This window comes from Platalea leucorodia, assembly GCF_965183815.1.
Source record: "Platalea leucorodia genome assembly, chromosome: 10".
Classification (NCBI taxonomy): domain Eukaryota; kingdom Metazoa; phylum Chordata; class Aves; order Pelecaniformes; family Threskiornithidae; genus Platalea; species Platalea leucorodia.
This window is the reverse complement of record NC_138832.1, coordinates 8861071-8931789: the sequence shown is the minus strand read 5'-3', so window position 1 is coordinate 8931789 and position 70719 is coordinate 8861071. Positions and strand designations below refer to the sequence as shown.

The following is a 70719-nucleotide window of genomic DNA, read 5'->3' as shown; positions in this document are numbered from 1 at the left end:
GGTATCATGTGCGGGAGGCCAAAACCTGCATGTGGGATGGAGAGTGATTGCACCACCCACCACTTTGCAAATGCACTTAAAATAGTGCCATTTGGGACAGAGGACCAGAAACTTACCTGTCACATCTGGCTCAATTCCAGTGAAACCTAATAATAGCTTTATGCTTTCCACCGAAACTGCAAACTGTAGCATTATTCGTAGAGAAAGAAGTAGTGTAAGGAAATAGTCACTTAACATCATCGCTGGATGGCTGTCTCTTGAAAGCTGGAGTCGTTCCTGGGCTCGCGGTGCCTCCGTGTCTCTGTACCTGTGACCTGCCCCGGCTTGTGCTGCACGGCGGCCAGAGCTCTGCATGCAGGGCAAGGATAAAATGCAGCCGGGGAAAATGAAGGTAAACTTCTGCCCCGTGCCTGGGCAGGGGGCAGCCAGCGGGGCTTTGCGACCCCCGGCACCGGGGCCAGCCGCCGCTGAAATCCCCTGCAGGGAAGGCTGTAGGTGCAAATGCGCTGGGAAAGGCGAGAGAGGAGAAAACGTGGGAGAGCAGGAAGCGGCAGGAAAATCAGTCTAACCCAAAAGGCAAAACGCCAAAATGAGACCACCCAGAATATGTTTAATTAGTACTTTTCCTAAATTAGTGCTTCTCTCTGCTCTCAGTGCTCATCTGCGCTTTCATGAGCTGTTAATTCAAATGAGTGTGATAACACGTTGCTCTCGTGGGGAACGGGAGAAGGGTGCAGGCAGTGAGGAGAGGGCGCGGGCAGTAACTCCGGGCTGCCCTCAGGATGGGGTGCAGGACAGGGCCCCACGCCAGCTCCAAAGCCGGTCCTGCTGGGAATGGGTCTGGTTTCTAATGGTGCCAGTGGGGGGGACACAACCAGGTAGGACAGGATGGAGCAGAGCTGCCTGCAGAAATGCACACCTACATCTGAGCTGCTGCGTACTGCAGAGTCCCCATCCACCATGTGAGCTGCACAATTGAAAAAGCACGTACAGTCTCAGTTCACCTAATGTTATTTATTTTAGTGGATGCTGAGAAGTGAGAAATAAATAGTGCCTTTTAATGGGGTGGGCAGGGACATCTCTGCTTGGAGAAGGAAAATCAAGCTCTTCAAAAATGAGGCCATGCTCCCATCGGCTGTGGGATTGCTGCCGCGATGGTTTGCAGAAGGGCGATCTCTGTGCTTAGAGGCTGGCTTGTTGGCTGGGTGGTGGGCAAGGAGTGAAGGTGGGTGTCTCGTGGGCCGGCTCCCGCCGCTGCGCCCCGGTTGCATCCCGGGAGGGCGGTGGGAGAGCCACGGCCGCGTGGCGGGCATCGGCTTCCAGGGAGGTGGCTGCTGACGCACCTTCCCCGTCTGCGCGGTTGGGAACGGAGCAGCTTGGCACCCTGCCCCGGCCGGACCCTGCCCGCGGGGGATGCACGAGCAGCCCATGGCGCGCCTCTTTGCCGTGGTGCTCCTCACCCCCTCCTGCAGCACCAGCGCCTGGCCCCGGGCAGGGGCAAACACCCTGGGGCTGTTCCTCCTGCAAGCGTGGCTCCCTCTCGCCCACACTGCATTTCACCTGCCATCACGTCACCCGGCCTGTGACCGCCTCGCACGGCCAGCTTGGCTATTTGCTCTCCCGGACAGCTTCATACCCTCTGCAAATCGCGCATCCCCAGGGCAGCCGGCGCCTCAACCAGGGTTAGCTCAGCCCGGCTTAGCCCTTCCCGGCAAGCCCATCACCTGGGCAGACACGTGCATTGCATGGTCCTGAGCATCCCGGCTTCATGGGAGGCCGGAGACATGGAAACCCTCAGGGAAGCAGGGCTGTGTAACCCACGGGGCGAAGCCGAGGAGGGAAGCAAGGCGACCTCCTTTTTGTTTTCCAGTTTGATATGTGATTTGGGAGAGGTGGTGATGAGATGGTCTATTGGAGTCGCTGCCTTTTAGTTTAGTCTTTTGCACTGACTACATCTAATAAAATATTTTAATAAGAAAAATAATGATTTCTGAATCTTGCTTCTGGGAACGGGATCTACGTTTCTGTACTCCTTACAGGAAAGAAATCCAATTTCGTTTGAAAGAAAGAGAAATTTCAGCCTCTTGGGGAAAATACCTAACTGTAAAAAGACAGAAAAAAAAGCCCAAATTAGTTTCATGATGTCAGTAAATGATACCATGAATTGGGAAATCCATGAGTTTCGCTGAAACCAGTCACAGTTTCCACCTCCCCTTGCCTCTCATCTGCTTCAAAACACTTTGTTCAGGCTCGGGGCTGGAGGAGTGCAGAGGTAGCTAAATATTTCCACATCTGGCTTGGGGAAGATTTGGAAAAATAATTTTGCTGCAGAATTAACAACACTAATGGAGTTTGTGTCTCTCAGTAAATGGCAATATATTGTAGCATCTCTCCTCGAGCGCCTGCGTGCCGGGGCTGCTGGCCTGGCGCTACTGACTCACCTACTCCTCGGAGAGGAAGGTTTGCTGCCTCCCTGAGAGATAACGGGGCTATTCCCGACCATGGAAAAACTTTTACTGTTTCATTTTATCAGCCTCTTGTTGGGAAGGTTTCACCATCCCAGCCCTGCTTCTTCTACGCTTTCGCTTACTTCAGCTTTGCGGTTTCATGCACTGAAAGGATATCAGCTGTCGATGATACCAAGGAAAGTTAACACAGGAGACAACTACATATGTTTAACCGTTTATTTGCATCCACAAAAATGCTCCCAGAAAGCAGAGGGATCAGTTTTGAAAGCTGAGGGATTTCTCTCCAGAAAATATTTTGCCTAATGAGTTGTGCAAAGCGCAAGGGTTGATGATGAGGGTTCACCTGGAGAACGCCCCGTGGCGTGGGTCACCGGCTGCGCCCGTCCAGCCTGCTATGGCTCTGCAGCGGGCGGTTGGATGCAGAGTTTTACCTCCTCGCAGGCAAGGACCGATCTGCAAAATGCAAAGAAGCCGGTTCCTTTTAGCGGCACTGCTTGGGGATCATGGGTGGGTGCCTGCAATGCTGGGTGGCTGTCCCCTGCCAGCGCTGCCAAGGTAGAGCAGGACACCTAAGAGGGACTTGGGCTGTGGGGTGGTGGTTAGATGGGAACAGCCCCGTAATGCACAGAAACCGACTGTGAGCTCTGCACGAGAAGAAATGTCTGTGGGGCATCACCCAGCACTTGCAGCTGGTGTCGGCAGAAGCGCCGGCAGCTCCCCCCGAGGGGGCTTCAACGGGGTGCCCCACAGCGAGGTGGGTGCCTTGGGCTTGGGGAGAAGCAACAGCTCATGGTGCCGGTCACCTCTGGGCACCGGCCGTGTGGGTGGAAGGCATCGGCACGTACCGAAACTTCTGGACAGGTTTTGTTTTCTCCAGCAGTCGCAGTTTACAAACTTGAGCCAGAGCTCACCTCCTCTCTGCCGCCTCTGCCGTCCCCCCGGGGAGGGCAGCGGGCAGGGAGCCACCGCGCTCAGGAAGAGGCTTTGTTGCAGGGCTCAGCCATTGAATTCAGCGACTTTGAGAGAACCCCACACTTGTTTTAAAGATTTATTGTTCGCTGTGGAAAGCAGCTCTGAAACACCGAGTCTGCCCACCCCAAACACCAGCGTGCACCATCGGGAGCTGCCGGGCTGCTCGCTGCCCCCAGTGAAGGCTGGATTTGGACCCTGTGTGGAGCTGCCCAGATTTTGGGGTGGTGGTGGCAGAGGCCGGGGTGCAGCGCGTGCCCGGCACAGCCTCCGCGGTCGGGGATGCACAGTGGGTCACTGTGGCTTCCCGGGGTGCCGTGGCAGTGCTGGGGAGGAGGAGGAGGCTGTGTGGAAAGGATAACAGCATTCTTTTTTTCATCGTTGTTCAATTTATGTCCTCTTCCTTCTCCCCTGCCTTGAAGCTCCCCATCGTGCTGGGCTGCTCCTGAGACGCAGTGAGGGTTTCAGCTCGCTTGGGGCAGGTATTTCACTTCTTTCGCTAAGCAGCGGCTCCTCTCCAAGTCCCAGCAACACCAGGAGCGCGACCAAATCACGGCAGTGAGTGGGGCAGATGGACATCGCTGCATGGACAGGGATGGGGACGGGGACACGAGGCTTTGAGCTGGGAGGGCTGGCTGCGCGGCAGCCTCCTGCGCCGGGTCACCCTCCGAGATGTCTGGCTGGGACGAGGCAGCCTGAGCCATAACCGGGCTTTTATGGGGCCTTGGAGAAGGTGTCTTGGCAGCTGTCATTTACGCCGTGCAGAGTGCAGCTCCCCCACCTCCGTCCCTAGTTGGCAATAACCGCTAGAAAGCAGCCTTGAAACAACAACCAGCTTTCTAATAAAGCTGGCAAGTATTGCCAAGACAGAAAACGCAGGAGAACCGCATGCGATCATGGAGCACAGCCTGCAAACCAGACCTTGCACTGCAAAGTCCTAGCCTGATTTGGTGCTTCCCTGTCCCCTTCGCCAGGATGGTGGCTGGTGGCCACTGAGCTGAGCTGCAGCCTTTGCTCCGTGCCGGTGTCCTCCTTCTCCGCTGGTGGCACGTTGGTGGCCAGCTGTACCCGTGCAATGTAAGAGTGAGGCAGGTCGCCTCTGACGGTGGTGGCGTGTCGCACAGGTTACACAAACAGTGCAAGCTGTGGAGGCGTTGGTGCAAAAAGCTGCCCAGTGTGGTTGTAAAAAATGGGTTGACAAATCCACAGTGTCCTGTGTGTGCCTTAATTTAATGAAGTGATCCCTGCAGTACTGGTTCAATTTGCCTAATCTTCATCACAGCCATACACTGTAGTGTCACTCCCAACAGTGTTTTTTAAAGCTTTTATTTTGGGGAAGGTTTCTGTGCTATTCCCGAGGATGCATGGATCCTGTCTGGATCCTGCGATGCCCTGCTTGGGGCAATCCCAGCAGCACCCCTCTGCCCGGCTGGCACCGGGGGCCTCTCCTTCGCTGCAGAGAGACGTGCTTTGGGGTGCTGCTGGTTCTGGAGAGCAGGGGTGGCCCGAGGGCCCGGGGGTGCCGGAGCGGTGCCGGCCGTGCCGGGCTGAGGACCAGCAGAGGGAGCACAAGCGTGCAGAAATCCCACCTGGCAGGACAGGGGCTCTGGCTGCACTGGTGTGCACTGGTGTGCACTGGTCCAGTGTGGGCCCTACGGCTGCGCTGCCCTGGGGGTGAGACACCCGCCGCCCCATCGCGGAGCCATGGGGCTCCCAGGGTCAGCGAGCGGCGGGGGACCTGCAGGGAAAGCCCTGGGCATCGCAGGCAGCCTCCATCCCTCGGGCTCTCCATCAGCAGCCTCCCCGAGCCACATCATCCGCTGGGATACAGCGGAGATAACACGCTCCGTGCTCAGGACGCAGCCTGTGTAGGCACTCTGCAGCTCTCCGTAAGGCACGGCACGGTCGGAGCTCTGCAGCGACGTTGCAGGCTCATCAGGTTGCGTTTCAGTTCAGTTTTTCTGTCCCTCAAAATTGAATTCTTCTCCCGGGAATGCTGCTGGAGCCAGCAAACCCCTTCTGCCCCAACCCGCACGCTGCTGGGGCCGGGGGGTGAGGCAGTGGGTACGTGCTGCACCCCAAAGGGCCACGCTGCGCTCCAGGCCGTGCAGAGGAGCTTTCAGCACCTCCGAGCCCAACTTGCTTTTGGAGTTCACTGGGAAAAAGACACCGTGGCAAAATCTGGGGGGTTATTTTTGATGGAAAACTGTATTTGAATGAAAACAGAGCAGCCATCCAATTGCAGCCAAAGGACCTGGTGATCTCCCTGCTGCGGCTTGGCGCTGCCTTTCTTGCTGCAACACTTTTTTTGCCAGAGCCAAAGATACCACAAGGCTCTGGTTTACACCAAGTTATTCACATGGGGGGTATCTGCTCTCGCGTTTAGCGTCTGCAGCCTGCCTGTCTTCATCGAATAAGTTTCCAGCTGCATGTGCAATGCAATGCCTCTGCTGGGATCTCCTTCAGCACCCTGTGCCCGGCAGCGGCAGCAGGGCAGGTCCCTGCACCGAACAGGCTCTACCCGGCCCAGGCGATCAAAACAGGCCATCACAGGGGCTCACAAAGTAAAAAGACAAATAATTTCCAGCACATCACTGCTGGTGGTACGGTACCAAGGGCTGGTTTTGCTTGCTTCTTCAAGAAGAGGCGAATTCCACCCAGGAGGAATTCACTCCTCGCCTGTGCTAATATTAAAAACGTGCTGGATGGTTTAATTTTAGGCCCGGTTATCTTTCTCGCCGCAGCATTTAACACAATTGCGTGGCAGGATGTCTGCAGAGGTCAGATGGGAATAATAGAGGTGTTAGTCACTCCAGAAAAGGAATTAAATCACACTGGGGAGTTCGCAGAGTTACTTCTGGTGCTGCCACGGGGACAACTGCTAGGTCTTGTCTAACAAAGCTTCAGCATTTATTTAGGAAAGCATAGCCAGCATTTTTTACATTTTCGGCTGCCTTTCGTAGCGGGGCAGTGGGTCCACGTCACAGCTGCCGTGGGGGACTGTCCCACCGGCGGCCGGGTGCCAAGGGAGGGTTATTGTCCCATTCTGCGGGTGGGAAATGCGAGCACAGGCACACAGAGCTCTGCTTGGAGGCTTGTGGCAGCTGAGCTCGAGTCTCTGGGGGCCTTGGCCTGAGCCTTAACTACAAAACCATCTCTTGCAGTCTTCCGTGTGCCGAGCGACGGGTTTCAGAGCATCCCCCTCCTTGCTCGTGACCCTTTGCAGGCAGCTTTCCTGCGCTTGCTGTGGGTTATCCCTCCAGAAACCCTGCCGCTCCCTCCAGCTTAGGTAACAGCATGGGTCAACCTCCGTTGCAAAAGCTTGAGCCCCAGCCAAATTTCCCAGAGCCCAGCCGAGCTGCGGCAGCGCAGAGTCAGGCAGGGTCTGGCTTGCCCCGGCACCGATGCCCAGCTCCAAGCCCTGGGGGCTGGTCCCTGGGGTGTGGGTGCAGGTGACACCGTGCATGAGGTCCATGAAGGAAGAGTGACCTGAGGACCTTCCTGGTCCTGAGGACATCCTCGGCTTAAAACACAAGCTGCAGAGCAAAGCGCGCATCCGCCCAAAGCTGCTGCGGAGGAAAGGGAGTGAGCTAACGCCGGCGGGAGGGAATGGCAGTTTTGGAAATGTGTGAGTCATGCTTGGGTCTGACATTCAAGATAAAAAGGCTGAGATGTGCAGGCTGTACTGGTTTCCTCGGCGGCTCCTCGGCGGGCAAGAGGGCTCTGGTGGGTGCATCCTTGCGGGGCCCAGCCCTGCCACCCCGGGGCATCCAGACACACAAGAGCAATTGTGGCTTTCTCGCTGTTGGGCAATGAACGGAGCCTGAATATTGTTGTGGATTTCAACAGAAAATGCTTTCAGATTGAAATGACCTTGATTACAGCTGGTTGTATAATTTGATGTGAATAAGGTTCTGTGCAAAGTTTGGCATTTTCGTTTTCATTGCGTAATAATTAGTGATTACATTTTTCCAGCATTTCTCCTGTGCTAATCTTGATATGAGCCCGAAATGCCAGCAGTGCGATGACAAGGACCAGCATCCATGCCAACTGGGGCATTATTTGCTTTCTATAGGCCAGGAACATCAAGCAACCCAGAATTGCTTCTCTCTCAGAAACATACAGCTCACTGATGCTCATTTGGCTATTTTTAATTTTATTAAGGGCTCCGCAAGCCCCCCTTGGGGGACAGACGCAAATGGGGAGAGGTGTTTGTCAGGCCTGTGCACGCTGTGAACAAAAGCTTTCTGCAAACATGTATTCCCATGTAAACCAATTTATTCCCACAGTTTTCCTTCCCATCGTTATGGGATTATGGTTTTGGTAATGAAAATAAGGATGAACAGTCCTTGGTATTTACACTGACCATTTACAGAACCAAAACTTCTTGCTTTCTGTGCAATTTCTGGCAAAAATGTGTCGACAGAATTATTTAACAAAATAATAAAAATCGGTGACCGTTCATAGAAATGTAGTTTAGATTCAATGGATCTTTTGGCACGTGACATGGATCTAAGGACACACATGGACTTGCACCGATTAAAGTACAAATGCAAGACTGAAGGTGGGAAAAAAACCTATATAAGCACCAGTATGTCTGTCTTTAAGCTAGAATATGCCTAACTTAAATTGTTTGGGAGTGGGTTTTAAGTAAGCCACAAAAAAAGTCTGCTTTAAACCACCACGATCGTGTCTGTATAGGAAGCTGCCTTAGTGTCTTTAAGCCGATGCAAATCTGCGTGCAGACAAACCCTGCGTGGCGTGGCGTGTCCTTGCGGAGGGTCACATTTCAAACTCCCAGCACGCTGTACCTTTTGTGCTGACTGCAAACCAGGCGAGCACCAAGAGCTAGGGCAGAAACTTGAAAAAATGGGAGATGATTAAGATTTGTCTGTGGTGATCAATGAATCCAGGACAAAAAAGTTGCACTAAGTCGTCAGCTGCAGTGAATTAATCACCTGGTATTTGCTCGCTGTTCTGCTTCCTCCATTGGGTCTCACTGAATAGGAGCATTCACGGGAACTTTATAGCATTTATATGAACTTTATGTATGTATATAGCATTTATAGGAACTTTATTTTTTAGGTGAAACATGATTTCTTTGACGGATAACCATGAATTGCAGTCAATAATGCCAATGACTTCAAATCCTTGCTCTGACCGTCATTGCGGTGGGTTGGCTGCCACGAAGATGAGCTGTTGGATGTGCTCTGTATGTGCTCAGGCTGTTGTAAAGCACCAACAGGGCTCTGGGACCTGCTGCTGCCCCGAACCCAGCAATGCAAAGGGATGGCCCCAAGTATCCACATGAATCGGGTGGGAAAGACGTTGCCAGAGCATCTCCAATGGGGCACCTCCAATGGGGCATCTCCAGGGGTTGCACTGGAAGATGGGCTTGTGCCTTCTCGGCACAGGCAAATGCAAACGCAGAGCTGGAAGGTGGATTTGCAGCAGCAGAGCCCTAGAAGAAGGGCTTGTCCCACGCAGGGGTGGAAGACAAGACCCGTCTGGCTTCTCCAGCCTGGACCCAGGGGAGTCCAGCCAGCTCAGCTGAAAATGTTATTGTATATTTATAAACAAGAGCAGGCTGGAGGGATGACATGGCTCTATTTACCCCAGTGGCATGTAAAAGTAAACACCCCAGATGAGTTGATCATTAACTCACCTCCCCTGCTTTGCTTTCGTGCCTTCTTATATGAATAGAAACATTCCCCCTCCACTCTTTTGCTCCCTCTGTTTTTGTTTGCTCTATCTCCACAGGGCTGATTTAATAGCCCTCCTTGAACTCAGGGAAGGCTATCATTTGCTTGCAGATCAACACAATGCTGGCTGCCTTACATCTGTAAAACCCCCAAATTCTGCTTTACGATTGAGATAAAAATCCTCCTCTCAGTTTCTGAAAACAAGCAGCAAAAATTTGTGTGGTTCAGGACAGTCCCACAAAACCCGAGACTTTACTGAGAGCTTGGGAGCAAGCCAATTCGATGCATTAATGTCAAGAAATAAATCACATAAATAAGAGATAAGCACATGTTTCTCCCCAAGCAAATAGAGGCCACTTGGCTGTGAAAGGCACGTCCTTCTCAAATAATGAGTGGGAGACTCTAATTCCATGCTTGCAGCCGGTGTTTCTTCAGGGGCTTGCAGGCTGCGAGTAGAGGAGTAGCTGAGCGTTATCAGCCATCTATTGAAAGGCTGTACGTCTCGCACAGCTCACATAGCTAGCAGAAAACTCAGCATAGACTATTTTCCCACCCACACACTTTCACAAGGAGTCAATGGCGCCACTACTGCACAGGTCTTGTAAAGGGTCAAGGATTTATTTTTCTTGAGCGAGCAACAAACTTCTTTTTCCACCAGCAATAATATTTTGTGACAGCGAGGCACCATCCCTAGGAAACAGTAGTCTCTGATCCAACGGATGCCAAAACTGCAGGCGTGCCGCTGGGCGAGTGCCCGACCCTCAGCAGCGTGCAGGAATCCCTCCTTTGCACCGGGTGAGATTTCAAAGACAGGGGCTGGAAAGGTAGGAAACACCTGAATTGCTGCTTGTGAAATCTTAATTTACCTCCTTCAGGTTTCATTGCATGAGACTGGGTAACGAGGGCTTTGCAGGCAGCTCCAGGGATGCTGCTTGGGGTGTTGGGAGGGACAGACCGATGGGGCCGGCCCAGCACCGGGCACCAGTGGGGCAGGAGGGGTCCCAGGTAGAGGCTAACAGGTACCGGCAGAGAGCAAGGCTGTCCGGATGGGAAATTAGGCAAACAGTCCATGTTACTTTGCATCCACCTTGATCTTTATTTTCCCTTTGGACAGCAAAAGCCAGGGGTGAGGAGAAGCCACGCGGGTGAGGTCTGGTGCAGGCTTCAGCCAGAAGCTCAAGTGCCGTAACTTGACATAAGCAACAGCAGCAGCAAACTCCGGTTAATCTGGAGTTTAACTTTTGCAGCTTGGGAAGGAGTTTCATGAAAACCCAAACCAGCCAAGTCAAATCAAGGCAAGTTATAGATGCTCCAGAGCAAGCACCCACGAACTTGGTAGCCTGACTCTGCTAAAATTAAGCACCCTGAGATGAGCTTCTCTTCTCTTTGCCTGCACAACTAGCACTTTCCTAAACTTGTCTTTTCTTGATTTTCCTCCCTCTGCAGCATCCTCAGAGCCGAGCAAAGCTGCAGCTCCCCAGGGCCACCCGTCCCTGGCTCCCTCCCGGGCAGCCCTGTTTCTGCGGTGCCCCCGCGGTGGCCTGGGCTGTGCTGCTTGGCCCCAGCGTTTCTCCTCTCCATCCCGGCAGCTCTGTCGCAGCCTCTCACTTATTCTGGGCCATATTGGCAGCTGGCTTGATTCTTGCAGAGCTACCAAACCACATTTCATGAAGATTGATCACAGAAGCCATTGTTGTCCCATGTTAAGCCATTTATTTGCTGGTTGATCCCCAGGGTCTCTCTGGAGGGAGAGGGGGAAAGTGGACAATAACGGGAGCGAAGGGACCCTGCTCTGCGCAGGCTTTCTTAGGGATGCGAAACCCCCAGCTAACCGCAGCGTGCTTCCACCCAGACACGGGGCTATTTTTAGCGTAACATTTCAGCTGGGTTACTGTTCCCTCCACTCGGAGCCCAAATGTGCTCTTGGGAACTGACTGAGCATTGCCGTCGCAAGTGGCCCGAGGCAGGCGGGTGGCATGGCTCTTCCCTGCATGCCGGGCATCCATAAGGATGCGAAATCAGGGCCAGGAGGCAGATCTGACAGCCTTACCTACAAAGGGCTCTTCAGGGCATCCTCTGCTGGGGTCTGGGCTGATAACTCAATTGTAGCACCAGGTTGGGCATCTGCTGCCCTTCTTTCTCTGTTTGGGCTTCTTCAAGCTATCAGTGCTGCGTGCAGCTCCCGAGCTGCAAGTCTCTCGTACCGGACCTGCAGGGCTGGACAGGCGTGGGGATCCAGCTCCTGCGGCTTTGTGCCATGCGTGCAGGGATGCTGGAGGCCCGTGAGCGACACGGAGCTGAGCCGTGGTTGCTCTCAGATGCATCTCCTCCTGCTGTCAGCTCATGTCACACCTACATTGTGGCAGCTCTGCCATTGCAAAGGGTATATAGGAAAAACCAAGGGTCTAAAAAGTGATGCACCATTGCTCTGCACCAGCTCTTTCATGCTTTTTCCCCATGAGCAGGCAGGGAAGTACAGGAAAATGCTTTGACTCCTGCTCAACAGGGCAGCCCTGACCCCAAAACCAGCTCCACATTTCGCCTCCCAGCCAGCCCGGCCTCCCTCGCCCCGGCTGCAGGAGCCAGCCCCTCCTCAGGGGCTTTCCCCGTCGGCTGGAGCCGTCTTCTTGGGACACCATTGCTCCTGCTCATGGGGTCCCAGTGTGCAGGGACAGGAATTATTGGACTGCTGACCCTGGGACACAATCACGTCCTCCAAGGTAAACAGAAGAAGAGAGAGAATAAATACTCTATTATAATGTTTGTTAACGGAGACAGAGGTGATAACCGTGGCAATCGGTGTCTCCGTTGGGAAAGAGAAGGGTTTCTGCGCAGAGCCGGGGTGCCTTTGCACGCTGGGTGCTCCCCGAGAGGTCCGGACAGTGCTTTCTGCCAGGACACGGCCGGTGAGCTCTGTCGCGGGTGTTGTGGGCCCGACTGTCTGGGCACAGGGCGGTTGTTCCTGCGCCTGGACTGGGAACATTTTAAACAGGAGACTGAAGAGTAGCAAATAATGAATACCACACTCCGGTCTGAGTTTTTTGGATGAATAATCATTGGTGTTGAAATATATGAGACTCTGTGAGTCTGGGCTCCAAGTGTTTTCACCAGTACCCAGCGGTTGTCCAAATACAAACAATGAATAACAGGAACCACAGCAAACGCAGTGTGGGGAAGGGGAGTGCCGGCTTTGCTCGGTCTCTCCTTTCTGTCACCAAGCAAGGGGACAGGGACTCGTCAGATGTCTCAGGGATGCTGCGGCCATGGCATGTCCGGGCCACGCAAAGGGTGTTTTGTGCCCAGAGCCCTCCCCGGTTCCCAGTCCCCTCTCCCCGTGCCTGCCCCTTCAGCTGCTGGCGGGCTGCAAACCCGGGTGCGCTGGCTCCGAGGGGCTCCCGGCCACACACAGCCACCCTGTCCGTGGCCAAGTGCCATGTCTGGGAATCAACCAGAGCTTTTTCCATTAAGAAATAGCCTTGGGAGCCCTCGGCTGTGGCAAGATGGCTTATGCTACCTTCAACAACTTTTGGAAAGGGTCTGTAGCCAGCCGAGTCCTGAGCTGCCAGCTCCAACCAGAGAAGTGGATTAACAAAACAAAGACAGACGGCAGGGGTTTAACTCGAGCGCTTTTTCATTACTGCTATCGTGATGCAGCCGTCGGGAGTGTGTCTGCTGCCTTCGCTGTGACCGGAGGGCTGGGCTCCCTCTCACCCCAGGCTCGGTGGCACGCAGTGCCCTGGCCAGGGACTGCGGGCATCCCCTGAGCCTTCCCTGCTGGGGCTGGGACCAGTCTCTGCATACACATCTGTGCTGGGAGTAGTGGTGCAGGGGCTGCTGTGTTCAGAGAAGAAGGGAGGGCAGGGGATCCCATCTGCAGGGTAAGAGCCCTGTCGGAGAGCCACGTCCCACAGGGATGGGGAAGGAGATGGGGCAGGGAGGGAGGGATGCAGGGAGGTGATGGAGCTGGTGGGGATGGGGATGCATCGCGCCAGGGCCCAGCACCTGTGAAGTGATCGTGGTAGCAAATCTGCCGTTCCCCAGACCCCCAGCATCAGCCCTGACTACGCAGGTCTATTGAAAGACTCCCTGCTGGGAGCACGCAGGGACCACTCCACTTCTCGGGGCACAGAGGTGTCCAGGCTGGTGTCTGGGTTTAGGGTGGGCAGCTAAGGCGTCCTGGACCTCATGCAGCACCCATAGCGCCTGGTCCCACACGCTGCAGGGGATAACTGCACCGGCCATCCTGCTGTCTGCTGCCCTGCAAACCGAGGGGTTGCAGCCCCTGGAGCTGCCCATCTGCCAGCTGGGCACGGCTGGGGCTCCCCACATTCCTCACCCCTTGCCCTGGGCTTTGCCCAGGGACAAGTCTGCAGGGGGGAGATGTGTCACTTGTTCTTCAGACATCGCTGGTTCGGGCCAATGTCCCCTCAGTCACACCTGGAGTCAGTCAGAGGGTGATTTAAAATCCAAATTATTGCTAGATAAAAGCAAGAGGGGTGTATCAGCGACAACATGAGAGAGACTCATTCCTTGCATGGGTGGAGAGAAAATACATCCCAGGCAACATCTGGTTTCCTTCAGCAATTTAAATGGCTCTCTTGATGTGAGACGAATACGTCCCCTTACCGGGGAGCACGGCACTGCACTTGCAGGGCTTCTCCCTCTTCCAAGCCCGGCTGCTGCAGAAATGCAGGCAGGCAAGAATGTCCGGGGTCAGGAGTCACCAGCATTTCGTTTTTAAATAGTTTGGCTATTTTAAATGCTGACAGTGTTTATTTGTTAAGCCACAAGCTTCGCACAGCCTCCCCCTCCCAATCCACCTGAAGCAGAGCAGCTGGCCGCTGGCACGGGCGCTGCGGTGTGGCATGTCTGCCAAGGGACACAGGAGCCGTCCCCACCTGCCACCGCGAGCGGCATCACGGCGAAACCTCGGCCAGAGCCTCCCCAAGCGCTGGCTGCCGGGTAGGAGCCTTGTGTCACTGTTTTAGGTGGCCCCAAGCAACACTTGGCCACAGGTTTTTCTTGCCACTGGTTTGTGCTGGTCGCTGTTTCTCTAGGTGGCTGTGCTGGGTGATTTCAGCTTAGCCAGCAAACTTTTTGTTGAAACATCAGCTGTACTAAATTTGTACAAAGCAATTCTCATGCTGTCCAGATGCCACTGCTTCTAAAAATAGTCTGGTCTAGTCCGTTTTCCCAGCTTCTTGCCTTTTATCAGTAATACTTTTAATAGTCTTTGCAATATTTTAAGGAGTCGTTTGTCCATGTCAGACCAGCAATTACTGGGAACAAGAATCCTTCCCAGTTCCCCCATACTCTCATTCATGCCCTACACATAAAAGACCATGAAGAAGCTCTTTTTTGCACTGGAAAACAGAAGTTTTGGGTGCACGCTCACAGAAGCTGTGCCGTGTTGGGCTGAGTCCAGGCTTTCCCTGCAAAACTCCCCAGCACACAGAAGCCGCTGTCGGTCCCTCCCTCGGCCCTCGTGCAGCATCTGGAGTGGGAGCAGGATGTCCCTGAGGGTCTCCAGCATGGTGGGTTGTTGTCCAATGTGGCCAGGAGATGGAGAGCCGTAGGATGGGTTGGGATGGGTTGGGATGGGGAGAAATGAGATGAGATTGAGTGGGATGGTGTGGAATGGGATGGGTTGAGTTGGGATGGGTTGGGATGAGATTGAGTGGGATGGGGTGGGTTGAGTTGGGATGGGGATGGGGTAGGAGGGGGCAGGGCCAGGGGCAGTTCCCTCCTGCTGCTGCCTTGGTGGGAAAAGCTGCGTCACACGCTTGTGCCTCAGTTTCCCTATCTCTCAGTGGGTATGACTGTGCCGTTTGAGAACCTGGGAGCTTTGTGGCTGGAGGTCACCACATCAGCAGTGCTGTTATGAGTACGAGAGAGATACTATCTGTGACACTATCATCTTGCTTGCTAATTTTTTATTTAATGAAAAATTTATGCCATTTCTGAAGCATTTCTGCAAACACAAGCAGCTTTTAAGGACATTGGCATCATTTAAGTATCCAGCAACGTTCTTGAACATTGTGGCTTTTCCTGTGTTTATTTTTCCTCCTCCTGGACCTTTTGCCCAGCAGACAGGCTGTTTTTTTTTCTTTTGGCTCTGCCTGCCTGAAGCAAGCATCCCAGGAGGTGCAACATTGGCAGAGCCTGTGTGGGGCTGTGTTGAAACCCCGGGGGTGGTTGTGGGGATGCCCTGGGGACCAGGAGGAGATGCGTGTCCTGGGGGCAGCCAGCAGCCCTGCTCATGCTGGCGGCAGAAACAGAAACTTGAATTTCCTCAGCGGCGGGTCGGTGGGACCCATGGCATCACCTGTGCCCGCCGGGGCAGGCGAGCAAGCAGGGAGACCGCCCTGGGCCACGCTTTCCCAGGGCTGTTTTGTGCTTTGGGGTCTCTGTGTGCCTGCCAGCCAGGGTGAAATGACCCCGAGAAATCCCAGGCAGTCAGCTTGGAAAATCCCAGGGAGTTTGATTTACTCGCACAACATGTTTGCGTAACAATACAGTGGGGGAGCCCTATTTTTGGTACAATGCGTTGCCCGGCGTGCCAAGATGTGCTGATAGTCCCTGGCTCGGGCAGGCACCAGCACAGCCACGCTGGAGTCGTGCCCCGGCTGCTCGCTCTCGCCCTGCAGCCCCCGGGCAAAGAGGGGTGCCTGGAGGGCTGGGGGGCACAACGGGGTGCCCAGCCCCTGGCAGGGACCAGTGCTGCTGCTTGCACGGCTCCTCGCTGGGCTATAAAATCTTGTGAGCAAAAGTAATTGGCATTCAAGGTACGGGGCATGTTACCAAGCCAGCTTTTGAGGGGACGGCTGAAGAGATCACTGAAAACCACCAAATGGTTCTTCAATAGCAAACCCGAGGAACTGGTGGGAAATACTGCTCAGTGGGTGGAGACTGTTGGGCTCTGCCTTGTAGGAAACCCTGCTGCGTCCGAAATGCTTCACCTGGCTGCAACGTCCACACCTGCTGTAGCTGTTTGCTTGAGTCAGGTTCAGAGATTTTGGTGTGGAAAAGAGCTTTGCAGCAGCCCAGCACCAGCCCTGGCCGGCGGTGTCCCACAGCAGCTGCTGGGTGAGCATCCCCCTCTGGGCTGCCCCTGCCTCCGCTGCAGCCATCCCAGGGCAAGGCTTGTTCCCAGAGATGCTGACGGGAACCGTTAAGCTAATTGCAAAGACAGTTGCTAACGAGCACGTCCGGCTGCAACCGCCACTTCAGGGCTGGCCCACACTGGCACAGCTCCTCTGAGGGTGGCCAGCTCCTCCTGACCAGGGCACGGTCCTGCTGCCCGTGGGCTGGAGCATGGCCGGGTGAGCCGGGGCTTGCCGGCAGTCCTGGCGCAGGCGGCTCAGGCCCTGGCAGAGGCCGCACAAGTTATTTCTAGCCATCCCTGCAGTGGAGCACGGGAGCCAGGAGACACCCCTTTGCCTCCGGCTTGGCAGTCCTGCTTCTGGTTACTGCTGGCCTGAAATAGCTGCTCCCCGCGGGACGGCTGCGAGGGCTTGCTCTGCTCCAGGCGAATGGGGCCGGCCGCCCCCACAGCCCCTGGGCACAGGCCAAATACGCAGCCGCTGGGAGCCTCCTCCGCGGCGTCCCAGGAGGGTGACGGGCATGTCGAAGTATTAGTGCAAGGGGAGAGCAGGGGCAGAGGCTTTCCTGCAGCACAACCAACGTCAGCCCAGCTGGCCCTGAGGTTGCATTCGTGTTTCAAAGCATGATGGACCAAACCAGGCACACCTGGAGAGGTGGTTTGGGAGAGAAACGTTAGTGTTCCTCCAAATGCAGCAGCATCGCTTTGGCTTTGCAGCTGCACTGGGCTCATACTGAGACCCTCCGGCAGCAAAGCTCTGCCTGTCCTCCTTGCGGGCAAGCCTTTGGGGCCGATGGACACCACCAGGAATCTGCTCCTGCAGGCTGTAGGACACCACTTGCCTTCAGTTGATAACTGAACCCTGGTTGTGTCCTTCCCCTGCAAAGACACCGAGCAGGGCTCTGTCCTGCCCACCCTCCCGGCAGCCACGGTGCCGCTTGCTGTGAGCATCCGCAGCATCACAGCCCTGGCGCTGATGTTACCAGCCCTGTGCTGTGGTTTGGACCATTTCGGGGACTGGGATGGGCCTCTCCAGTGGGCGATTTGGCCTGCTGGGATCGGCTTGTATGCGAACCAGCATTAAGATGGGCCGGCTCTGCCGCATGGGCATGGGTGCTCATGCGAGCTGTGCCTAGGAAGGTTCGCAGGGGCTCAGTCAGGGTGTGCAGTCCACTCTGCCCGCCCGGGTCTCCTCTGCGGGAGCCAGCTCCCCTGCGCTGCCCTCTATTCTCCTTCTTCTCAGCGGCTGCTGGGAGGACGCGGAACAAACAAACGTGGGAACAATGCTTTCCAGGAACCGCGTGCTTCCTCCGAGAGCCCCAAGGTCGGGGTTACGAGCGCCACAGAAACACCCCACGCTTTACAGAGCTGGCGAGCTGGAGCAGTGAGCATCCCGCCGAGCTGTCCTGCAGGCGTCTTCATTAAAAAAACAACAACAAAAAAGGTTTGCAACTTATTCCCCATCCCCTCAAAGAGCTTTTTAATTTCCAGCAGCCTGTGGGGGTGCTGGTGCGAGGACCAGAGCACTTGTGCTTTTGCACGTTGGTGTTTCAAGGAAGGCTCATGAAGCTCTGATGAAGCCTTCGGACTTTGGGTCTTACAAACTGGAGGGGAACGTGCGTGGTGAGAGGTTTGTTTCCATAGCTCCTCCAAAAAAATCCATGCCAGGGTGCATTTGCGGAATGGGATGCATATAAACTATCCATAAATAAGCTTAACACTAGTGAGCAGGTGGAACAGGGCAGGGTTCAGGAAATTATGCAAAGAGAGCAGACAAAGAGCCGGGCTGCAATTGCTCTTTGTCTCGGGGAGCCGGGCTCACTTTCTGCAGTCACAACGAGTTAGTGCAGGGCACAAAGGCGGGCAATTTCAGATTTGATTAAACTGTTTGACAGCATTCATATGTTAAATGATTATATGCTACTATCTGCTGCTACAGTACGCATATCTCTGGAGAATCCCGAATTAATCCATTGAGGCCAGACTGTAGTGTAGCAGGAGATGTAATTAATAAGCTAAACAAGAGGGGGAAAAAACAGGCAAATTTGTTGTGATTTTTACCCAGTGACCAGGCATGTTAAGTCAAGAAGACATGAGTAACATGGACGAACACAGATGCATGTCCTGGCATTTGGAAGTCTAATCCAGATGCAAATATTTTAGGCAGGATCCCATCTCCCATCTTCAAAACTTTAGACACACGAGAGCTGCGTGGCATCCCCCACGCCGGCAGATGCCTGCGGAGTCAGGTCAAGGCTGCTCAAAGGCATTCCCAGCATAAGGATTAGTTTGCCTTTATGCTTGCTGCCTATTCAGTCTTTTGTGAGATGCCACGAGGAATCAAATGACATTCGAAACAGGAGCGAGGATTAGAAACCCCCCTGTGTCAGCCGCACAATGTCCGGGCGGAGGAGCTGCGGAGGATGCTGCGAGGCCGAGGTGACGCACACCCACACATGAAAAGATGTCTCTGAAACGTGGGGTTTCCCGGCAAAGCTGCATGGATTTGCTTGTTCGGCAGCCCCAGCCCCATGGGAGAGGGGCTAAAGCCCCTTTTGCCAGGTGAGAGGATGTTCAGGGATGGCTTCTGGCTGGGTGTCTGCTCCACGCGGGGCTGTGGACACGTGTCCTGGGTCACACCAGGACCACGCAAACGCTTTGGCCCACAGAAACGTAATGCCAAACAGAGATACCACAGAGATGCCAAAAATGCTGGTGCTGCTGCTGAAGAAGTATCTGCAACGACTCCGTACATCTCCCTGCTCTCCAGGGGGAAAAATGTGGCCGGTCCTTGCCCTGGGCTGCAGTGCCACCCCAGGCTGCCTCACGGACGGCGACGGTGAGAGGCAGGGTGATGGGCTCCTTTGCCGTGACCCCGTCCGGGTGCGGACAGACCCCTTCCTTGTGTGCACAGGCATCAAGCAGAGCAGCTTGCCTTGGCTCCGGATCAAAATCACCGTAGGAAATGCAGAATAAAAGCAGTTAGACAGAGAATGGGTTGCAAAAGTTGCCTCTATGCAAGTAGTTTAACAAGAAAAAAAATAGCCACAAGAGGGACGGAAGGAGGGACTGGTCCTTGGTGGTCCTGCTGGGTCACCGGGCTGGCTCTGTCCCCCGAAGGCCATCAGCAATAGCCGTGTTTCTTCGTCTGGGTCAGTGAGATGGGCAAATGAAGCTGTCCATCGCGGGCATTACTGCTGGTAACGGTGTGCCCCAGGATAACGGAGCAGGTTCATGCTTGCTCTGTTCTCTTATGGCCACCAGCAAGCCCAGCCAGCCCCAGTGCTGGGGGTTACAGCCCTGGTGTTACCTGCGACAAGCCCGTCCTTGCTCTGCGCCCACTGCAGCCAGACACAGGGTGTGGAAACAGCCAAAACAACCTTTTCTTCCGAGAGCACCTGCTGCGGAGCAGCTTGCATGCGGGCTCCAGCCCTGGGCCATCCCCGCGTCACCCTGCGTCACCCTGCGTCACCCTGCGCTCCTTCCACGCTGGCATCTCTGGCTCCGCTGCCCCAGTCTCGCTTGGCTCCCATACGCATGCCGGCTCGGCGCTGGGAATGGGATAAAACACGGCGCAGAGAAACCCAGCCAGCCAGAAAAGGCAATCGTGCCTGCAGCGGTAAGGAATTAATCAAGATCTGTGCTGATAAAACAACTGGCAGCGCCGCCGGGGAGGGGTTGAGCTTCAGTTTGGGGAGGTGATGACTGGCAGCAGGAGGTGAGCGAGCAGGCAGCGGGCTGCTGGGTCCTCTGCCTGCAGAGCCGACCTCAGGCATCCCCCTCCCTGCCACGGCCCTTCCTGGCCGGCATCGGCGCGGAGATGGGAGCCGTCTCCCTTACGTTCCTATAGCCATAGCATATGTCTCAGGCTGCGTTCACAAAGCACCCTCCAGCTGCAACTGTAGGCATGAGATTATGTGAAACAGCTGTCTCTGCAGGCTTGGGATACCCGAATGCCTGGCGTGCAGGTAAAACGTGGGTTACAGGGGGCTGCGGAGGAATTGCCCCAGCTCCCAGGGCCCCAGAGCAGAGCTGGGTGGCTGCCCCGGGAGCTACACCCCTGCAGACACTGGAAATTAATTCACCAGCCTCCTTATGCTGATCGGCAGCTGCCAGGTTTAAGTTGCTTGCAGAGGGATTCACCCAGGGCTGGCTTAGAAATGCGTCTGTGTCTGAAGCAAGGTGCGCAGCAAGGGGTCCTGCAATGTCACCCTGTCACCAGCCCTGCCCGGCTCCCAGCAGCACTTTGCAGCGTGTTCAGGACAATATTTCCCCCAAAACTTTTCATTCCCATTCCACTATTGCTAACTGTCTTCCCCCAAAGCATTTCCCCCTCCCTCCAAGAGAACAAAAAAGAAATCAAAAAGTGCATAAAGATTTTTATCTGGAGACAGAGGGCCCTTGGAGAGCGGCCGCCCGCCTCGCGGCGGGGAGGACAGGCCATGCGGGGAGCCACGGCCGGGCTGCCTGGCTTGGCGCGGGTCTCGCCAGCGCTCACGATGCACCAGATTGCAATGAAAAGTTTTATTGCCCAGTCATCTAGCCCGTATCAGTCAACTATTTGGCTGAAGGAGAGACATCCATTCAAAGCCAGTTTACAGCAGAGTCTTTATTTTTATTTTAAAAGCATCTGGAAATTAAAAATCCCCTTTGGCGCTCGTCCACTTTGGAGAAAGAGCCAGGCCTGTCGTCTGGCCAAGCAGCCCTGCTCTAGCTGAGTTGGGTGGATCCAGCGCTGGGACGTTTTTCTAACTCGAGCAGACATGGGCTGCTGGCTTCCTTCCAGCGGCTCCACAAACTTCCCACGCCGAGCATCGGTTTGGTCCTCACACTGTACGTGTGGCACCGTGTGCACGTCACTCAGATCCGTTCAGGGTGTGCCATGCCTGGCCCCATGCTCTGCCCCAAGCCAGGGACATTTGTCAGACAGTGCCTTGGCCAGGGCAAAGAGCAACAGGTTGGTCGGTGCATGTAGGGTTTGCCCCAGGTGAATGGCACCAACGCAAAACGTGGGTTATTTATTTCCATTTTGGGGTGGCTGCAGGTCTGGCAGATGTTGGTCACCCCCAAGAACCTGGCCCCATGGGGAGGGCACGTTGCTGCTGCCTCCTCAGCAGCACGGCAGGAGGTGACGCTACCCAGGGCTGGCTGAACCTGGCGATACAGGCATACTGAGCTTACAGCAGAGCCCTGGAAGGTTCTCCACAAGCAGTGTTTTACCCCAAATCCAGAACGTTTCATTTAACTCCTTCCTCAGCAGGCTGCTAAACCCCAGCTGGGTCATCCCTTGGGTCAAGGCGTGCTTTGGAAAAAGGAAAAAATCCCAAAGAAATAAATATGTGGCTGTGTGCAGTTACAGTTGTGTAGACCTGTTGTTCATCCTGCAGGAAAAGTGCAGGCACTGGAAATCTCCAGCCCGCTCTGGCAGCTGGCACCTCTGGCTGCCCAGCCCCATGCGTCCCTTCACCGTGACTCTGCAGCGGGGAGGCAGGTTGCTCTGAAACAAGGCAGAGGACAGAGCAATAACAATGATTTGTCTGCTCTATGCTACAGAAGGAAAATCGAGAAGTCCCTGCCCCACAGCTTGGGATTGCCACTGTGGAGCATTGAATGTGCTGAGCGCATCGGCTGCAACGCAGGACAGCATCTTTTATCCAAACAAGTGGGTGAGATGAACAAACGTATGTTCAGCTGGAGGAAGCGTTGAGGTTCTCCAGATACAGCTTTTGCCTATGTCCCGCTGAGTGCCTGGGGCTGCCCTCCTCCCCCTTGGGCTGGGTACCCCACGACCTGGGGTGGCCGCAGCGGTGGTGTGTTACCCTCTGCCTGCGTCTGCGCCTGGAGGCAACAAGGATTACTGCTTGTGAGCATCACCGATGTTTTCTGGCAGGAGAGGAGGGCAATACCCCATCAGGCTGGGGAGAGGGGATCAAATGGACATGGATCCATCACCCCTCAGCCTTCCCTTCCCAACCCGACCCATCCCACCAGCTCCCGCTTCCAGGCACAGTCCCCATCTCTGCTCCAGCATGGGGGGAGCTGCAGCGGATGGGCTTTCTCTTCTCCCTCCCAAAGTCCCGCTCTTAGCGAGAGCTAGTCTTTACCAGGACAGACCACTTTCACCACTCGTGCAGGCCAGTGAGGGCCAGGCACTGGAAGACACGAGCAGAGACCCTTCTCTAATCTTAGCTAAGCTCTAGCAAAGCCCTACAGCAACATACACAAACTAGACTTTTTCAGAAGCTCATAAAACTGAAACAACCGTGGTCAGATCCTTATAGCAATGGCAACGCACCCGTCTTTAGCACAAAGCCTATCTTCCCCCATTGGATTTCAAGTCCTTGTTTCAAAGTATGGAAGCATTAGATCTTTCCAAAGAAAGGATTTCCTGAATTATTCTAACACTGAAAAAACAATGTATTCTTCTCTGCCCTGGCTCTCACAGGCAGTTGAAGTGCTTGGCTGAAGTTTTCTCAAAAAAAAAAAGAAAAAGCCAGACTCATGATGTAAGAACAGGATCTTGCACTTAGAAGGGACAAGCAACCTCCAGAGCAGGCTGCACTACCAACTCTGCCTCTAATAATATCTGCCAACTTTGTGAGCATTGTACGTTGCTTAAAGAACCTAATCAAGTTATATATTCCTTTTGAAGTCAGACAACTTTGATTTAACAATGGCATCAGAGCTTTGAAAACCCCAGTCTTTTCTAGTTTGTCTTCCATGATGGTTCCTTACCTGTCTCCCATCATTGAATAAATCATTCTAAACGTAAACCAGATGCCTGATGCTAACAATAACTTTAGAGAGCCCTGCTTCCCCTAAGATGTATGGGCAATGACTAACACACTTTTAGCCTCCAGACTTAATTTAAAGCATTCTGAAATTGTGCACTGGTGAGATGAAGGCTGCCTGAGACAACAACTTTTACATTAAAAATAATCTCTGTCTTTAGCAGCAACAAAGTCAAGATTGTTGTCCTTCATCCCTGGTGTCTCGGCCTGCCGTGGGTGCTCTGCAAGCCATGGGTTGGACTTAACATGAATTCATGCCTGAAGATGCTGGAAAAGGAAGACCTTGCACCACCTTAAAGAAAATAAGGTGCCTGTGTTCAAATGCACGGGAGCAGTGGCTCATGCAACGTGCGGTGAGCATGCAGCAGCCAAGCATAGCTCCTTGCAGCAAAGTCGGCATTATTTTCAGCTGAGATATGACAAGAGGCAGTGCTGAGTCTCCAGATATGATGGCTCTCTTTGTCAGGAGCAGCAAGCAGTTGAGTTGACCTCAGCCTCGGCGTCGCAAACTGAGCTAAAGCACTCGGAAACCTGGAATTTGCCTTGCCTGAAGACAGATCACCAACGTGCGGAGCAGTTCAGGGAGATGTGCTGGTGGAGGATGGAGCGTTCCTGACCCAGAGACCTCAGCCTGCGGAAAGCCTGTAGCTAACAGCTGCTCCAGAGCTGCTCCGCAGGGAATATATTGCTTAACAGAGGAACACACTTAAATGCATTACTAGTGCAGCTAAATTAGTGTCTGGAGATTGAGCTCTGGCAAAGAAATAAAGTTTTGAAAGCTTCATTCAATATTCTTTCACCTTCCTTCCTTCACCTCACCTAACTGAGCCCACAGTTGGGTTAATCTTCCCATTTTATTTGCATATTTTTGTCATCCCTCATTTACAAGGTTTGCTGTCTTATTCATTTAAAGCAATAACCAAAAAGTGGGGAGAAGAAGGAAGGATGGGAGGAAATCTTTGGATCTGCCAAAGCCAGGGAAATTCGTATTAGGTAAACTCTTCCGCACAGATGTGCTTTGCCCTTGTGACGTACCGGCACAGCGTGGCACAGCGGGAAGCTCCGTGCAGAATTTCCTGACGCAGAATGAACTAAAAAGACTCATTGCTAAAAATATAGCAACAGGCAGGCTCACGGGGGATTATTTCTCCTCCCTAAACTTCGTGTTTTGTTAAAAGACCTTTGCGGGATGGCCTCCTGAGCAACCTGGTCATGCTTAAACCCAATGCTGTGTTTGAAGCCATGGCAAAGATACCATGTGAAAAATAAAAGCACATCAAGACAACCAGGGGGAGATTTTCCAGGAGCTCACCCTTCATGTGAAGCTTGTGTTACCTTGGCATCACAGCCTGGCTTTTCCTAATTTCGAGCTCCTTGGTGAAGCTTCAGCCCTGGACTTTTTTTTCATTCTGATTTTCAAGTGAAAACTCACCAAATTATTTGTTATGGGGAACAGGGCAAAGCAAAGATTGGCTTGAGGGGAGTAAAGAAGGATTCTGGACCCAAGGTCTCCCAGGAAACTTTTGCCACCTGCTGCACATCCGTGCTCTTGTATGACAACAGGGAGCTCCTTGCCAGAACAGACCCCGCTGGCTATCCAGCCACGCTTGCAAGCGCCACATCCATCTCCAGAGGAAGTTACTAGAGCACTAGAATATAAAAGACTGTAATTTATGCATTTTAAGCCATGTTTTTGATTATGTCGAATAGCAAGCAAAACCTGAAAAGCATATTTTCTAGAAAACGTTAATTCTGTATGATGTTTTTTCCTTATAAAGAATGATTTACCTGTCTCTGGGGTTATGGTCTTTGTAGAATGGAGCACATGTCTGTTCTGGTTCCTTACATCCGAGATACAGATCCCAGGCAAACAGCTGTCCCATGGTATTGGGGGGGTTTCAAGACAAATGGGAATCCTTTACAGGCAGCTTTCATGTTTTCATCTGAAAATCTCACTACTTTAGTAGTTGCCAGAGTCCTGTGAACTTTCATATCTATTATGCCATCACCACTACAAATGCTTTCAAATTAACAACCAGCCAGATTTCCTTTCTATGACCAAGCAGGCAAATAAAGAGAAAAGACAGAAATTATTACATTACGTAGTACCTTCTCCTCCGTCCCACTTAGCAATCACTTTGTAAAGTGATATGAAAGGTTATTTACACTGGGATACATCTAAGGGGATGAATAAGAGCAAATGCTCCAAAAAGGGATCACAGCTGTTTCCTTTCTTACCCTTGCCTGTCTCTGCCGCTCAGTGATCACCCTCATACCAGTGAGCGAGCCGGGACTGCTGCAGTCCCGGCCACGCTTAGACGGGATCCTGACAAAGTGCAATAAAAATTGGGGAGAAATAAGCATTTAAGTAATCTCATAAATTCATTAGCAATTTAATTTCCTTTTTAGCTCATTACTTTTTTTGATTCCTGTTTGGTTTTGGAAAGGGGTATCTTTAGTCTCTGTGATGAGGGCAGACACGCAGAGAACAGCCCTTTCTGCAGGAGCAGATCTGCTGTTGCATTGGCAATAAGGGTTTCCAGAAGAATAGAATAAAAAGCAAGACAACATTGCAAGAGGAACGTTTTACAGCGGTATATTGCACAGCTGTCCCACCATTGCCAACACAGACTTCCAAACACGCAGCCAGGGTGGGATGCACAGCGAAAGGCTGGAATCACAGCCCAACGCCTTTTCAGAGTAAGACATCAGGATCCTGGGCGTCCATTCGGTGCATTGGGCAAGAAGATCATATATATAGATGTTCAAAAATCAAGGAAATCACGTTAGATCTCTTTTCACAACTCTGAATTCTTCCTGTTAATTGCTCCATCTTTTGACTGTGCCTTTTCAAACCCTTATCAATGATCCCATCTGCTTGGCAATGAGAAGTGGAGGCACAGTCTTTGATGAGGTCTTGCAGGGCTCCAAGACCTTAGATGGTCACTGATGGAAGATCGCATTCAGGCAACCCCAGGGATCCCCCTGGTCTGGCTGTCTGTGGGTAAAATCTCAGTGAGTGACTTAATGTCCTCAAAAATTGCCATGGTGAGTAATCCTCTGAGTTTTGGTGTTGCACTCATAAACACAGGCTTGACAAATACTGTCTTTTTTTTTTTTTTTTAAACATCAAAGGGTCACATTTGCTTTGGAAGCGAGGTTTAGTCATAAGATTCTGGTCCTACAGGTCAGTTGCATTGTGGGGAGGACATAGTCATTTCAAAATAACGATGCAGGATCTGTTCTGCTAACTGATACGCTTGAAGAACTGTACATACAACAGATGCCAATGCACAGCTCATTTATACTGGACACAAGTGATGGTAGATTGTGTTCTATCCTGGAAACACACATACACGTTTTATTTCTACCTTCACCGAGGACAGAATTTTGCATTCCTGTACTTTTTCTAACTCTTTCCTCACCCTGCTGTAGCTAGTGGCAAAACTTTAGCCTTGAAGAACTGTGGTGGGGGAGCTTTTATCAAGGGGACTCCAGGGGCTGCTTCTGTCTCCTTTATGCCACAGGTTCAACCGAAAGGGACTGCCAGGGAGTAGGTTCAGCCCCAATTTATACAGATAAATGGTGATGCAAAAGTCAGAAAAGTAGCAAATTTTCGTATCCCTGTATGTCTGGGGCAGACTGAGCATCTTTGACCTCTTTTGATGCCTTGGGGACAAGTCTGTCAGGGCTGTTTCTTCTCATCCCTATTTCTTACGTAGGTTTTAGTGTTGTATGTGAGGGAGATCACAGCAGAGAGAAAGGAAGATACAAAACCTCTTTTCTTAGCCTCTTGGCTAAAACCCAAATATTTTAAACATTTCTGCTAGGGGTTGATTCCCCCAGCGAGTCTCAGAGCTCTCATCTCTGACTGCTATAAACCAAAGACTCTTTACATGAGATCAGCACATGCTGATATTGCTTTACACTTTACGGCGTGTACGCTTCATATATCGATAACGATGGGCAACCTGTCCGTGCAAGCCCTTTAGTGATCTTATGATTACTTTTTTATTTAGAGGACAGGGGAGAAAAGCCTGATGGAAGTCATGCAAATGATTAAATGCAAAGATCTATTGATCTTGTGAGACCACTGGTAAATAGTTTAACAAAGAGCTTTAACAAGTCTCACTCTAAAGGCAAAAGTAGGTCCACTTTAAACCCTGCTTTTCCAATTTGGACATCTAAATCAGTACTGCAGTCCTTTAAAACAGCCAAACTCTGTAGGAATTGCCATAGAGAGTCAGACACAGAGTTCTGGCTGCCAAGTGTAAAAGAGAAAAATGTGAGAAACTCCATAACAGGCAAACACGGGGTAATCTCCCTTCCCCCAGAAGAGCTCATCTGAGCCCTGGAGACTAGCTAAAACATTAAAGCAAGAGGTTTTGCCCTACCCAAACCACTATTTGCGTGAACTCTCTAGCAATGGCTCTTCTCCACAGGAAGATTCTGCAAAGCTTTTGATAATTTTATGGAAACACCTCATTGCATATTTTAAGTATTTCCTTTACCATCTCCCTCCCAGAAGCATTTTAACCTCTCCAATAAAACGCAACTAGAGACATAACATCTTGTCACCCTTGGGTACCTGAGCGTATGGAGAAGCCTTCACTGGCGTGGCTGTTTCAAAGCTGCGGGTGAGGCTCACGTGAGGAGCGCGGGTTCTTCACCAGGAGACACCTGATTCTCAGCGAAGGGAGAGCAGGGCAATTAGTCACTGTAAAACAGTCTAACGAGGCTAAAGAATTAGGAATTGCCTAGGCCCCAGTAAAATCCAGCGCTTTATACGACTCGAGATGCAGTTGGAGGAATCTGGTTAATCTTTTACTCTCCTAGTAAATCATTCATTGAGGCCATCTGTGAAATATGAGAAGAGCAGCTTCAACCCAAGATTCCCGCTTAGCGAAGTTCTTACTAGCTTGGCCGGAAAGAAGCTTTCCTGATAAAGTTGATAGCTAGTCCAAGCCCTCATGATTTCCAGCAGCAGTAATCCTTCTGGGGAGATTAGAGAAGCAGCCCTTGAAGGTCCTGGAGCATGGCCGTGCATTTCAGCAAAGTTCAAGGGGGAAAAAAAAAAAAACATCCACAGCACTTGCCAGGGGAGGGCCTGGCCCAGAGGTGCACCTCTCCATGCTTTTCTTTTCCAGCAATCTCTACAGACAGGTCTGACACGTGGCCCCCAAACTGGCTGGTCACAGCCCCTTGGGGACAGGGAGCGTCCATAAGGCTCAAGGAGAACATCAAGGAAGAAATCTGGTGCCTCAATGGCCAAGACTGAACCGTGGTTTTGTTCAAGAAGGGGCAAGGACACCCATCTGGGAAGTGATATTCAGCTCTCACAGTTGAACCCAGAACACAAACTTCCCTGTTTTGGGAAAGTTCATGTCTGAATCGAACGAGTACAGTGTGGGTTTGTGTCACTTGGGGAGAAATAAGTCATCCAAAACACCCCCACCAACTCTCCACGCCAGGCTGCTTATCTGTGTCCTCCACCCAGATTTGATTCAGCTTTCTAAGAAGCAGTTAGTCTTTCTCCGCAGGCGTTACTACTAACCTGGGAACAGAAGAAAGTCCTTAGGCAAATACTTCGTAGGGCAAAAACAACAAAAAAATTCAGCTTACAGGAGAAATGGGCTGAACACCTAACCACAACATTCACCAACATGAGTTACAATCTGCCTCTTCCAGAAATTAAAACAATACAGTTTTTGATGGCTTTTTTTTTTTTAAAATCTTCTAGTTTCCAGACTCTTAGGATCTGCAATTCCCAGGTGGCTCAATAGCTAGAAGGAACAGAGAGTTTCAAAGTGAAAGATGAGATGCCCCAACTCCTAAAGCCAAACGCTTGAAGGGAAGTGAAGCAAAAACCCAAATAGGAGACAAAATAAGAGCACAGCAGGGCTGGAGGCACAAGCCTACAGTCTTACCTGGTGCTGGGCTCTCAGAGAAGGCAAGGCGTGCAGACCAGGAGGCTGAGCAGGTCCCACCATTGAACCCTGTCAAACCCATGTTGTATAAATCCAGACATTTATATCGTGTTTGGGCTCCTTGCAGAACTACAGCCACAGAAGGGAAAACACATCCCCTCCTCCCTTGTGCTTAAGCTAGGCAATAACATGCTTGGTTTAGTGTTGAAGTCTTCCAAAACTCTTGGTCCAAATTAAAGCGCTCTTGATGACCAAGTAAAGTTGGGAAAGTGATTATGTCTTGGACCAGCACGTCTGACAAACAGTAGGAGCTGCAGTTCCCAGAAAGACAAAGATCCTCTTTGCTATGTGAACTTTAACCAAAGTTTGGTGTGATAATCCCTCCGTGTTGTGATTTTTAAGATTTTAACTATTCCTACTGTTTTCCTTGGCTATCTGGTGTTTGCTCCACTGAGCCCTGAGGTCAGTAACTGTGTGGAATACATCAAATTTTCTGCCTTTTCCCCTAAAACCTCCTCAGATCTAGGCAAAGCAGCATCTCATTGACCATTACACTGACCAGATTATTAGTGGTGCGTTTTCTGCCGTGGAGAGGAATAAGTCAAGGCAAGTAAGACTGGAAGTTGCTTTGTTTTGGTTTTAAAAATGAAGGGTTCTTCCGCCCCGCTTACTAAGTACATACCTGTTGAAGAAAATATTTTGCCCTGTGCATCAGCTAAGGTGTTAGTGAAGAGTTTTCTCCATTTCCAGTTAGCTGTAATAAACATTTTAGATGGCCTCTCCTGTAATGCTATTTCTATTCTTAGCATGATCTGTACCATCCTTGGTAGCCAGGGCAGTCGGCTGTGGGGGTACTGACTGCAGCTTGGATCCTTGCAAATAGAGAGGCTCTGGACGGAGGAACAGTGGGGAGAGCAGCCAGCGTCCACTCCCTGGGTCAGAAGCAAAGCAGAGGGGAAGGAGGAGGATGATATCCAAAGGGTAACAGTGAAGTTATTTCTGATTTTTACAACTTTAATTTTGCCTTGTTTCCATGTGAAAGCTCAGCAAGACCGAGGAAGTACCGTGGCTGTGGCACTGAAAACTGCCTGAGCAGAGCTGTCGAGGAGAGCTGATACAAGAAGGGGGGCTCCTGTCTCAGTGGCAGCTGGGCTCCGGGGCAGAGAGATTTTCCATTAGTTGGACAGGACGCATGTTGTTCAGCAAAAAGCTCCTCCAGCCTCCCAAGCACGGCAAGCTTGGTGAATCCTCCACCCTCCAAATCACACACAGTGAAGCCTGGAGGAGCATCTGTTATAAATCGTCTTCTCTGGGCAAGAGCAGGAAGCACAACTTTCACAACTCTCTTAAATGAAGAAAATCATCCAGGCCTTTTCTTTGCAAGACGCTGCACCCCTCCTGGAGCCACTTTGTGATCTAAGTAGTTTAGATCATGGAGTGAGCCAGAGAGACAGTAACAGTTATTTCTCCGAGAAAGAAAAGCTTAATTTTACCGTGGAGATTGTGTGTCTGCCATGACCCCTCCGACAGCTCACAGAGGAACACAACACGGGAGGAATTAACCAGCAGTGAGGACTGGCTCATTCTTGCAGATCTGTGAAGAGTTTCGTCTTAGCTCTTAACAGAAATATCCCCCCTCCTGCAAAAAACCAAACCCAAACAAACACCACCTAGTCCTCAGGTGATAATGTGCAGCTTCTCCGTAGCTTATAGCACTCTCCTTTTTCCATCTAACCAAATCAGACCTAGGGCTTGCAACCTCTTTGGAGACTTTCCTGGGCCGCAGCCGAGATGGTCAATGCATGAAGAGCAGGTAACATTTCATGAGTGGCAACACTGGAGGAGCCTGTTCCAGAAAACGTGAGAGGAAAGGGAAGCGGGAGGGGGATTACCAGGCTCAGAACCATTTGCCGTTTGCTCGTGGTTAGTATCTGTTTAGCTAACTGGCAATGGAGATCAACAGCTAGGATTTTTCCATCCAATCTAAGTGAGCTAGCAGTTGGGTTTCATTCAAGTAATTGTTCTAATGGATAATAAGGTATTATTATGACTAGAGTGCTTATTACTAGAATCACAGAATCATAGAATGGTTTAGGTTGGAAAAGACCTTTAAGATCATCAAGTCCAACCGTTAACCCAGCACTGCCAAGTCCACCACTAAACCATGTCCCTAAGCACCACATCTACCCTTCTTTTAAATACCTCCAGGGATGGGGACCCAACCCCTTCCCTGGGCAGCCTGTGCCAGTGCCTGACTGCCCTTTAGGTGAAGAAGTTTTTCCTAATATCCAACCTAAACTTCCCCTGGTGCAGCTTGAGGCCCTTTCCTCTCATCCTGTCACTTGTCATTTGGCAGAAGAGGCTGACCTCCACCTTGCCACAACCTCCTTTCAGGTAGTTGTAGAGAGCAATAAGGTCTCCCCTCAGCCTCCTTTTCTCCAGGCCAAACAACCCCAGCTCCCTCAGCCGCTTCTCATAAGAGGACTAAATTTGTTGTGCTATATGCAATAACCCGAACTCACCGTATATTGTCCTTCTTCTGGGAGCTTCAGTTGTTTGAGAAGGAGCCTCAGAGTTGCGTGATCATCCCTAAAACCTTCTCCCCTAAGTTCCAACTTTGGAGAACAAGTTGTTCATCATATGCTGAATTCAGCCTTGGAGTAACTCCAGTGAAAACAAGAGGAGTAACAACAGGAATGGATTAGGCCCAATTGCTTTCACATTTTGCCAACTTGAATTTCCAATTCCAATATTAAAGGAGGAGTAAAAAAAAAAAAAAAAGAAACCCAACATATGGCAGAGTGACAAATACACTTCCAAATGTAAGTCTGCCCATGCTGTGACCTCATGCCCTTTGGAAAGCGCACCGAGGTGAGCTTCCTCAAGCTTCCCCATGAGCAAAACCCTGCTGTCATCTGGCAGGAGCAATATATATTCCTACTTCTGCCACTGTATTGTAACAATTTTTGCACAGAATGGTCAAACCCAGCCTGCAGTTCTAGGCCGCTGCGCTTGTGACTACTGACCTTACTAGTTTTTTCAGACGTGTGTATCTGCCAAGCTGAGATATAAAGTCATGAGGATTTCATTTCATAAAAACATACTGAATAAGATTAAGTAGTGTGTGTTCTGTACTGACCCCATTTTCCAGGGAGAGCTGTGTGCAGATCAGGAGAGGGCACAGCCTCACCTACAAATCCTCATCCGATAGATCATCACCTCGGCACCTCTCTGGTTAAACAGATGTGAGCCAACAGAGGGCAAGTGGAATAAGGACCAAGACAGAGAACCCCAAGCTCCTCTGCTGGCTATTGAACCGTGCTTTCTCTCCCTGCTTGCTGCACCACTCGCTCGTTAGCTTTTAAGCAAGTTCCTTCTAACCTTGGCCTGCTGTTTCCTGCCGGGGCTGATGAGCCACGAGCGCCGAGTCGCTTCCTCTGGGCCAGTTCCTCCGTGCACGCTTTCAGTGGCTGCCACATGAAGTTAGCCTAAGAAAAAAATGTTGCTCATGTTTTCACTGGAGTTATTCCCAGGCTATTTCAGTGTGTTATAAAGGGGGTAACAGAATTACCCAGTGGTCAAAGAATTAAACTGCAAGTCAGAAATCCTGGGTTCAATTCCTAGCTCATACTAAACCAGCACTAACCACATGCCCTCTTTGTGCCCCCACACATTCATTTGAGAGTTTTAATAATAATGATGACACTCACTTAAAGTTATTCCTAAACAAGGAAGAAATTTATGAAACGTCACAGCAGCACCAAGCGTTAAGACCAGGTTTGACCTGTGAGCTTTACAAAGTAAATGCACAGCTTCATTCAACTGACAGGCTGGAAACCGAGGAGTTCAGCTCAGCTGCTATCTAGCTCAGAAATCACTGCACATTGTTTGCAAACTTATCAGGAGTGACTTGACTGGTGAATTAGCTTCAGCGAGGCAGCTGGCAGGCTGCTGAAGCACACAATGCCTGCTGAATCTGCACTTCCTGTTGGAGACGTGCGAAGGAGAAGGCAAACTATGAAAGAGCAGAGAAACCGCTCCCAACTCAAGTCAAAACTACGTGCAGCACAGGCACAACAGGACCAGTCGCTGATCCGGGGGCCGAACCAGAATTCCCAGCAACGGCAGCGCTGATAGTACTCAGCCCTCGCACAGCACTTGCCATGGAGAGATCTCAAAGCACTTTGTGAAGAAGATCAGGCTCATCCATCTTCCCCCACCTCCTTGGTAGGCTAGGTTAGACCGCAGAGCTGGAAGGGCAGCGGTCGGACCTTCCCAGACCCACGCTGTAACCCTGCAGGCAGCTCTTCAGCACACAGCCCAGGGTTGGTGTTTGCTTATTTTTGCATCTCGATTGGAAGTAAATAATCCAATCTATGTCAAAAGCAGCAGCAGACACCAAGACATGTTCTAGCCAGGCTCACCAAGCACTCACCTGGACACGACACCGGATCACAGCTCTGTGGTCGGACGCTCGCTCCGTGCAGGCAGATGTTCCCCTTGCGCTGCAGGTTACAAAGCTGAAACCGCTGTAAATTCTCCAAGATCCAGGTCTGTGTGTGCCCACACAGAGAAATAACAGAAAGATGCTTCCTGCGTGCTCTCTGGTGAGAACGCTGCGGCACCAGCGCTTCAGGAAAAAAAAACCCACCAGCTTGTGCTCTGCCATTCACTCAAACCAACTGAAATATGCCACAGCGTGCTTCTAAAAGACTTCACGGGGCTGGGAAAACAGCCAATGTGCAATATACTCCTAGAAAAGCTCTCTTGCTGTGAGTAGGGCCTTTTCATTCATTTCACGTTGTCAGTAAATTTGATCAAAGCCTCCTCTGGCATGGGATTGTGTTATTCTTACAACCAAAGAGCATCTACCTTTTTTTTTTTTTATCAGTTTTAATGTTATTAATACAATGAAGTCTAAACCTCACTCTGGAAAGTTAGCATTTACTCTGAAAGGAAGAGGTTCCACTGCGAGTGAAAAGAAAGAAAACATTTGAAATTTCTAGCAATAGCAGTTGCAGGATGAGCGCAGTTTAGACCCACTTCAGTTAGCGTTAGACTGCTGATCACGTACCGCTCCGTGCTTTGCAAGCCACGATACGCCATCCTGTGGTCATCCAGATCACCATTAACTTCACAGCTGGTCCAAAGCACCCAACGCGGGTAGATAGGCGTTGGGCGTGCTGGCACTTAGGCTTATCCTAAGTACTGTGTGCGCTATGCTCCTTGTTGCTAATGCAAAGCAAGGTTGAAAAACTTGAGCTACTCTCCAGAAAATACCTGATAAACCCCAATAAGTGCAAACTGTAAGATGTGGCTGTGGCATGGCTGACTTGCTGTCTGCATGCAGCTATACCACAGCCCCTCTTCCCCAGCATAAGCCTTCTGTTGGCATCAGGGCTAACCATGACACTTCACAGGAAAAGCATCGCCTTCTCATACCACGCAGGTGTACCGGCCTCCCACCCCGCCATGCCACCTCCGTCCTCCTCCCGCTCCGCTCCGGTGCTCGCTCTGCACTCCCTTGTCCCACCGGGTCCCCCATGCTCTCCCACTGGGCCCACAGCGATTTGGGCATCTCTGTCCCACTCCTACACCTTCCCCTCTCGTTTCCCCTTTTCCCCCATGAAAAGCTTTGCCCACTGATGTCTAGGACATACCCTGATGTTTCAGGGAAGCTGGGAATCCCCTTCAGTAACTACGTTGCTAAAGACAAGAAGTTGAGCATCCAGCCTTGCTTTGGTTGGCCAACAAGTACAACTTTAACCTTCAAGGCTGATGCAAACTGGGTGTAAAGGGGACAGGAGGGAAGCCGTGAAAGTACACACAAATCCAGCTAGCCCTCCGCACCCCTGCGTTGCCCATCTGGCCCACCCTACCCATGCTGCCTCATACTGCTCACGCTGCCAGGTTTTAATACAGATGGGGGGGGGAAATAATCAGGAGGAAAAAAAAAGTGACCAGCAGCAATAACAGTCCTCAAAAGGCAAATGTTTCGTATTACAGTGCTAGTTCTTTCAGGCTCTTTGATGTCGCTTCTCCCACACAAAGCTGTTTCTTTCACAGTCTGTTCTTGCACACAAACAAGATGTTACACGTACTATACGTAGCACATCCTCAACTCTTATTTAAAGCACATTTGTCCCAACTCACTGTACTTTGTTCTCTGTATCATTTTTCAAACCAATACTCATACATCATAGGCACAGAGGCATTTTTATTCTAGCTCCCCCTTTCACATTTATTTTTCTTCCAAATTCTTGGAGATTTTGGTCATAAGTAAAGAAGTGTTGACACTTAGAATCATAGAATGGTTTAGGTTGGAAAAGACCTTTAAGATCATCAAGTCCAACCGTTAACCCAGCACTGCCAAGTCCACCACTAAACCATGTCCTCAAGCACCACATCTACCCGTCTTTTAAATACCTCCAGGGATGGGGACCCAACCCCTTCCCTGGGCAGCCTGTGCCAGTGCCTGACTGCCCTTTCAGTGAAGTACTTTTTCCTAATATCCAACCTAAACCTCCCCTGGCGCAGCTTGAGGCTGTTTCCTCTCATCCTATCGCTTGTTACTGGGGAGAAGAGACCGACCCCCACCTCGCTACAGCCTCCTTTCAGGCAGTTGTAGAGAGCAATAAGGTCTCCCCTCAGCCTCCTCTTCTCCAGACTAAACAACCCCAGCTCCCTCAGCCGCTCCTCACCAGACTTGTGCTCCAGACCCTTCACCAGCTTCCTTGCCCTCCTCTGGCCATGCTCCAGCCCCTCCATGTCCTTCTTGTAGTGAGGGGCCCAACACTGAACACAGGACTCGAGGTGCGGCCTCACCAGTGCCAAGCACAGGGGGACAATCACTGCCCTGGGCCTGCTGGCCACACTATTCCTGATACAAGTCAGGATGCCATTGGCCCTCTTGGCCACCTGGGCACACAGATGGCTCATATTCAGCCAGCTGTCGACCAACACACCCAGGTCCTTTTCTGCCAGGCAACTAGGGTTGAGACTGAGCTGCTAAGTAGCAGTAGCTGAATTTTTCCAAAATTTTAGGGGCTTGTAGAGCAAAGGGTTTGCTTTGTCAGAGGCCAGACCCAACATTTAGATTTAAATACTGGACTAGTTAACTTTAGTTACATTCTTTATTTTATTTTGGCCCATAGTTTTTGATACCACCTGCTTCCTACCTGCATATTACAGATCCTAACTTCTTCATACTGAAAAAATTGTTGACCATGCATGGCACTGATAAACCATGACAGTTCTCATGACGAATTTAAATTGCAAATTATTTGGGGCAAGGAAAATCTTTTTGTTCTAGCACAATAGGGTTTTCATAATCTGCCTTATAAACTACCCCACTACAACTAATTGCCTGGCGCTTCTGCCAGCTTACTTAACTTTGGGGGAAGTTCAAAAGCGGTGGGGACTGCAACAGAATGCAGGAGGTTTCTTTAGGTGATGCAAGGGTTAAACCAGTCAACTTCTGCAAAAACAAACACATGTCATTGTCTCCAAGATTCATTTGACTCATATTGTTAAACAGGAGTTACTTCTGCAGAAACTATATCCAAATGCCTTGCAGAAGTAAAACACAATGGATAATTCTTCCAGAAGACACATATTGCATTATCGGAAAAATAATCAAAAATCCCAAACTCTGTTATACCCCAAAATGAGAGCCACGCAAAAGTCCACGAAGTCCACCGGGAATTTTACCACAGCTATTTGGTAAGACAGTCCATCTACAGTAATTAACAGCTAATAACAATTGTGTTTGGATAAAAGGTAAAAATCTCACGGCCCTCAGAAATAAGCTAAGGGAGACTAAAGGTGTATGAGAATTATTACACAGTGTGAGACGAGGCTTTTTGGACAGACAGGAACTGCGAGGCAGCCTGGTATCACTAACGGGGCTGCTGGATCACAGGGGATCGTTCCTGCAAACCGGTAGTCAGAGACCGAGACAGGCCATGCCCTCTGTTTGCTAGAGACGAACAAAACTTGTCATCTTTCAGTCCTAAGTTCTTACTTTACAGTAAGAAGTGTTTGGGGGTGAAAGCATATTGGATTTTGTTGCTGTGGTACTAATGATACATTCAAAGACTATTGCCTGCATTTTAAAAAAGAGCCTGGTATCAAACCAGTCTGTGGTTCACTAAAAATGGGTATTTCTTTGTTCTGTGTTTTCAGGTCTTATTTCCTTTAACACCCCACAATCTTTTGTGATCACCAAAGCTAACGTGCATTCTTTGTTAACAGCAAGAACGTCACTACTCTGCATTTCCAAACTTACAATGCAAGAAGAACAAAACAAATTGCTCCAGGTTTAAAAAGAAAATGTTGGCCCTGGCATGCTAATCAAAGGCAAGACTCAAACCCAAGGCCCAATAGGCCCCGTATCAAAAGGCTTTAAGATCTAAAAGCAAGTAATAAAAAGCAGCTTTAATGCAAAACGGTTTGGACTGAAACAAGAGACTTCCGTTAAATGCCCAGTACGCTAATAAAAAGGATAGCCTTGAGGTACACGCACAAGCTAGAAGTGGAAGTTGCGTGCATTTGTATTTATGGGAAGGGCAGCGCCGAGCCAGCAGCCCCGTCACTACAACCTGCTTACGTGAAGACGCCATCCGCAGCAGGAAGCAAACCCAGGCCATCACGCTTAAGCCAGCTCTGCAGCCTCGGTACTCCCTCGGAAAACAGACCTGCCCTAAAACAACATCTACTTTTCCTTTTAGCCTGATGACAAAGGTCCTAGCTATGAACTAGGACCAGGAGATAACCAGCCCTTAAGGAAACCCAGCCACCAACTCCTTGCCCTCTCCGAAGACGGCTAAACCCGAGACAACTGCTACTCTAATTCTGACTGGCAAGCATAGCTCCCTCTTTTGGGGGTGGATTGAGCAAAACAGTCCTAGACTTGCCAACAAGGAGTCTTTTCCTCTACGTTTGAACAGCACAGACCCTGAGTCTCAGTTGCTTGAAAAATGCATTTTTCATTGGAAGATTACTTGGATAAGCTAGGTCTACAACTCTAATTTATAGTCAAAGGAGCCTGTTACTACATCCTTCTCGCTGGGTCACCTGGTACCTTCGGTGACCCATCTTACATCAATCACCAAATTTGCTACGATTATTTAACAGATCTCAAGAGAGACTGAACTGGTGAATGGTAGGCAAAGTCCCTTCTCACTTACTATGGACAGCTGCCATTTATATAATAGCCTTGGAATACAAGAGGCAGTTTGTATAGCTCCAAAAATATTTCTTGGCCTTTACTCCAAAAAAGCAAATGAAACAGTCCTAAGACTTCATGAAATATTTGAACTCGTATTAATGCAAAGCTTTTTTATTATGAAGTTACCGGGAAGATTATATGCAGATGAAATTCCTCCAGGAAAAACAAGTTCTCATCTTTGTTGTCACACAATATATTAGCAGGGTTTACAGATAAGAATGTGAGTATTTGCAAAAAATCATTTCCCAAGACTAGCCTCTTGTGTTCGCGCACCAGAATACGAGAGGTCTGAATCTGCCTGAGCCTGCTCAAGTTAACCTCTGCATCCAGCCCCCAACGTGGTTCTGTCGGAAGAAGTGTGCCAAGTTAAAGCCTTACATTTGATTTTTTTTTTTTTTTTAGCATTCTGAGTTGTTAAAATGAGTATTTTTATCATTACTTTAAAAAATAATCCCGCTTTACTGTTTTTATCCAGTATAGCTTTCCTTGTGCATTTCAAGAATGAGTTTTCCAATAAAGTCTGCAGGATTCAGATTTACATCCTCACCCACTGACAGTTTAATTACTTCCATTGTAGGAGAAAGTATTTAATCACATACAGTCAGAAAAACAGCCCCTTAAATACAGGCTTTTGGGCCCATGATCCCCAATTTGAAATTCAATGAAGGAGAATGAAACATGCATACTGCGATCCATTTCCTGATTCAGAACACTTGATATTATCAAAACATACAGAGTTCTGCAGCTGACACACACATTTTTCCAAACCATCGGTAAAATCCTTCCAGCGTTTTATGCCCGTGAAATGAGGATTCGGTGTGCTTCGGATCTGATCTAAAGGCAGTGCCAGTCAATGAGCCGTACAAAGACCAACATCGTAATGCGGTGCTAATTAACATATTAAAAATAGTCCACCTAAAACGCTGCTTGAATTACGCTGGTATTTGCTGGTATTTTAACTTTCTTCTCAACAGTTACAACATTAAGTCATTGCTGGCGATTCTCAGCAATAGATACGCATTAATGGTTCCTTATTTAAAAAAAAAAAAAAAAGGAAGGGGAGGAAAGACAGGAATTCTCAGACACTCATCATGGCAATTCAGCACAAATAGGCCTGGTGAAGTCATAAAAAACAGTTGTTAAGCGTGTCAATAGTTATATATTAAAGCTGACTACCAGCACCAGCTGGTCTTCTTCCCCAAACTGGCATCTAATTCATTGCAGACAAGACAGTTAATAAATCCAGAAATGCAACTTTTAGTCGGTTTAGTCAGAGTATGCCGTACTAGCCTTTATGCTGCAATAAAGACCGATTCTGTAAGCGGCAGCAACTCACATGCAGCTAACTGCAAATATCAGCTATCAGCATATGAGAAAACGTAGTTTTAAAACGAACAAGTGGTCTTACGGCTACGTGTGTGAAACAGAATTCGGTCCCAGACGGGCCCCGTTACGTTGCACAATGACACTCATTCTGAAACAGCAGGCGCGGCGCGCGTTGGGGTATGCCGTATATATTTTATAAAAGAGTCTTCTGGAGTGGACAATAGCCAGAACACTAAAAAAAATGCTGTAACAAGAGTGAATATTTGTGCGTTTGCTTTATGAAGCTTACATTCTAATGTTTACAAAGGCCAGCACTTATATAAGACTCTCCACTAACAAACAAATCTGGAATACATCAATTGTACAGGTAAGTCAGCCAAAAATAAGCAATAGCTATGCTCTTCTCCGTTTTAAGAAAGCATGCAATAGGTTTCCCCCTTCTGCCACCCCTTGCTCAGATTTCTAAATCACAGTACCAATAAAAGCAGGCTATAATGAAACGGGGGCACAGGTAACAGGTTGGATTTTCTCACAGACTGTTTATCCATATTTTGCAAATGTAAAAGCAGCCTTCTTTTAGCATCAAGAAGGCAGAGAAGATACAAGCATGAATAAAAAAATAATTAAGCGATTTAAGACATCGAAAATTCAAGAAATAGCACTGTGCATATACAAATAAAATTAACATTCAATACTGTAGAGCTCATTTAAAAATGGCACCAATGGACAATATTTTACAATATGCACATTTATTTGAGGTGGGGAACTAATGCTCCACAGGTGAAAATGATAATACAAATAATAGTGCCACTGTTGGCCCATTATAGTACTTCTTACAATTTAATGGAAACACTTTTAAAAATAATCTGGTATGTACACGTCCTCTGGAAACTCAACGGCTTCTTCAGAACAGAAAAAACTATGGTTCTCCCCCTCCCCTTTTTAGCCAGACAGTATTGCCAGAGATTGTGCTCACTTTTAAAGCACATAATCTTACTTTAAATTCAGTGCTATTTTCTTTCAAAAAGATCAGAAGTTGTACTTTTAGATAACAAAAGCATTTATGTTACAAACATTCAAAAATGGAAGCTTATGATTCTGGCAGACAATGTTGCGTATTAAATACAAACCAGCCAGCAATTACTGAACATAAAAAACTTATTCAATCATAAAAAAATACTATAATTCATCACCACAGACTTTTTACATAGTTATAAATAATAAATAGCATAACACAGTAGATTACAAACGGATTTATTTTGCCCCGTTAAAGTCTTTAAAAAGTAAAATATCTATTGTCTTACCTCAGACTGACCAAGGTACTGTATCAAGACTACTCATAGCTCAAATACAACTCCTTCGCCAAGCAATTTGCAGAGCTCGTATTCAATCCAAACTTTTAAGTCTTTCCTTAGAAATCGAACGTTCGCTTAGCTGCTTGCCCCGCTCACGACCAAGAAAGGTACAAGCGCTGCACGCAGCGGCTGCAAAGGGCGTTACTTTGGCTGCCATCTCACAGCAGTCGGGACTGCCCACAGCACCTCGCGATGGAGCACGCACCTGGGAAAGGAACACTGAGGAAAGCAGCACCGACGACAGATTCTGGTAAGCACTCTATAAAGAAGCTGTACACAAAGGACTTTTCCCACCCACCCCTCTGGTTTACATTCCGTAATTTTGTAACAATGTCCCCTAAGGCACAAAAATACCTATGACCTCAATGCCACAGGAGACATCGACGGTGCCGTACATGGTTCTCCTACACAGTAGTTTAAATAACTTAGTTATCTGCACTGTATGTCTTAGATCGAGGCATGGATTAATTATCCTTGGCCAAATCTTGCTGAATATTGACCTTATTTCATACAATCTGTAGGATAAAGGACCTGGGGAGAGAACTATGCAGCTATTTTAGTCATGTTCGTAGAGTATTGTTATTTCTTCACTGATGGCAAAAGTGCCAGTCGTTAGTAATTCTGTTGTGTGGTTTGTGGTTTTTTTTTTTTTTTAATGTAATAGAGTGAGATTTCCAGACCCACCGTGGTCTTCTGTAATAAAAACGACTAGCAGCACTAAGAAAATAAAAGATATTTTTTCTCCCGTCTGTAAGAGAATTTGAGGCTAGTGACTGAAAAAAAAAAAAAAGGCAAGAATAGTTTTATACTCAATGGTAGAAGTGCCAGAGAATAAATTAGTATTTTCAAATCCTTCCGAACCAAATTATTTCCCTAGACATAGTGACCACGATAATGATAGAAATATTTTCCTAAAAATTGCAACACTAATAGGTCGATACCTAGTCTTGGAATCAAAAAGTGTATGCAAGTTCCTGAAAGCAAAAAGTTAGTATAATCTGAGCAGACATCTTGTTTAGAAAATAAAATCGCAAAACCAGACATTAATATGGTCTACAATGTCCATTAAATGGATAAATCAAAATCACTGGAAAGTCGCCAAGGATTACAGTTACAATAATTTTTCCTTTTAATAATCCACATGTTCATGGTTCAAGGATCAGAGTTCGTTTCTCTGTACAAGTGTACAGTAAGGGAACAGCACAGCCAGACACTGACTCAGAACTTAAGTCACTTAGGTGAGAGATCATCCATCAAAATGAATGAAGAGCATGAGTTTGAGCATGTTACTGGAGACTCTGTGGTTATGCTGCCTTTAGTCAGTGAGTCAGAGGAAGAGCCAACACTGCTGCTACTCCCATCAAGAATATCTGAAGACAGGCTGGGGAAAAAGAAAAAGGTTATTTAGTAACAGGGGCATGGTGACTTTGCGTACAAAGCTAACGTACTTTCGCCGTTGTAGAAACGATGTAGGAGACCTATACTACCACTCAGTCTTTACTGCAAGACTGGCAGCCCTGAAGACTCCTTGTTTTCTGTAGCATGTTATATATATATTCATGCTCCTTATGGGAATGAGGAGCAGAATTTTTTTTTTTTTTTTAACATGCAGAATAAATTGTGACTCTGATATTAATCAGCTATAGAAAGGAGGTGACAACTAACAAGAATAAAACCTTAAAAGGTTATAGGAAAGGAATGATAAGAATCTAATCCGCAATGCAGCGGAGATGTCATTAATTAGCTAGTACGTTCTTTAATGTTGCACTACTCAAAGCGAGATTTTGAAACCCTTGTAAATAAAGCATTCCTGTGTTTGGATTTCGAAGGCTTGATACAAGATTCCAGAGGGCACAGAAATTGATGCTTTTGCAATTTAGCTGGAAGCAAGACGAAAAAAATATTTCTAGGCAGTTTCAAGTTTGTAGGTAAACTGAAATTATAGCAATACAGAGTTGATATTTTGGAATACTTAGTATCTGACCCTTGACACAAAAAAACTCAGCTTTTCATGATCATAATACAGAAAGGAGACAGACTATAACACTAAAAATTATGAATGTATCACCATGAACTATGTAACTGCAGTAACTATTCACACACACTTTTTCTAAGTATTCAGATAAGTACCACAGATACTACACGACCACCGCCTACAACAACCTGAAACGATGAAGCATCTTTGAGGCAAAGTAACTTTGCTTATGAACCAACAGGGATTTGTAACAATTACATGCAGTATAAAAGTTTTGATACACAAAATCTAGGCTGGAGTCTGCTCAGGAAGAATTGATCACAGGAGCAGGAACACTGTCACACTACACTACCACAGGAATAGTTCCCAGTAATATGCATATGCAAGCTACACACAAAGTATGTTTCTGCAAACAAACAAACAAACAAACAAAACAAGAAAGCTTGTGATAAACGCACATTCCCTGTTTTGGCATTTCAGAGCACATGAAATAGTTTACCATGAACTCAGATCTGTCAGATGTGTAACATCTGGAGAAAGCATGTTGGTTGTTCCTTGAAAAAGTCTCTTTGGCTGACTTTCAGTTTCCATTTCACCTAAGGAAAATAGTGCAAATAATCAAACTCACTTGAGTCTCTGGAACGTCCATTTAATATTTGTCTGTTGTAAAAGAGAGGTTTGTCCCACAATAGAGCAAGGTTGCATCTGTAACATGGCAAGTCCTCTAATTCAGCCAACCAAGCACTTGGGTAAGACATTCATTTGATGCTAGCTGTTGTTTAACCATCCAGTCCATCCTTAATTTAACTAATGCTTCTGCAGTATCTGAGGGGCTACAACGATCTCAAAGACACAAAACCAGGCACTTGCTAGTTAGACTACAATCAGACAAAATAATCTAAAACAAACTAATTACTGTGACTTAATTTTAAGTAAGCAGTTGAGATGAAGCAACTGACGTAAGCCAAAACACAGACATTAAAATTCTCAGTGATTATGAAAATAGGAATGCCAGCTTGGTTCACAGTTTCACCCTCCTGCGTACAACAAATTCTGATGCATATGTACACTTTTATAGAAAAGCTGAATAGAAAAAAACTGGCATGTGTATGCATTTCCACTTACTCATCATGGATCAGACTATCTTTGTACCTGTCATCATCTACTGACATTAAGAGATTAAACACGATAGGGAGAATTCATGTAATCTGTTCAGTATAATCTGCCCTGAGAATGAGCTAGCTCATTAATAGCTTCTGCACAATAGACACATTGGAAATATCACAAACTTGCCAATAACAAGCTTAAAGAAAAAAAAAACCCTCCCAGCTACAGCATATTTTAATTTTTAGTTTGGCAACAAAATCGTATGAAATGGAAATAAATTTTCTGGCTTTTTACCTACACTTCACAGCAGTTGTAGTGTCAGTTTGAAAGGCTGACAGAGGTTAAGCATTACAGCAAACCAGCATATATTAATACGTTATGCAAGAGAATTATACTACCACTCATTTTATAAAAGACTGATACCCCCCACCCCCAAATTTCCTATTTCCTTTAGCCCACAGGGATACATTCTCTTCTTTGAAGGGAAGGAATAACAGCTTCTATCAAGCAGAACGGGCAAAAAACATTTAAAAAAAGACTTGGTCTTACACAAAAATGAAGAAAACCCAAACCACCAACTTAGGTAACTCTTTTGCCACTTGAAATTTCACAAAGACAAATCTGCACTGCTACAACACATTGCACAGTCTACCAGTATTAATGCCCTAGAGCAGTGAAATATTCTTCAATACATTGCCTTCTTCCCTCCACATATCGTGGTGTCAATTTGATACCACGTCACATCTGTAGAATATGAACCATAAAGCCACTGCTGAAATTCAGAAAATAACAGGATTACGTATTTAGGAAAAGAAATTAGGTTCATTTAAATGGATATTTTAAAATTAAGTAACATTTTTAAAATTCCTTGATATTTTACGTAAAAAAGGCAAACTCATAGCTCCACTTGGGAAAAGACGCTCCACAAGAGCACATGGATAGGGTGAGGAAAGCTTGCCCTTTACCTGCACTGTTTTTATTGTAAAATGTTTAAAGTAAAACAACACAGTATGAATATCTATTTCCTATTGATCGTTGAGCTTGATAAACTTTTGTTCAATTTTTAATGCCTCTAAAATTCATAGAAAACAACACCCAAGATAGAATTGGCATCTATGAGAAAACTTGTTTCTCTCCCCTGTCAATTCAATATAAATTAGACAACATTCTCTATTTGATAGGAAAAGCACTCCTAAAAAAACCCAATAAACACTAACTGTTCTCAAAGACTAAATATAATTCTTGTAAAATAAAAGGGCATGCTTTTGGTGCAGTTAATAATGCCTAAGTTAAAAAAAAATAAAGCAGAAATGATAAACATAGCTGGGGGCACACTTGCAAATCTCAGTCTCACAGTTCTGCTACGGAGACTTGTTCTGGGATGCAATTTGAATATCCTTAAGACAGAATACTTCCAGGAAAGAATGCAGTTTTCCCCCTTCAGGAGGAAAGAGCACTGATCTATTCCATTTCTCTAAACACTCACCTTCTGAACTTTCAGAGTAAAACCAAACATTCAGTACTAAGTTTAGCATGATACTGCATGATAAACAACATTCCTAAGATGATCTGAAGGGTGTGCATTGTACAGTGGTACTCCAGAATGTCAGAGCTTACGAATATTTGTAACATTTAATTTGATGTGGAATAAAGTTTGCCTCTTTCAAGCAGCAGCTGCTTCGAAAGCGTTTCATTCTTGTGTTTTAGCCTAGCTACGTTATATTGTATAAGTTACAACAGGTAAATTCCAGTTCACCATGGATACAAGTGCATTATATTTACAGAACAACAAAAAAAAAAAAGGGAGAGAACTGTATCCAGCTGCAAAACTACATCCATATTAAAACATCTGATAATGTAAATACACGTACCTTTTCTTTTAATGGGGCCAAGAACACTGGGCCTGATACAGTTGATTGGACTTTGACTCCTCCTGCTAGAGAGAGAATACTGATTGCCAAGTCTGTAAAGGTTCCAGGTTTGAAGACCACCACAGCTAGCATCAAATCCACAGAGCCGTATCACATGAAATGTTCTTTAAAACTATGCCTGCACAACTGGAAGGCTTAGGGAGTCCCAATACATAGATAACAAAGAAGTGCTGCCTATTAGAGCAGATCATTTGCCACACAAAGCTGTAGTAAATTTTCTAGGGTCTTCTTCCCTTAGTGCATCGCACCCTTACTTCAATCCATTTCTAAATTGTGTGTAATATTTATATAAAATTGATATGCTGACAAAGTTAATAAAGTTCATTTGAAGTACCTAGGAATTTCCCCACAAGTTACCAAGTCTCACTTAAAGCTGACACAGGCTCCTGTAAGAGCTCCCACATAAAGCTGCCATTGGTAACGGCTGGAACTTTCAGAGAATTTTTATGTGGCTATACTTCAGCTATTGTAAAACTAAAGTCTTTATTTTAATGCCTTAACATCAGCTTTAACTAATCTTTGTGCTAGCCTCGGAATTTAAGCCAATGTATACCTGTTACTTGCAGATGTTACTTACTTGGAGAATCGCCTTGTTGGACTGGGAATAGGACTTGGCGGTAATCCGTTACTGCTCACAAACATTTGCAATGACGGCGAAAAACATTGCTGCAGAAAAAGTCACATTAAGATGCTTCAGAATTTCCTTTTAAATACCCAGGTGTTTCCCCCCACCCTCCAAACAAAACATCTCGAAATCAAAGAAAACCTAGTAAGAGAATAAGGCAGAGATGATCAAACGCAATCTTAGAAGCATTAAAATTTAACTGGTGCAAATATACTGGCTAATGCAACACTGCTCAGATTAACCTAAAATTCAAACCCACAAGAAATCTGAAATTGAAATAGATGCTGTTTTCTAAATAAGAGACGGTTGTTTCCGTTCTTCCTGTTACATTTATAAACAGCAGTACAGTACTTGGGATTTACTTCTTTCAAGGGGCTTGTCAAACAAACAAGTTGAGTTTACTCAAAATACTTCTGACCTGAAAATCTAACACAGTATTCCAGAGTAGAACAGAGTATTTAGTTCTGCGGTTCTGCAGGTAATCTGAACTTAGCCCATAGCTAAGCACAAAAGTGTTTCTGTCCGTGTTTACTGCTTTACAGTTGTGATTCCAAAGGCACAGGACCAGCTGTCAGCATAAGTGTTATACTAGGAACACATTTACCCAGCACTACTACGTGGCTGCTCCATGCATCAATACTGGTAGAGGCACACAATAAAACAGCAGTACAAAAGCAGAACCACAGAACAAGGTGAAAACGAGGTCAAGCAGCCCATCTTTAAACACAGTTGCCAGTTTCTCGGTGCTACATCTCGGTCTCCCAATCCACACTGGAAAAAGTAGTTTATTTAAGATCCACCTCTTCCCTTTTTCCAGCATGTGCCATCAGTCTTCAGCGCAAATTCAGCATGCCCGAGTCCTTCCTCGCAGTGAGTTTACGCCTTCCTTTCCATAACTGATGGACATATTTTCATCCTCCTCACCACACAGATTTGCAGCTTCTGGTCTTTGCCTACAGCCTTACTCTACACGTATGATACATTCCGATTTCAGTGCTTCTTCCCCAGTATCCCCCCACTTATGCAGCTGAAGATCATGTCCAAATCTGATTACTCTGATGACCTCTTCCAGCTTCCCCAGAACCAGAACCCTAACCTGTCCAAACATTGCACAAATAGCAGCAACTGAAACCACTCAGTGTGACAGAACTGGCACATTGCTGAAACTCTGCAGGCTCTAAGATGGGAAGCATCCGATTCTTGGAAACCAATAAAATGTGGGTTTGCGTTGGCGGGTGTGTTGTTGTTTGGTTGTGTTTTTTTATTTTTTAAAAACTAACAAGCAATTTGTGAAGTTACACATCTTCACAGTTCACCTTGGTCTAAAATGTTCTCTCAGTTTGGTATTTCACTTAATCCTACCTTTCCTATTCCTCTTGTAGGTGAAGGTGCAGGCGAAACTGGAATGAAGTCTATTCTCTTTGGGGAGGAAGATTTCTCAGACTTGTCCAAGTCATTGTCGCTCTGTAAATACAAGGTTTCAGACTTAACGCTGGCACAGGACGCTACCTTAGAATCCAAGGCACAGCCTTCTAATGGAAAGTCACTGGGCCAAATGCACAAAATAGCTAAAGCAGATGAGCTTAAGTTCTTCTCAAATTATTTTCACTTAATTCCTCTCTTTCCCTTAAATTCGTCAGTTGAGTGTAAAAGTAGAATTAAATAGGAAACGTCTATAAAGAGATTACCAGGCTCAAGCTTTCCTCCCATGACTGGCTTATCTGCATTGCTGTCTGCACTTCCCTAGAATACAAAAAATCCCATCAGTAGCTACAAAGAGGATAACTCTGGCTATTTTATCATCTTGTTTCAATAACACTCACCTTTCATGTGCTGTTTCTCTGTTCATTAAATCCACTCCTTCCTCCTGCAGGAGATAAATGTCATAAGTTTTCCCATAACATTTGATTCATTACAGGTACTTGGAGTAACACTCGCGATTCAATAATTTGCCGTCAGAATTGACATATGAACAGTAGGAGCACTCCAGAAAGAAGAAGCTGCTACCAGCCCAGCTCACCGTTTCTCCTGAATGAAACAACACTTCAAAAATGCAAGGTAGTTTAAACACGACAACAAGAAGCCTTGCAAGGATGCTTCTTTGTTGAAATTAAGTCTTAAAAAGACTCCGTTTCCTCTAGTACTTGAAAAACTCAATGGGAAAGAAACTCCCATTATGTAGGTACTTCAATACTACATAATACTTTTCATTCTGTTACTTTATACAGATAAAAAATACACTTACCCTTCTGATCTGATGAAGTCGGCTACTAGGAATACGAATAGGAGATGATGACAACAACTGAAAAAACAAAAAGTGACAGTCACAATGATCAAATCACACATCAACAGCTGGCATACATCCTATTTACCATCACCTACATTCTTAGTGAATTAAAAATGAGCTGTACAACTACATGTGGATGACTCAAATAATGTTGCAAAAAGAAAACACTGACCTTCAAGAGAAATTACTTGTTTTGCCACTTACAAATTCATTCTATCACTCAGCAAGTGGCACAGATCTCAGACTGGCAAGCAGATACTGCCTAGCATCTCAAATACACAAATAGCTATATGTGCCATTTGGACAAGCAAGGTATTATAAATGAAACTATGAGCATTATACAGTTCCCTACTGCCTAAAGTAAGATGACAAACTCCTGTACTAACTTACTCAACCAGCTGGCTATTATAAAGGAGAAATCTCAGTGTTTCAGCTCCGTCTTGAACAACACGCCCTAAAACTTTACTTTCGCAATTTTTCAATTGCGTACAATTTTATGCGTCTAATTCCTCTGGAACTTTGGCTACCGTCACATACAAACGGGCCAACAGTTCCCACTCAGGATGCCCACGTGTCTACTGTAACACCTACTGATTTGAGTTCCAAAGTTTTGGATTCTTTTTCTTAAGAAACCTCATAATAGAAGATCTTGAACTAAAATTCCATCTCACTTCTGAGCAGAAGACATAGAAGAAACATATTTCAGGACTTCAAGTTCTAGGGATTTTGAGAAAAGCAATACTTAATCTTCACTACCCTCAGATGAGAAAGAACAATTTTAGTGGAAAAGAGCATACAGATCCCCGAGTTGACAAGGGAAGGGTGAAAAAAAGAAATACGTCTTTGAAAAGTTAAAGAACTGCAGCATTGTACGCTACCAGACTTGTATAAGAGAGGGCAGAATATCACCCAGCAAATAAATTACTCTTCTTTAAATAATGTCTAGTGTGCAGCCTTCACAAAAAAAAGTAGCCCAGTCAAACAAACAGGCTGACAAAGACTTGTGCCTCTCTCTTCCATTTTTCAAGCAAATTGCAAGACCCTTTCAATACTTCTAGTTGTGACAGCAGTTTTCTCTTCCATGGTCAGGTCCAAATTAGCTTTAAGGCTGTACTTAATACTGGGAATCACACATAGCTTCAGCTATTGTTCTCTTCTTGGGGACATACAGTTAATACACCAGTATTATTTCATTGTAGGTTGCAGTTACAGGTGAAAAAAAATGCATATTATGCAGCCTGGAAGCTCGCTAGGATGCTTAGGGCAAATACAGATCAAGTTTAACTTCATTTCTCCAGCCCAATTATTTCTGGCTAGGTGTAAACAAACATGCTTAAGATTCCTTACCATGCTGTGACGGCTCATAACTGTTGTACTGTTCCTGCGAGTTCGCAACACGTAAGGCTGAAAAACCTGGGAGTTGTCACTGGAGGGGGAAAAAAAGTTCCATAAACAACTTTCTAAGAAGCGCGTTGCATAAAAGCACACAGCGCTGTGACACACGCGCCAGTCTCCGGCGCACCGAAAACGTCCATTTTATTTCAGCAGAAGCACCGCTTCCACTGAGGGAGCCCAGCCAGCGCTTTTCTCCCGCCAGCCTGCGGAGATCCCCACGCTGCGCTGCCGCAGCGACCAGAAGCGACCCGCCGCCTCCACCGGAGCATCCCCAGGCACAGGCGAGACGTTTCAGAGGCCTCCTCCGCGCACCGGCCCGGGCGCCGGGGGCCTGCAGGGAGCACGGCCGGCGGCGGGGCCTGGCGCGCTGCGGGAGCGCAAGGGGCCCGCCCGCCCGCGGCCGATGCCGCTGGAGCGGCCGAGCCCCGCCGGGCAGGGCGCTCCCGGGGCGGGCCCGGCTCCCGCCGGGGCTCGGGGGCCGCCGCGGGCCGGGCCGCGCCGCGCTCACCTGAGCCCGTGGATGAGGGGGGCGCTGTTCGATCGCCTCAGGCCGCCCCCGTCGCCCGGGGCCGCGGCGCTCCCCGGCGGCAGCTCCAGGTCCAGCTCCATTTTCTCCTGAGCCATCGCGGCGGCGGCGGCGGCGGCTCCGGCTCCTCCCGCTCCGCCGCGACGCCCATTCACTGCCGGCGCCCGCCGCGGCTCCTCATGCCGCCGCTCCCCCCGGCCAAGCGCGGCGCGGCCGCCCCTACAGGCCCCGCGGGCGGCGCCGCAGGCAGAGTCCGGGGGCGCGCCGGGCCCGGCGAGGGGGGCGGCCCCAGCAGCGCCCCATGCCGGGGGCAGCCCGGGGGGCGGCCCGTTCCCCCACCCGCTCTCGCCGACGGACGAGGGCCCCGCCGCTGCCGCCGCCTCCGGAGGGGAGCGAGCGCCTGGGTCCGGACACCCCCCCGCGCCCGCCGCCCCGCAGCGCGCATGCGCGGGACGCGGGGCGGAGGCAGCGCCGCCCGCCGCCCAGGACGCACGCGTGCCGCCGCCGCAGCCCGCCACTGCGCATGCCCGGGCGGCCGGCGTCGGGCCCGAGCCCCCGCTTCGGCCGCCTTCGGCCTCCCGAGAGCCTCCGGAGCGGGGGCGCGCGCTGACTGGCTGGCGGGGCGGGGCGTGTGTTTGAAACGGTACAATGGGCGCCGAGATGCCGTGGCGCGTCGGGCGGGGGCGTGGCCTGCCGGGGGCGCGGCCTGGCCGGGGAGACCCGGGTTCGAGCCCGGCGGCGCCATAAGCCCCGGTGCGCTCTTCACCGGGCCCGTCCCCTGCCCGGACGGGAGGCAGCGGGAGCAGCGTCCAGGGTTACAAACGCTCTCCTCCGCTTCAATCCCGCAGCCTTTTCCAGTTTTTTTCCCAGCTTTGTTTTGCTGCTGAAGAATGTAACGTGTTTTTAATGACAAAGCACGCCCCTGCACCGTTTCCAGAAATCGGGCATAAAGTTCGTTAGGAGACGTGATTCTCGCCCTGGCTGTATTTAGCTTTTGGACTGACCTTTCCAATTCCATTCCAAGCAGTCAAAGTATCTACATTTGCGCTTACCGATTTTTATTTTCTACTATTTTTCTGGAATAACAATCGCGACATACACATTTGTCTCTTACACGCAGGGGGTCTTCAGGGTCTTTGCCAGCACCAAATTTAAAAAGGTTTTCATTTTCTTCTGGGAAGCAGCAGTTCTTTTTCCAGAGCGCTAGGTACAGAAACAGCTAACAGAAAAGTTAGGATTTTTCATCATTTCCACTTTCTTAAGCGCGCACACGGCTGTATGAATTATTCTCTTGCTTCAAAACGATTGAAGGTAGATGCTCCCAGGTAACCGAGTAGAACTATTGCTTCTATAGCTTGCTGTTTATTATGGTACTTCTTGTATTTTTTGTTAATCGAGGCTGACTCGAGCGTATTCCATTTTTCTACCTTCAGAGACAGCGTATATATCTCATCAAGTGTTTTTATTGATGCTCACGTTTCTTGCATTACACCGACACTATTAATGAAGAACTTTGTGCCTATTAGGTACCTGAGAGGAGTTAACAGCCCCACAAGATTACATTTTAAATATTTTCAGGTTTTTTTCAGTATGTTTTTATATTGAAAAACCTGGAGGCAAAATTCCTTGTCTTGTATTACTGCAGAAGGAAAACCGTTCACAGCCCCGTGCCAGTGCTTACACTACAATGTATCATAGCCAGTAATGATCCCTTTCCAGGAGATGATACAGAATTGCCATCTCCTCCAAAGATAAACAAGGTAAATAACCTAAAACTGTCTTTTGCTCTATTTCCAATCGTCATGATCAGTTACTGGAAAATTAAGATCTGTTGCTGCAAGGGGAAAAGGCTGTTAATCGCCTCTCTGCCGCCCGTTCAGTAAGAGCAACACCACGCCTCTGAGCTTTAATGCAGAACCTGCACCATTCTCCTTGTCCAGCGCTTCAGCGCAAGCATTTCATCCGGCAGCTGGAGAGCGCCCAAAAGGCAATTCACGTGATAGCACCTAGCAAAACTCCTAGTCCTGAATGGAAATCTACTCACACATATGTTGGCTCTGCTATTACAAAAGCCACCTGCAAAATCTGATTACATCACCAAACTATGTGGATTTTGCTATTTATTTTTATTGTGGAGTTATTATATCATGTCTTTGCCACTATGGATAGCAAAAAGCTTCAAATGCTGCGTACCAGGATACCGTTAAGGAAAAAGTCAATGATATCCAAAATGTGGCTGAGAGCTCAAAAACATCTGCTTCATGTACTCAATTTTTCCAGGGCCAGGCACCAACACATCAACCTACTGCCTGACCAGGGGTTTCCTCTGACCAAGGAAGCCTTAATGGGTGTACAGACACGAGAGAAAGTGGGGACTGTCGAGGTGACCCTCAAAAGCCCGAAGAGGGAGTGAGGCAGAGAAAAGGGGATGCGGGAGAGCTGTGCTATGGAACAGAATGAGGTGAAAGATGGAAATGAAGAAATGACAAAGAGCTGAGTTAGAGAAACAGTGCAGATGACCGTCGCAACGGGGATTAGGAAAGGAGAGAATATGTCAGACAGAGCCTTGGGAGCATACAGGTGAAGGATGGAGATTCAAAATGGGGAAATGGAGACTGGGAGGATGAGATAGGTGCGTACAGTGATACTGAGGGACTGCTGGGCACGAAGTTATGGCGTGGGCAAGGGTGTGGGAGATATTTGATAGGATCAGGGAAATATCCCCGTGGGTCAAATAAACACAGCCACTCAAGGTTACAAAATGCCATCAGCCTTAAATAAATTAGTAAGCATGTGACCCATGAAAAAAAAATGGTTTAGCTATCTATAATCTACCTTTCTTCTCTGGTTATTTTCGTTCTTAAAGACTGCCTGAAAATCTCACCTGCAGTATAAGCTGAGGAAGAGATGTCTGGGCCTGCAAAGAACCATCAACTGTATTTCCGAGACGTGACAATGGTTAGGTAGTAACTCAGATGCTTAGTTTTCGGTATTTAAAGGTCGGCATTGTAGCGCTTAGCAAGAGAGTACTAACGAACATACTTTAGACACCTAAAATATTTACATCCGAGTTGTAAATATCCAGCCACAGTTAGATAAAACGATTTAACTGCACTTAGATGGATGGGTCCATGGCGACAGGCAAGTACTGACAGTGACACATAAGACGGTAAGTGGACGGGGGCAGAATCGCTCTCTACGCAAATGTTCAGACTGCGCTTGGCAGAAACTGCTACGGCACAGAAAAATAAGGGTAGAGATGTCTTCTGGAGCACGGAGTACCTGTGCCCCGGAGCCGAGCTCCACGCCTGTCACCTCGGCGGGGGGCCGGGGCCGAGCCGCCGGCCTGGGCTCTGCCACCGGCAGCGGCCGGGCCGGGCAGCCCCGGGAGGGGGCAAGCGCTGCGCGAAGCCGCTGGGAGCTGCGGCCGCACACCTCCGGGCAGAAGGGAGCCCCGGCCCCGAGGGCGGGCCGTCCCGCGGGCAGGCCGCGCCGGGCCCTCGGCCGCCTCACCTCAGCGGCGGAGGCCGCGCCCCTCCGTCCCGCCTCACGTCTGCCCGCGGTTTCTGGTTGTCCTCGCCTGAGGGGGCCCGGCGGGAACGGCGGCGCCGAGGCCGCCCCGCTCCACGCCCCCGGCGGGCCGCAGCGAGCCCCGGGCCGCCCCGCCGCCAGCCCCGGCCCCCACGGCCGCGGGGCCGCTCTGCGCACGCGCCCCGCCGCCGTCCCGCCGCCGTGGGGGTCCCCGTGCCGCATGCGCGCTGCGGGGCGGCGGGCGCGGGGGGGGGGGGCGGCCCCGGGCGCTCGCTCCCCTCCGGAGGCGGCGGCAGCGGCGGGGCCCTCGTCCGTCGGCGAGAGCGGGTGGGGGAACGGGCCGCCCCCCGGGCTGCCCCCGGCATGGGGCGCTGCTGGGGCCGCCCCCCTCGCCGGGCCCGGCGCGCCCCCGGACTCTGCCTGCGGCGCCGCCCGCGGGGCCTGTAGGGGCGGCCGCGCCGCGCTTGGCCGGGGGGAGCGGCGGCATGAGGAGCCGCGGCGGGCGCCGGCAGTGAATGGGCGTCGCGGCGGAGCGGGAGGAGCCGGAGCCGCCGCCGCCGCCGCCGCGATGGCTCAGGAGAAAATGGAGCTGGACCTGGAGCTGCCGCCGGGGAGCGCCGCGGCCCCGGGCGACGGGGGCGGCCTGAGGCGATCGAACAGCGCCCCCCTCATCCACGGGCTCAGGTGAGCGCGGCGCGGCCCGGCCCGCGGCGGCCCCCGAGCCCCGGCGGGAGCCGGGCCCGCCCCGGGCCGGGCTCCGGGCCGGGGCGGGGGGCGGTTTGGCCGCCGCCGTGTCGGGAGCGGGGCCCGGGGCCGCCCTGGCCGTAGCCCCGCGGGTCGCTCCGTGTTTGGCCTGGGAAGGGTGCTCCTCACCGAGCCGTCGTGATGTTGTGGGTGCCTTGGCCGTGTGGGGAAAGGTGGGGCTCCCCAGCGGGAAGGGGTTTAGGCAGGACATGGGGCACAGGCTGCCCGGGGAAGGGGTTGAGCCCCCGTCCCTGGAGGTATTTAAAAGACGGGTAGATGTGGTGCTTAGGGACATGGTTTAGTGGTGGACTTGGCAGTGCTGGGTTAACGGTTGGACTCGGTGATCTTAAGGGTCTTTTCCAACCTTAACGATTCTATGATTCTATGAAAGCCGAGGCAGGCGTGCTGTAGCTTTACTAAAACGCTCTGTTTGTTTTCATCTAGGTCTGTTGTGCGTTGTGTAGCTGAGAAACAGCACGGAGCGTCAGGGTTGCGGCCGTTCTTGTCGCTAAAGTAGCAATCTCTGTGCGTTCTGTAATGGTTCAAGTCTGACCAAAAAAATCGGTGTGGCGTGTATGATTGCACCAGTAAGTGCTTTCAGAAAAATCGGGCGAATTCGGTGAAGATCATTTCATGGGACCTTGAAAGACACATAAGTTTTACATTTAGCGTAAAACAATGTATCAGTTGTCCCGGAGTTTTGCTGGCCGATACTGATTTTGTTGCTGTGGCTATTGCCATCATCCTGTGGCAGGCGGCATTTGCAGGGGGGTCGGGTGTTCGCCCTGTGCTCCAGGTCTGGCCCCCTTCAGCTGGCAGGGCAGAGGCAGTGGCAGCCCCAGGCAGGGGCTCGGAGGGAAGCTCTCAGACAGGTGTGGTCTCTTGGGTGGTTTTGTCTTTGGGTAAGTTTATAACTCAGACTTCTGTTTCTTGCCTCCCAGAGGCTGTCGTGAAGTTGGGAGATGCCCCCATCTGCTACGTGGTGTGGCTACCATCTAACTTCGGGGTGGTCCACATGCTGCTACGAGTAGTATGTCTGCAGTTTGGGAGAGCATATTGACAATAAACTTTATAAAAAATAGTATAATACATGATAAGTACTTACTGTTGGGTTTTTTTTTTCCTTAAACTTCATGTTTCTGTAGGGAACTAGATATCAAGTGACAGACAAATCTCATAAATCTTCTGTACCAAAATGGTTAACAGTACATTACAGTTCAGAGGACATACTAATTCTTGCCTATTCAGACATTATTTAATACTAAGTAAACATAATTGTGATTCTTTTACATAATCGTAATGAAACAACTATCAGTTTACATTTCCATGCAGTATAGAAGTATTGTGAATGGCAGTTGTTCCTCAGGGAGATTTCTGAGCAGGTAAACTAATCATATAACTGAGATGAGGTGTTTTTATAATCTCAGCCTTTTGTAAGTTGTTTCTTATGAACTGTGAGACCCTTGACTCTTTTTTTAAGGAAAAAAAAAAGCATCCCATGACCATGTTGTAAACAAATTATTTATTTCAGGGCCTGGGCAAGTAGAAGGGTAAGCCTGAGCTCTTGCCTTGAAACTGTGCATACACTATACATTAGGTCGTTATACAAATTAAACTGAAATACCATGGAACTAATTTGAGGTGGTTGCAGTGGTTTGCCTGTTAGTGAGGAATTTTCCAGCAGAAAACTGTTTTTGCAAGATTGCAGCTCTTGGCAAGAAACTTCAGTTTTTCCCAGAAGGGCTTTGTTGGGTAAACTGAAACAAAAGCTCTTGCTCTTGAACAGCTTGCTTTTTCTACTCTGCCTCCTGTTTTACTTCTTCATTAACAGATTTAGTACGGAGCTTGGAGAACGAGTTACCGTAGAGCCAGAGAACATTTTTAAGTGGAATATTTTAGATCACGAAAGTTACCTTTCACAGAACTTTTGATTCTTGTTTTCATGCCAAATAAAATTGATTTTTAATGGGAACTGTAAGAATTTTCTCTGAAAGGTAAGTCTGAGATCTGATCAGCTCTGGTGTTTTTGCAAGGGAGATTAAAGGTAAGGATATTGTAGGGTTTTTTTTCTCTCCCTCTCTTCTAGCTAGCACTGAATATTGGACTCGGCCTATGGTAGTGTGTTACAGAATCATTCCAAACTGTTTTCTCCATGCAAACCTTGGATTTCGGGATGTACTGTTTGTGTTGTGTTTGCATACCAACCAGTACGCTTACACTAAAAAGGAATTGTAGCTGTTGGCCTCAGCCAGTAAATCTCATCTCTAAACGTCACATCGTGGATCCCTTAAATTTCTCCTGTTCCACCGCCTATCAAATGGCACCTGTTTGATCTCTTGTGGGTGTAAACTGAGTGAAACTTCCTTGAAAATTCTAAATGATGTCTGGTCATTTGTACTTGACGTTTTAGAGAAAGAGAGTCAATGCATTCTTCATGGCAAAAAGCACAGTGCTTATGCCAACTCCTATATGCTTTTCTTTCACAGGATAAGCTTTGTTTATTTTTTATTTACGGCTAGGTAAAAGCTATCTAAAACTTATGTGTCCGACTGGTGCATTTTAAACTGGAGGATTCTGTTAGTGATGTGCATTATGATTATCAGTCTTTAGAACAAGGTAATGCTATTGATTAGATTAGTTTTAAGAAATTGTATTTGTGTAGTGCTTTTGTTCATCCCAGGTTAGCAGCTGAGACAAAAAGCTACAACCCAGTGACTTCTTGTAATTTGGATCTAATTACAATCTTACATTTGGATCTGTTTGCCTGTGCAGTTCCTCAGTGATTTTTAGGCATGGGGATTGTAGGATTGTGGCTCAAAATTTTTATTCTGGTGACCATAAAACTTACTTCATTTCTGGAGTCTCATTCATTAAGTGCTGATCGATGGCTGACGATAACACTAGTGATGACCAGTGAAACTTGCTTTAGGAATCAATAGAACTAAAGTTGCCTTGAGAAGGGAGCTCATTTCATCTCAAATAACTAATCCTGCATTATTTAAATGGATGTGCTGCTTCCTCGTTAGAAACGTGACTGTGGTCAAAAGTCTTAGGGCTTTAAAAACTGGTTTTACTGTATGTTTAATTTAACCTCTCCTGGAAAAAAGTTCAGAATTTACTAAATTTTCGTAGTGATAAGATTTATCAAGATACTGTAGTTTTTTATTCTCTATCTACGGCATTGAAGCTGGTTTCAGTTATTGGTTATATGCCATTTATAAATTGGTTCTGTTGAATGACATTCGAAGCAATATGCAAGCTGCAGCCATTCCAAACGTAATAAATTCCCACAGAAATAAATTCCCACAGTCTTAACAATTTTTTCAGTTATTCTGAAGACTCAATATGATTAATTAAAATCATTAATTGAAGTAGCTGGGACTTGGGGGCAGAGCAATTTGGTTTCCACTCTGCCAGCAAACTAAGAGAGTTCTTACATACCTGTCTCTCGAGTGCTTTGTCTTGCAATGATGGCTGTCATAGCATTTGAAACTGAGCTTGTATTAAGAGGTACTTTTTGATAGGAAGGAAATGGCTTTTGCATTTGACAAGTGTTTCTTTTCACAGCGATAACTCGCAGGTGTTCCAGGCTAACGTTTTGCGAACCCGCAGGAACAGTACCACAGTTATGAATCGTCATAGTCTGGTAAGAAAACTATTAGACCAACCGCATTAGGTCCAAAGCAGAAGTGTGCAAACAGGATTAAAGAAGAAAATTAGATCATAGTCTGTGAAACTATTAGCACATGTTTTCAGGAACAAGGCTCTGGACTCTGATATTAATATGCTGTAGCTATAGTGAAATGTTATTTATAGGCCGTTTGGCCTTGGAGAGTACTTATATTTCATTGTGATCGTAACTTTGTTTATAAAATGCAAGCAGATGTTCTAAGATAGAGTAAGAAAGGTAGTTCAGAAGGAAAACTAATTACCTAGATGTATTGTTCAGTAACCAGTGTGCTAATCATTTCTGATTTAAAAAAAAAAAAAAGTGCAGTGTTGTTCTGATGTTAAATTGTCTTTTCCATAGTAATGACGGAATAGACTGTTGTAATCAACAACTGATATAACAAGATACAACTGGCTGATAGAACATGAATCTTGAGACTTCCAGGATGAATGATTCTATATCTCTCGAAGACGTTCATTTGTGATTTCAACTTTTGTCAGAATTCTGTTATTGCAACTCCCCAAATCTGAATTTTTAAAATGTTAATCTGAACCCAGAGAAAATATTGCATAGCTTGTGTTTTCATATCCTACAAATTGTGGTAGAAGGGTGTGATTTTGACTGATTTAGAACACCTGCACAGAATCGCACAGCGTGATTTGCTAACCCTTAAAGGGTTAGGGTGTATGGGATAGTTATTTCCTCTAACCAAAAGGAATTTTTGGTCAGACTTCCATGTGTAACCAGAAATGTAACTTTTCCCCTAAGAAGGCCTTAAGAAAGAGGCAGACACAGGATAACGTCCAGCTGCATTCAGCTGATTATTAATGTTTTGGAAAAATTAAGCTATGTTGGGGTGGGAAGGGAGTAGTATCAATTTTCTTTTAAGTATGGGTAACAAAGTCCCTGTAATGCTAACAGCAATTATCCTGTTTTTCTTAGTTACCTTTTGAAGATGCTTTGGAAATAATTTGTTAGCCCTGTGTTAATGCTTGAAGAATGCTACTCTCCTGTTTTGTTGACTGATGCCCCTTAGCTAAAATTCTGTTTTAAAATCGGGACGGACAAGTATTTCAGCAAAGGTTTGCATCTGTAACAGGACTGGGATACTTATGTAAATAAGTCTGGAAAGATTGGTGGAAAAGCCTTTCTCCTGCTAGGATATAAAACCTGATAGAACACATTATGGTAAAGATTTCTTTAAACAACAGTCTCTTTCTTCATACATATTTTTAGGGTGATGGCTTAGGGTAAATTTGTTTATGCTTGTGGTCAGGCAAAAGGAGAAACAAACAAAGGTGAAAGCTCAGTTTATTGTGTTTACTTCTTGAAGATCCTCAATTGTTGGGCAAAAAAGATGCAATTTAGGATGCGTTGCCCGGAACTTGCTGGGAAGCAGGAGCTAGTTCACTGATGGGCAGCTCTTCTGGCTGCCCTTAATAGATGTTGCGATCTTCTGGGCTGAACCAGTGTTCCCATCTTCATGGGACGATGTTCTCAACCCTTCACCTCACTTGAAGGTTATTAAAAAGCATCCTGAAAGTTAACTCTCTTCTGCACCCCCAGCTGACCAGGTGCTGACAAAATACAGTTGAAATTTTACTTATGCTAAAAATCAAGTGTTCCATTGACTGCTAGATCGGTGCCTTGTCCGTTTTGAAATATTTCTTTGAATTATTGTCTGGTTAAGTATAGTTTTATGATGTTAGAGATATTCTAAGGAGTTAGATGACATCTACTTTGGTGAATTAAATTTTACAATAAGTAGGTGATAAAGTGTACTTCAAAAACCACTTTTGTGTATTTAGGAAAGCTAATCCAAGTTTTATTGCAGTGTAAGCTCTAATAAAGAGAGTGAAAAGATTCAGTAAGTGACTGAAGCTTTGTTAATTTAGTATTGTAAGTACAGCTAAAATTTTAAGTTTTGTTAAACTTTGTGGGGAAAAAAATTGATTAGTATTTGTCTAATCTGTGTTGTGTTCACTGTCATGGGAACAATGGGAGTTGCTAAAATGCTCTGGTAACTGAAGGTCATGCTCTATCTCGCTCCATCTTCAGGGCTGTTGTGGTTGTCCCAGTGCTCAGCTGAATTCTAAAATCTTTTCTTTTTTGAGTGGCTTCTCCAAGTCTCAGACTCCAGCTCTTTTATAATGATGACTACAGGGGCAGCTATGCCATTTTGCCCGGGGCCTAATCTGCCGTTTTCTGACACTCCATGTAATTGCCAAGGAAGGGTCAACTAGGCTCAGTATCCGCTGTTTATTTCCTTCCAGAAGATATCAGTGGCATCTAGTGAGTAAATGTTTTGGCGTTTTTTGTTTTGTTTTTGTGGTTGGTGTTTTGGTTTTGTTGTTTAAGCAAAGCGGTTTAGTCTGTGGTTAGAAGTTTAGGTACTATTTCAGCAAAAGTTGATTTTTTAAATTTTTTTTTTTTAATTTTTTAAAGCTAGGTAAGTTCCCTCCTACACGGTTCACTGTGTGGCCCCACAGATGCTTGTGTTGGCAGAAGGCAGGGGGCACTGGAGGACGGCAATGGAAGGGCAGAGGCACCAGGGCAGGGGACTGCCTACTTTGGCTGTGCTGCCTGCCAAACTGGCTCTTCTGAAACGTTACCTTCAGTGGAAAAGATTATCTAACATACCTGAGAAGGGCGGAAGGGGAAGGTGTTTCTCTTCCATGTGATAGTGCAATAGTTTGTAATGTTTTTTTTATTAAGCTTTGCACTTTCTTAAAACATTGGGGATTTGAGTAGCATAATTTTAACAAATGCGTTCAGTCTGCTCTAGGAAGTATCCTTTAAAAGTGACCGAGGCTTCTGATAGTTTATTTTCACAAGAATTAAATCAAAGGACTACAAACAGGGAAAAGGTGAGTTTTAAGCATTGACAAAGCAAGGATTATGACTTGTTGGAGATGGGATGTAGGATCCTCAGAGTTAATGGATTTAGTGTGTTAGATCCTGCAGAGGAACACTTGACTCTCTTTCTATAATTTTTATTTTACACTGCGAGCCACTGGTTTTGTATATATTCTATTAATGTCAAACCTTAAATTATGCGGATCACAGTCATAAAATTAGAATATAATGAGTGGAACAAATGCATTTCTACTGTGGAGTGACAGAGTGAATAGGCAGGAATGTACTATTGTCCAGATCCTTTTCTATGTGTGAGAATCAAGGTCAACTCAAGGTCCACATGGGCTGGTACAGCTTAGAGGAATTTTTGTTAGGTGCACAGGATTTTTGGGAGCCTGGTATAATAGTAAAGCTGACCTAAACTGGACTTAAGAAGTAGCAAATCAAAGCATTATAGCCGTTAGACTTTAGTAGTATATATTATGATGTCTAAATTCTGGCACAAACCGTAGACATCCTTTGTGTGAGTCTGACAGGCTGATATCTTCTGTGACAAAAAGGGCATGATATCTTGATGTTTGTTTTTTTAGAGGGAGGATTCTGGATATACGAAGCATTAGTAGTCTGTAATAACCATAACCTTTTGAGTAAGACAGCAAAATCTTTGTGTTCTCCATGGCACTGATTAGACGATGGTGCAGTAAATGGTTAACTGAATGTTTGTTATTCCTCCAACTTCAGCATAATGAAGAGCTCTAGTAATGTTTTGTGAAGTGGATGAAGCCTCATACTGCATGAAGTGTATAAACACTTAGTAATAATACAAACCTTACTTGCTGAACACACATCCATTTTAAAAAGACACCTTGTTTTTTGGAGCGGTTGTCAGCTTACAGAGAAAACGTTAAACCTCTATTCAAAGTTTTAGCCTTGAATTTTTGATCCCTGAATCGGTTATGACAAAAGTCAACTGAGGGTCAAACATTTGAGGGATGGGAAATATGTGAAAGGAAATTATATTTTGAGAAAATAATCTCTTTTAATTACTTGGTTTTGAGTATGCAGTTTTAGATCATAGCATTCCAGTGAGATCTTGATGCAAAACTGACAAAATTAACAGAAGACCATTTTTAGTGACATCCTCTCTGATTTCACCTGAATTGGTGAAGCTCTTGAGAAACCATAAGGAAGGTATTTAGCTCTTTGTTAGCCTTCTAATAGCTGATTTTTTTCACCTGCCAAAATACTCACTTATAGGCAGACAACAATCCAGAAACCTTTTTGCACAGTATGTGGTTTTGGCTTTGTATTTTTAAATGAGCTATTGGGGAGCCTTCTGGATCACTTAAATATTCTGGATCACTTAAGTGAAAAAATTTATGCAACTGTAAATATTACGGGTGGCAGTGTGCTAGTTAAAAGCAGCTTCTTTCTGTAGAAAAGGCTGTGAATTGTAGTTGCCTGGAAATGAAGTGAAAGGCAGGCTGATGCCAATTAGCATCTGTGAGCATACAAAGCGGTATAATATGGAAATACATATTATCATAATCTTGCAAGTAATTAATGTAGCTTGTGTATACTGAGAATGTTACGAATGCTGTGTTTTTTAGAAAAAAAAAAAAAAAAAAACAAAAAACCACAACATATATTTTTTAGTTTGGGGTACCACTGTAGAGTGGTTACTAACATTCCTGCACCTTTCTCTCCCTTCTCCTGTGGTTTGTAAGTGTGTTTCAGTTGTATGTGGCTTTGTTTTGCAGTTTGTGCCATCATCTCCTATCCGTATTCCTAGCAGCCGTCTTCATCAAATCAAACAGGTAAGCACAGATTCTCTTTTGCTTTTTAAATTTTTTTATAGATGGTTGGGTTTTTTGCAGTTAATGTGTGATGTCCTTCAAAGGGTTATAGATTTTACTTCTGAAATTGTAGTACAGAGTCTGCAGCAGTCTATTACTTCAAGGTGTTTTCAAAAGTAAAAGCTGTACCTTGTCTGCAGAGTTCTACATTTCATGAAGTAGAATGCATCTTAGAGAGAGAAGAAGATTTGAGCAGAAAGGCAAATCTTAAAATCGACACTTTAGAAAGGAAACCTTTAATGTAAACCCTTAGGGTAAAGTTTCACCAAGTTTTTTGGCAGTGGTGCCAGCGTAAATATTCAGGGCCAATAACAAAGTGTTCCTTAACTTGTGTTGGCACAAGACTTTTGTGCAGCCAGAAAATGAACTGGATAAGGAAGCACTCTGGCTAAAAAATAGTTTGGACTCTTCTGGCTGGGCTATTTTTCATCTGTATAATTTTCTTATCCAGACCTCTGTACTCGTGCTGTCGCAGCATGAGTGGAGGGGGAAGGGCACACGAGCAAACACTTAGGAAGGGGGGGGGTGGCAAATATCTGAGTAGGCTTAAATAGCACTGCTCCCAGACAACAGACCGCAGTCTAAGGCCTCAAGTTTTAAAAACAACAGGCTCAAACTCTTGCGGCTCCTCCGTTTTATATGTTGACTTTTTGACAGTAGAATGTTTATAAAATTGACTTGAAGATGCTTGATTTTTTTTTTTTAATAATTTTTTTAGCTTGCTAGTTTTCAATGGATAGGCTTGATTTTTACAGGGTGAAAAGTTAAGAAAATGTAATGCTTCGGACAGCATTTTCAGGGTATGATGTCTGAAGTGATAGAAGGCACTTCTGCTTCCCACCTCAGATATTTAAGGTGCATGCATAGTAATCCTGAAGAAAATAACCGTTTGCTTTCATTGTGTAAATAATTTACTGGCTTAAAGAGACTCTGAAGCACTCAGGTCAGTTGTAGAGCTGTTTTTATCAACATAAAAAAGCTTAGGATTAATATGTAAATGTGATTAGAGCAAGGGAATGAACTACCACGGCTCTGCTATATTAGATGAAGTAAAGTTTGATAATTCAATTTTTTGGAAAATACTTCTGTATTCATACTTGTTCCATACATTTATTAAAGCAAACAATTACATTTCCTAATTTGTATTTGATCATTAAATCCACAAGTTGAAATTCCGTGTCCTGTATACTTAGTGGCAGAGATGGGAACCTGTGTGATTTACTTCTGATCTCTTTCAAATCTTAGCAAATAATCACACAGCTGAACTACGTTAGTAAGACTCTTCCTACATATGATGAAGATGGTGAAGATGTTTAGTTGAACTTTTATTCTAGAACTGGACTGAATTCTGGACTGAATTAGGGAATCTACTCATTCACTCAACAGACTGGGCAGTATTCAGGTAGTTTTAAGGAATGGTGTCTACCTAAGAGGAGTTTGAGTCAAGTTTGTACTTTAACTTGGTGTTCATGTTTAGTTTAATTTTATATCTTTGATCCATTCGAATAATATTTTATGGATGTTTTAGAAAAAAACTCCACTAAATCCCAAATTCATTGTGTACAATGCGCTGTATTGCAAATGAAATGCTGGCAGTTACTAATCCATAGAATAAGGTAAGAATCCAGCCATGCTTTTGATGATTACCTGTACTAGTTTCCACTTTGTGAAATAATGTTATGCGAGACTGCATAAAGATACTCTAGCATGTGCAGAATTTTTGGTTCATATTATCATTGTTCAGTTTTGTAACTATCTCTTGGATAGTAATGAAAATAAAAAAGCTGTTTGAGAAACAGTCAGCTCCCATGAGCACTTCTTATGTGATGGTTTCTCTTGCTACACCTCTTTCTCGTCCTCTCCCCCTCACTCCTTTTTTTATGTAGGGAGAACTTAAGGTTATTGTTGCTCAACCAAATTGAATTAAACTTTCTGCATACCAAAGTGGAATGAAACGAGCTTTTCTGATTTGCTGTAGCAAAGCTTTCTTTTTTTTGTCTTAATTTTTCATCTGCTAATCTTTTAGGAAGAAGGAATGAATTTGATGAACAGAGAAACAGTACGTGAAAGGTAAGTGTTAAGGCAAACTAGAATACTTAATACGGTCTTCTGTGGGCCCGGGACAATACGTTTCTTTTCTTCTTTATAGAGAAGTGCAAGTAGCAATGCAGATGAGCCACTCATGGGAGGAGAGCTTGAGCCTGGTAATGCATTCATGCTTTAATTTGTGTTTCTGTTATCAGTATCAGGACACTAGAGACTCTCTCATGTCAACATTTTCTTTTATAGTTTGACCTACAATTAAGGTGTTAGTATATTACTGCTTTTGATCAGCAATTTTTCACACCAACAAGGCATAGAATTATCAGTTGTTCGAGGATACATGTCGGTTCCTTGGCTGGTATGTCAAAAGAAAATTGCATGGATGTCTGCCTGTTCAAATTTTCTTCCATGTTCTGATACTCACTACGTAATGTTTAAGGCTTTTTTTGGTTTGGTTTTTGTGGTTTTTTTGTTGTTGTTGTTGTTGTTGTTGTTTTGTTAAGTTTAGCTCATAAATGGCTACCTAAAAATTATGAATATGATGGAGGATAACTTTGGAATCTTACTCAATTCCACACCAATCAGTCCTTTTCTTGTTAAGGTACTTGTTCATAAGATTAATTATATGTACTATTTACAGAGCGACAATGATTTTGAAAAATCATCATCACCCAAGCAAGTAGACTTTGTCCCAGTTTCTCCAGCTCCTTCGCCTACCAGAGGAATAGGGAAGGTGAGCAAAATGTGTTAATAATGATTTTATCTTGAGTAGTGCTAAATAAATTCAACCAAATCAATAGCAAAAGATTAAGCCACCTGCTCTTTTCTACCTCAGCTGCAAACAAGAAACCAGGGAGTAAACAAAAAAACCCTGAAATCCCAAACTGGAAAATACCAGCTAGCAGTTTGCGCATCTTGTGGATGCGAATTTCTGTGGATTGTTTGACTGATAATCTGTGGTTAATAAACCTTATTCTTTATTTGCCTTCCTCTTGGAATAAGAGGAAGGGGCATACATTCTCATTTTATGAACCATAGTCTCTTAAACCAGACAATGGTGAAATAAATCCTTGTCAACTTGCATGTATTCTGCATGAAAATTCAATCTATCCAACTCTTTCTTAATTTTTCTCAGTAACAAAAAGTGGTATCTCGGCATACCCAGCCACATTGACGGTCACTTAAATTGATAGTGGGTTGCTTACCTGCGATAAGGATCAGTTGTTCCCATGAGTGTGATACAGTGTTGATCGGTAAATAACACGAACTGTTTTACTCTCAGCAATGTTTCTCACCATCTTTGCAAAGTTTGGTGAGCAGCAGTGGATTACCTCCAAGTCCTAGCCCGAGTCCAACGCGGCGATTTTCAAGGTAAGTACCAGATCATATCAATAACAGAAAATTGGCATAGCTTGTTCACAGTAGGCTTTCGAAATACGAGAATTTGTTGTATACATAATTGATTTCTGATGACAAATACAACTTTATATATTCATGTAAACTTTGGATTTTACAGTGCTTTAAAATATTCGTTAAAATTCTCATGTCATAACATTGGGAAAGTGGGCTGCATTTTGGCATCTGTCTTCTCAGTGTCGTCTCTATATTGCTTTTCATCAGAGCTTAAGTAATTGAATTGAATTCTAAGGCAGGGCGGGGAATAACCAAACAGATTTAGGGTTTGTTACTGATTCTGGTTTTAGTTGCGTTGGATGTTGGTTTTGAGTGATGCGGGCATACAATTAAATTTTATTAGGCCCTAAAAGTTCAGCAAAGTACTGCCTGTCCCCTGAGATCTAGTCAGTGCCCAGATGTGAGCTTTTGGACTGCCCCAGCTGTGATATAATGTGATTCAGCTTTTTCTGCTAAGGTCTATGCTTCCTGCTCTTTCTTTAGGGGAAAAAAAAAAAAAAAGAGGACTTACTTTGGATAAGCTGTTTTAATGCCTGTTTTCTTAGAGTTTTCCACTTAGTAGTTTGTTATCTGAGTATCTTTTGATTTTTTTTTTTTTTTAACGTGTTTTCAGGCTTCCTTTATTACTGGTGATGTCATTATAGCGTATGCCTTCTTTTTGCAGGAGAAGCCAGAGTCCAATTAACTGCATTCGACCGAGTGTTCTTGGGTCAATAAAAAGGAAAGGTACGGTATTTGGTGTTGGCTAATATAGTAAGTCAACTTGTTTAATTTTATAGTAATCCATATAGCTTTCTTCATAACTCTGTTCAACTGGCTGATATTTCAAAGAGTGACTAGAAATAGAGGATGCTACCGATGACCAAATAAATGGAACTACTTGTAGGGATAAAAGAGACAAATTGATAAATTAGTTTTTACTGTTCTGTAAAACTAATAGTTGTTCTGATCTAATGCCTCTCCATTACTGTAGTCATATAGATCTGACAAGAAACTGATGTAAGCTGCTTAACAAAACAAGAACTACAACTATTGGTATATTTAACTTCACAAATAGAAAATTTTGAAAGTCCTGGCTAACTGAAGCGCACAGGTACTGTAGATTTAAAATCATCCTTCTGATGATTTAAAAACCATGGTAAAAACCAAAAACTGATCCAGAGACCTGGTAAACACCTTACTGCTTTATTGGGAAATGTTTCTCTCTCTTCCTACATTTTTCTGCAAGTTTAACTTCTGGTTATTTTATTGCATCTGTTTTTAAATATATCTTCATGCTTCACCTTTGTAACAGAACACTTCTGGCCATGAGACAGCTTTTAAAATACTTCTGTCTGAGTTCTGTTGTAGTCTATTTAAGCATATCTCTGTCCTCCCTTCTTCTAGTATATTTGGAAATCAAAGTCAATACACAAGTTTAGTGATAATCCTGGGCCTTGTTTGTATTGATTGCAAGAGGAAAAGAAGCTTTCCTTATTCTCAGCTTCTCTACTTTGACAGAGCTAGTTAGTGAACTGATAGCTGAACAAACTGGAACAAAAAAATTGTTCTCCACTACTGAAGAATAAATATCTGATATCTAAACCTCAGTTCATAACTCACTAAACTTTCCTGAAGCTTGGACTAGAATGTTTCCAAGAAATAAACAGTCTTTAAAATTCCAGCATTGAACTTCCATGTTTTACATATAAAATAACACTTAATAGATTGTAATAATTTTGAACCACTATTGTGTTTGCTCTGTAGAATTACATTGAAAGTAGATTGTAGTTTAAGCGAGTAGTAATTTTTTATCACTTCTTATCTTTTACCAAAGGTGTAACAGAGATAGAAGATCATCCAAAAAGATTATTCCAAGGATCCACCAATATACTTACCCCTGAAGTTTCACATCAGGCGGAGCTTGGGGAATGGTAAATGCTGTGCTATTGATTGTGTCGATTTCATCAGAAGCGCTACAAGTCTTTTTTCATCTAGCAATGATCATGCTTGAAGTTGTTGGTTGTTTTTTTTTTTTTTTTTTATTTATTAATACAGACATGCCATAATTTTGAAGCACTGAAATTATCACAGTAAACAGGCAGTAATATTCACTACAATTTTACACTTCTAGGACTGACTGTTAACATGCTTCATGTATATGGGAGATGAGCATGTTTAGGAGAAGACACTTCACGGCTGGCAATTTTTGGAGTCTGGTTTCAAGTTGCAGTCCCATATGAATGCTGATGCTTGTGGGTGGATTGTTGTTTTTTTTGGTTTTTTTTTTTCTTCTTTTTTTTCCTTGCTTAGTCACATAGGAAAATTAGTCTGTCTGACCCTCCCTGCCAGGAGGAGATAAAAAGTACTACGTAAAAAATTGTAATGACTTGAAATAGCAAGGGATTTTGATTTAGTATTTTAGTCAACAGGTTAAGAATACATAGGGCGTGCCACAACTATCAAGACAGGGTTATTCACAGTACATTTGTCCTTTTTGCCTCTCAGCTGATGCACATAGCTGTGCGCAAGCTTTGAGCCCATTGCAGCGGCAATAATAAAATAGATGTTTTAAAGCTACTTTAAAAACACAACCTCTTTTGCACACCCTGTTCATAGTAGGCACAGCAGTGCAGGTTCGGTTGCTGCATCTTGGTATAGGAGATGGTAATTTTTAAAAACACTCTGATGCTATCACTGATGATAGATCACTTATGGTTAGAATTCTGTGTCCTGTGAAGCATGTAGTGAATGGTACAACTGAAGTATGTACAGTTTATCATCGGCTCTCCTGACAAAAGAGGCCTCTGGATATATGCTAGCCCGGGACTTTGTAGGAGATGGGGTAAAGCTTGCAGTGAATTGCTCAGCCTGGCGCTTCTGATCTGTACACCGTTGCTGGGTGAGCTGAAGGAGGAGATGGGCAGAACGTTATCTGTCTGTTTGGAAGTGACTGCAAGATGTGTAGTTGCAGATTTATTTCAAATCATAGGGCTTGCTGTTCCTTCAAAGGTGTACAGTCGGTTTTAGAATGGCTTTATGATGAATGGAAGCTAGTATTTGAAACTTATCAGAGAGAGTACCTCATTTCTCGTATCTTGATGTTATTCTGTTTTCAGTCTGTCGTCACACGCTCTTGATGACAACAGAAGCAGTGCAGGCTCTTCCTGTGACTCACCAGCTGAAGTCGGCGCCAACACAGACTCTCCAGTCTCACTTTCTGACTCCAGATCTCCTTTTTTACCGGTAGATCTTACGGCTAAGTTACCTATTAATTGAGAAGCAGAAGTCTGCTCATGGACACCAAGAAACAGGCTGGATATCAATAAGACTTTCTGTTGTGTGTAACTGATTCTGTTCCTCATAGGAACTTCCAGAAATGTCATTATTTCTAGAAAACTTCCAAAATAGTTCCTTGAGGAGGAATTCACGTTTCTAGTGATTTGTATGACATTTACTAAAATACAGTAAGCTGTTGAATTGCAGACATATTTGATGCTAACTTCAGTAAGGAAGCTGTTGATTTACAACGGGTATTGTCTTGTCGGCATACGTTACGAATACCGTACGTATATTCTGCTTGTGGAAGAGTTGGCTTTCCAACAGGCAGTGTCCTCGCTAATATAAAGTGGTGCTTACGTAGTAACAGATAACTTTCACATTCGTCCTCAGTCTGAAACCAATGAAGCAGCTTACTAATTTGGTTTTATTCCCCGAGTGTTAGATATTTATATTTTTTGTTCTTCATATGAACGGGGAATACTGGGGGGGGGGCGGGAATTGATTCTTGTGTTCTGTTATGATTGGCTGTTAATCAATTCCGTGTTCTAATAGATGGCAAAAGAACAAGTTGGTGAGTTGTCACCTTAAATTTATATGTTGGGTTTTATTCATGATCATGACCGCTTTTGT

General features: G+C 46.7%; 2 protein-coding genes across 3 annotated transcripts; one reads left to right on the top strand and one right to left on the bottom strand.

Moving 5' to 3' along the window:
- Positions 1-38334: 38334 nt before the first annotated feature.
- On the bottom strand, positions 38335-51127 carry LOC309595810 (PABIR family member 2-like). 2 transcript variants are annotated; one of them, XM_082323170.1, is made up of 10 exons: positions 50698-50955; positions 50142-50220; positions 48753-48809; positions 48331-48374; positions 48196-48250; positions 47870-47971; positions 46460-46548; positions 45823-45884; positions 43344-43440; positions 38335-42250 (listed from the first exon to the last, which is right to left on the bottom strand). In XM_082323170.1, the coding sequence occupies exons 1-10, from the start codon at positions 50811-50813 to the stop codon at positions 42100-42102; spliced, it is 852 nt and encodes a 283-aa protein (XP_082179296.1). In that variant the 5' UTR covers positions 50814-50955; the 3' UTR covers positions 38335-42099. The 2 variants fall into 2 exon arrangements, with proteins under 2 accessions (XP_082179296.1, XP_082179297.1); XM_082323171.1 differs by having other exon boundaries at positions 38336-42250; positions 45823-45887; positions 50698-51127.
- Positions 51128-54521: 3394 nt separating this feature from the next.
- LOC309595963 (P2R1A-PPP2R2A-interacting phosphatase regulator 1) lies at positions 54522-70514 on the top strand. Its single transcript, XM_082323596.1, has 10 exons — positions 54522-54930; positions 58558-58636; positions 63277-63333; positions 65399-65442; positions 65522-65576; positions 66056-66148; positions 66698-66786; positions 67493-67554; positions 68645-68741; positions 69927-70514. The coding sequence occupies exons 1-10, from the start codon at positions 54815-54817 to the stop codon at positions 70084-70086; spliced, it is 852 nt and encodes a 283-aa protein (XP_082179722.1). The 5' UTR covers positions 54522-54814; the 3' UTR covers positions 70087-70514.
- The last annotated feature ends 205 nt before the right edge of the window (positions 70515-70719 follow it).

Coding starts and splice junctions, on each gene's coding strand:
- LOC309595810 (XM_082323171.1), bottom strand. CDS start 50,813: ATGGCTCAGGAGAAAATGGAGCTGGACCTGGAGCTGCCGCCGGGGAGC. Junction 48,810..50,141: donor TTATGAGCCGTCACAGCATG/GTAAGGAATCTT, acceptor TTGTTTTTTCAG/TTGTTGTCATCATCTCCTAT. Junction 42,251..43,343: donor CTGACAGATCTGAGTTCATG/GTAAACTATTTC, acceptor CTTTTTCCCCAG/CCTGTCTTCAGATATTCTTG.
- LOC309595963 (XM_082323596.1), top strand. CDS start 54,815: ATGGCTCAGGAGAAAATGGAGCTGGACCTGGAGCTGCCGCCGGGGAGC. Junction 54,931..58,557: donor CCCCTCATCCACGGGCTCAG/GTGAGCGCGGCG, acceptor TTCTTTTCACAG/CGATAACTCGCAGGTGTTCC. Junction 65,577..66,055: donor GGGAGGAGAGCTTGAGCCTG/GTAATGCATTCA, acceptor TACTATTTACAG/AGCGACAATGATTTTGAAAA.